Raw genomic sequence first — 72,089 nt, forward strand, 5'->3', positions numbered from 1 at the left:
ACTGATTAACACTGAACCCTGTGGGAGTCTCACTGATTAACACTGAACCCTATGTGAGTCTCACTGATTAACACTGAACCGTATGGGAGTCTCACTGATTAACACTGAAACCTGTCGGAGTTTCAGTGATTAACACTGAACCCTGTGGGAGTCTCACTGATTAATACTGAACCCTGTGGGAGTCTCACTGATTAACACTGAACCCTATGGGAGTCTCACTGATTAATACTGAACCCTGTGGGAGTCTCACTGATTAGCACTGAACCCTGTGGGAGTCTCACTGATTAACACTGAACCCTATGCGAGTCTCAATGATTAACACTGAACCCTATGGGAGTCTCACTGATTAACACTGAACCCTGTGGGAGTCTCACAGATTAACACTGAACGCTGTGGGAGTCTCACAGATTAACACTGAACGCTGTGGGAGTCTCACTGATTAACACTGAACCCTGTGAGAGGCTCACTGATTAACACTGATCCCTGTGGGAGTCTCACTGATTAACACTGAACCCTATGGGAGTCTCACTGATTAACACTGAACCCTGTGGGAGTCTCACTGATTAACACTGAACCCTGTGGGAGTCTCACTGATTAACACTGAACCCTGTGGGAGGCTCACTGATTAACACTGAACCCTGTGGGAGTCTCACTGATTAACACTGAACCCTGTGGGAGTCTCACTGATTAACAGTGAACCCTGTGGGAGTCTCACTGATTAACACTGAAACCTGTCGGAGTTTCAGTGATTAACACTGAACCCTGTGGGAGTCTCACTGATTAATACTGAACCCTGTGGGAGTCTCACTGATTAACACTGAACCCTGTGGGAGTCTCACTGATTAACACTGAACCCTGTGGGAGTCTCACTGATTAACACTGAAACCTGTCGGAGTTTCAGTGATTAACACTGAACCCTGTGGGAGTCTCACTGATTAATACTGAACCCTGTGGGAGTCTCACTGATTAACACTGAACCCTGTGGGAGTCTCACTTATTAACACTGAACCCTATGGGAGTCACACTGATTAACACTGAACCCTATGGGAGTCTCACTGATTAACACTGATACCTGTGGGAGTCTCACTGAATAACACTGAAACCTATGGGAGTCTCACTGATTAACACTGAACCCTATGGGAGTCTCAATAATTAACACTGAACCCTATGGGAGTCTCACTGATTAACACTGAACCCTACGGGAGTCTCACTGATTAACACTGAACCCTACGGGAGTCTCAGTGATTAACACTGAACACTATGGGAGTCTCACTGATTTACACTGAACCCTGTGGGAGTCTCAATGATTAACACTGGACCATGTGGGAGTCTCACTGATTAACACCGAACCCTATGGGAGTCTCACTGATTAACACTGAACCCTATGGGAGTCTCACTGATTAACACTGAACCCTATGGGAGTCTCACTGATTAACAGTGAATCCTATGGGAGTCTCACTGATTAACACTGAACCCTGAGGGAGTCTCACTGATTAACACTGAACCCTGTGGAAGACTCAATGATGAACAGTGAACCCTATGGGAGTCTCACTGATTAACACTGAACCCTGTGGGAGTCTCACTGATTATCCCTGAACTCTGTGGGAGTCTCACTGATTAACACTGAACCCTGTGGGAGTCTCACTGATTATCCCTGAACCCTGTGGGAGTCTCACTGATTAACACTGAACCCTGTGGGAGCCTCACTGATTAAGACTGTACCCTGTGGGAGTCTCACTGATTAACACTGAACCCTGTGGGAGTCTCACTGATTAACACTGAACCCTGTGGGAGCCTCAGTGATTAACACTGGACCCTGTGGGAGTCTCACTGATTAACACTGATCCCTGTGGGAGTCTCACTGATTAACACTGAACCCTATGGGAGTCTCACTGATTAACACTGAACCCTGTGGGAGTCTCACTGATTAACACTGAACCCTGTGGGAGTCTCACTGATTAACACTGAACCCTGTGGGAGTCTCACTGATTAACACTGAACCCTGTGGGAGTCTCACTGATTAACACTGAACCCTGTGGGAGTCTCACTGATTAACACTGAACCCTGTGGGAGTCTCACTGATTAACACTGAAACCTGTCTGAGTTTCAGTGATTAACACTGAACCCTGTGGGAGTCTCACTGATTAATACTGAACCCTGTGGGAGTCTCACTGATTAACACTGAACCCTGTGGGAGTCTCACTGATTAACACTGAACCCTGTGGGAGTCTCACTGATTAACACTGAAACCTGTCGGAGATTCAGTGATTAACACTGAACCCTGTGGGAGTCTCACTGATTAATACTGAACCCTGTGGGAGTCTCACTGATTAACACTGAACCCTGTGGGAGTCTCACTTATTAACACTGAACCCTATGGGAGTCACACTGATTAACACTGAACCCTATGGGAGTCTCACTGATTAACACTGAACCCTGTGGGAGTCTCATTGATTAACACTGATACCTGTGGGAGTCTCACTGAATAACACTGAAACCTATGGGATTCTCACTGATTAACACTGAACCCTATGTGAGTCTCAATAATTAACACTGAACCCTATGGGTGTCTCACTGATTAACACTGAACCCTACGGGAGTCTCATTGATTAACACTGAACCCTACGGGAGTCTCAGTGATTAACACTGAACACTATGGGAGTCTCACTGATTTACACTGAACCCTGTGGGAGTCTCAATGATTAACACTGGACCATGTGGGAGTCTCACTGATTAACACCAAACCCTATGGGAGTCTCACTGATTAACACTGAACCCTATGGGAGTCTCACTGATTAACACTGAACCCTATGGGAGTCTCACTGATTAACAGTGAATCCTATGGGAGTCTCACTGGTTAACACTGAACCCTGTGGGAGTCTCACTGATTATCCCTGAACCCTGTGGGAGTCTCACTGATTAACACTGAACCCTGTGGGAGTCTCACTGATTAACACTGAACCCTGTGGGAGTCTCACTGATTAACACTGAACCCTGTGGGAGCCTCAGTGATTAACACTGGACCCTGTGGGAGTCTCACTGATTAACACTGAACCCTGTGGGAGTCTCACTGTTTAACACTGAACCCTGTGGGAGTCTCACTGATTAACACTGAACCCTGTGGGAGTCTCACTGATTAACACACGGACCCTGGGGGAGTCTCACTGATTAACACACGAACCATAGGGGAGTGTCACTGATTAACACTGAACCCTATGGGATTCTTACTGATTAACACTGAACTCTGTGGGAGTCTCACTGATTAACACTGAACCCTGTGGGAGCCTCACTGATTAACACTGAACCCTACGGGAGTCTCATTGATTAACACTGAACCCTACGGGAGTCTCAGTGATTAACACTGAACACTATGGGAGTCTCACTGATTTACACTGAACCCTGTGGGAGTCTCACTGATTAACAGTGAATCCTATGGGAGTCTCACTGATTAACACTGAACCCTGAGGGAGTCTCACTGATTAACACTGAACCCTGTGGAAGACTCAATGATGAACAGTGAACCCTATGGGAGTCTCACTGATTAACACTGAACCCTGTGGGAGTCTCACTGATTATCCCTGAACTCTGTGGGAGTCTCACTGATGAACACTGAACCCTGTGGGAGTCTCACTGATTATCCCTGAACCCTGTGGGAGTCTCACTGATTAACACTGAACCCTGTGGGAGCCTCACTGATTAACACTGAACCCTGTGGGAGTCTCACTGATTAACACTGAACCCTGTGGGAGTCTCACTGATTAACACTGAACCCTGTGGGAGCCTCAGTGATTAACACTGGACCCTGTGGGAGTCTCACTGATTAACACTGATCCCTGTGGGAGTCTCACTGATTAACACTGAACCCTATGGGAGTCTCACTGATTAACACTGAACCCTGTGGGAGTCTCACTGATTAACACTGAACCCTGTGGGAGTCTCACTGATTAACACTGAACCCTGTGGGAGTCTCACTGATTAACACTGAACCCTGTGGGAGTCTCACTGATTAACACTGAACCCTGTGGGAGTCTCACTGATTAACACTGAACCCTGTGGGAGTCTCACTGATTAACACTGAAACCTGTCGGAGTTTCAGTGATTAACACTGAACCCTGTGGGAGTCTCACTGATTAATACTGAACCCTGTGGGAGTCTCACTGATTAACACTGAACCCTGTGGGAGTCTCACTGATTAACACTGAACCCTGTGGGAGTCTCACTGATTAACACTGAAACCTGTCGGAGATTCAGTGATTAACACTGAACCCTGTGGGAGTCTCACTGATTAATACTGAACCCTGTGGGAGTCTCACTGATTAACACTGAACCCTGTGGGAGTCTCACTTATTAACACTGAACCCTATGGGAGTCACACTGATTAACACTGAACCCTATGGGAGTCTCACTGATTAACACTGAACCCTGTGGGAGTCTCATTGATTAACACTGATACCTGTGGGAGTCTCACTGAATAACACTGAAACCTATGGGATTCTCACTGATTAACACTGAACCCTATGTGAGTCTCAATAATTAACACTGAACCCTATGGGTGTCTCACTGATTAACACTGAACCCTACGGGAGTCTCAGTGATTAACACTGAACCCTATGGGAGTCTCACTGATTAACACTGAACCCTGTGGGAGTCTCACTGATTAACACTGAACCCTGTGGGAGTCTCACTGATTAACACTGAACCCTGTGGGAGTCTCACTGATTAACACTGAACCCTGTGGGAGTCTCACTGATTAACACTGAACCCTGTGGGAGTCTCACTGATTAACACTGAACCCTGTGGGAGTCTCACTGATTAACACTGAAACCTGTCGGAGTTTCAGTGATTAACACTGAACCCTGTGGGAGTCTCACTGATTAATACTGAACCCTGTGGGAGTCTCACTGATTAACACTGAACCCTGTGGGAGTCTCACTGATTAACACTGAACCCTGTGGGAGTCTCACTGATTAACACTGAAACCTGTCGGAGATTCAGTGATTAACACTGAACCCTGTGGGAGTCTCACTGATTAATACTGAACCCTGTGGGAGTCTCACTGATTAACACTGAACCCTGTGGGAGTCTCACTTATTAACACTGAACCCTATGGGAGTCACACTGATTAACACTGAACCCTATGGGAGTCTCACTGATTAACACTGAACCCTGTGGGAGTCTCATTGATTAACACTGATACCTGTGGGAGTCTCACTGAATAACACTGAAACCTATGGGATTCTCACTGATTAACACTGAACCCTATGTGAGTCTCAATAATTAACACTGAACCCTATGGGTGTCTCACTGATTAACACTGAACCCTACGGGAGTCTCATTGATTAACACTGAACCCTACGGGAGTCTCAGTGATTAACACTGAACACTATGGGAGTCTCACTGATTTACACTGAACCCTGTGGGAGTCTCAATGATTAACACTGGACCATGTGGGAGTCTCACTGATTAACACCGAACCCTATGGGAGTCTCACTGATTAACACTGAACCCTATGGGAGTCTCACTGATTAACACTGAACCCTATGGGAGTCTCACTGATTAACACTGAACCCTGTGGGAGTCTCACTGATTATCCCTGAACTCTGTGGGAGTCTCACTGATTAACACTGAACCCTGTGGGAGTCTCACTGATTATCCCTGAACCCTGTGGGAGTCTCACTGATTAACACTGAACCCTGTGGGAGTCTCACTGATTAACACTGAACCCTGTGGGAGTCTCACTGATTAACACTGAACCCTGTGGGAGCCTCAGTGATTAACACTGGACCCTGTGGGAGTCTCACTGATTAACACTGAACCCTGTGGGAGTCTCACTGTTTAACACTGAACCCTGTGGGAGTCTCACTGATTAACACTGAACCCTGTGGGAGTCTCACTGATTAACACACGGACCCTGGGGGAGTCTCACTAATTAACACACGAACCATAGGGGAGTGTCACTGATTAACACTGAACCCTATGGGATTCTTACTGATTAACACTGAACTCTGTGGGAGTCTCACTGATTAACACTGAACCCTGTGGGAGCCTCACTGATTAACACTGAACCCTATGGGAGTCTCACTGATTAACACTCAACCCTATGGGAGTCTCAGTGATTGTCACTGAAACCTATGGTCGTCTCACTGATTAACACTGAACCCTGTGGGAGTCTCACTGATTAACACTGAACCCTGTGGGAGTCTCAATAATTAACACTGAACCCTATGGGAGTCTCACTGATTAACACTGAACCCTACGGGAGTCTCATTGATTAACACTGAACCCTACGGGAGTCTCAGTGATTAACACTGAACACTATGGGAGTCTCACTGATTTACACTGAACCCTGTGGGAGTCTCAATGATTAACACTGGACCATGTGGGAGTCTCACTGATTAACACCGAACCCTATGGGAGTCTCACTGATTAACACTGAACCCTATGGGAGTCTCACTGATTAACACTGAACCCTATGGGAGTCTCACTGATTAACAGTGAATCCTATGGGAGTCTCACTGATTAACACTGAACCCTGAGGGAGTCTCACTGATTAACACTGAACCCTGTGGAAGACTCAATGATGAACAGTGAACCCTATGGGAGTCTCACTGATTAACACTGAACCCTGTGGGAGTCTCACTGATTATCCCTGAACTCTGTGGGAGTCTCACTGATTAACACTGAACCCTGTGGGAGTCTCACTGATTATCCCTAAACCCTGTGGGAGTCTCACTGATTAACACTGAACCCTTTGGGAGCCTCACTGATTAACACTGAACCCTGTGGGAGTCTCACTGATTAACACTGAACCCTGTGGGAGTCTCACTGATTAACACTGAACCCTGTGGGAGCCTCAGTGATTAACACTGGACCCTGTGGGAGTCTCACTGATTAACACTGATCCTGTGGGAGTCTCACTGATTAACACTGAACCCTATGGGAGTCTCACTGATTAACACTGAACCCTGTGGGAGTCTCACTGATTAACACTGAACCCTGTGGGAGTCTCACTGATTAACACTGAACCCTGTGGGAGTCTCACTGATTAACACTGAACCCTGTGGGAGTCTCACTGATTAACACTGAACCCTGTGGGAGTCTCACTGATTAACACTGAACCCTGTGGGAGTCTCACTGATTAACACTGAAACCTGTCGGAGTTTCAGTGATTAACACTGAACCCTGTGGGAGTCTCACTGATTAATACTGAACCCTGTGGGAGTCTCACTGATTAACACTGAACCCTGTGGGAGTCTCACTGATTAACACTGAACCCTGTGGGAGTCTCACTGATTAACACTGAAACCTGTCGGAGATTCAGTGATTAACACTGAACCCTGTGGGAGTCTCACTGATTAATACTGAACCCTGTGGGAGTCTCACTGATTAACACTGAACCCTGTGGGAGTCTCACTTATTAACACTGAACCCTATGGGAGTCACACTGATTAACACTGAACCCTATGGGAGTCTCACTGATTAACACTGAACCCTGTGGGAGTCTCATTGATTAACACTGATACCTGTGGGAGTCTCACTGAATAACACTGAAACCTATGGGATTCTCACTGATTAACACTGAACCCTATGTGAGTCTCAATAATTAACACTGAACCCTATGGGTGTCTCACTGATCAACACTGAACCCTACGGGAGTCTCATTGATTAACACTGAACCCTACGGGAGTCTCAGTGATTAACACTGAACACTATGGGAGTCTCACTGATTTACACTGAACCCTGTGGGAGTCTCAATGATTAACACTGGACCATGTGGGAGTCTCACTGATTAACACCGAACCCTATGGGAGTCTCACTGATTAACACTGAACCCTATGGGAGTCTCACTGATTAACACTGAACCCTATGGGAGTCTCACTGATTAACAGTGAATCCTATGGGAGTCTCACTGATTAACACTGAACCCTGTGGGAGTCTCACTGATTAACACTGAACCCTGTGGAAGACTCAATGATGAACATTGAACCCTATGGGAGTCTCACTGATTAACACTGAACCCTATGGGAGTCTCACTGATTATCCCTGAACCCTGTGGGAGTCTCACTGATTAACACTGAACCCTGTGGGAGTCTCACTGATTATCCCTGAACCCTGTGGGAGTCTCACTGATTAACACTGAACCCTGTGGGAGCCTCACTGATTAACACTGAACCCTGTGGGAGTCTCACTGATTAACACTGAACCCTGTGGGAGTCTCACTGATTAACACTGAACCCTGTGGGAGCCTCAGTGATTAACACTGGACCCTGTGGGAGTCTCACTGATTAACACTGAACCCTGTGGGAGTCTCACTGTTTAACGCTGAACCCTGTGGGAGTCTCACTGATTAACACTGAACCCTGTGGGCGTCTCACTGATTAACACACGGACCCTGGGGGAGTCTCACTGATTAACACACGAACCATAGGGGAGTGTCACTGATTAACACTGAACCCTATGGGATTCTTACTGATTAACACTGAACTCTGTGGGAGTCTCACTGATTAACACTGAACCCTGTGGGAGCCTCACTGATTGTCACTGAAACCTATGGTCGTCTCACTGATTAACACTGAACCCTGTGGGAGTCTCACTGATTAACACTGAACCCTGTGGGAGTCTCACAGATTAACACTGAACGCTGTGGGAGTCTCACTGATTAACACTGAACCCTGTGGGAGTATCACTGATTAACACTGAACCCTGTGGGAGTCTCACAGATTAACACTGAACGCTGTGGGAGTCTCACTGATTAACACTGAACCCTGTGGGAGTCTCACTGATTAACACTGAACCCTGTGGGAGTCTCACTGATTAACACTGAACCCTGTGGGAGTCTCACTGATTAACACTGAAACCTGTCGGAGTTTCAGTGATTAACACTGAACCCTGTGAGAGTCTCACTGATTAATACTGAACCCTGTGGGAGTCTCACTGATTAACACTGAACCCTGTGGGAGTCTCACTGATTAACACTGAACCCTGTGGGAGTCTCACTGATTAACACTGAAACCTGTCGGAGATTCAGTGATTAACACTGAACCCTGTGGGAGTCTCACTGATTAATACTGAACCCTGTGGGAGTCTCACTGATTAACACTGAACCCTGTGGGAGTCTCACTTATTAACACTGAACCCTATGGGAGTCACACTGATTAACACTGAACCCTATGGGAGTCTCACTGATTAACACTGAACCCTGTGGGAGTCTCATTGATTAACACTGATACCTGTGGGAGTCTCACTGAATAACACTGAAACCTATGGGATTCTCACTGATTAACACTGAACCCTATGTGAGTCTCAATAATTAACACTGAACCCTATGGGTGTCTCACTGATTAACACTGAACCCTACGGGAGTCTCATTGATTAACACTGAACCCTACGGGAGTCTCAGTGATTAACACTGAACACTATGGGAGTCTCACTGACTTACACTGAACCCTGTGGGAGTCTCAATGATTAACACTGGACCATGTGGGAGTCTCACTGATTAACACTGAACCCTGTGGGAGTCTCACTGATTAATACTGAACCGTGTGGGAGTCTCACTGATTAACACTGAACCCTGTGGGAGTCTCACTGATTAACACTGAACCCTGTGGGAGTCTCACTGATTAACACTGAAACCTGTCGGAGATTCAGTGATTAACACTGAACCCTGTGGGAGTCTCACTGATTAATACTGAACCCTGTGGGAGTCTCACTGATTAACACTGAACCCTGTGGGAGTCTCACTTATTAACACTGAACCCTATGGGAGTCACACTGATTAACACTGAACCCTATGGGAGTCTCACTGATTAACACTGAACCCTGTGGGAGTCTCATTGATTAACACTGATACCTGTGGGAGTCTCACTGAATAACACTGAAACCTATGGGATTCTCACTGATTAACACTGAACCCTATGTGAGTCTCAATAATTAACACTGAACCCTATGGGTGTCTCACTGATTAACACTGAACCCTACGGGAGTCTCATTGATTAACACTGAACCCTACGGGAGTCTCAGTGATTAACACTGAACACTATGGGAGTCTCACTGACTTACACTGAACCCTGTGGGAGTCTCAATGATTAACACTGGACCATGTGGGAGTCTCACTGATTAACACCGAACCCTATGGGAGTCTCACTGATTAACACTGAACCCTGTGGGAGTCTCACTGATTAACACTGAACCCTGTGGAAGACTCAATGATGAACAGTGAACCCTGTGGGAGTCTCACTGATTAACACTGAACCCTGTGGGAGTCTCACTGATTATCCCTGAACCCTGTGGGAGTCTCACTGATTAACACTGAACCCTGTGGGAGCCTCACTGATTAACACTGAACCCTGTGGGAGTCTCACTGATTAACACTGAACCCTGTGGGAGTCTCACTGATTAACACTGAACCCTGTGGGAGCCTCAGTGATTAACACTGGACCCTGTGGGAGTCTCACTGATTAACACTGAACCCTGTGGGAGTCTCACTGTTTAATACTGAACCCTGTGGGAGTCTCACTGATTAACACTGAACCCTGTGGGAGTCTCACTGATTAACACACGGACCCTGGGGGAGTCTCACTGATTAACACACGAACCATAGGGGAGTGTCACTGATTAACACTGAACCCTATGGGATTCTTACTGATTAACACTGAACTCTGTGGGAGTCTCACTGATTAACACTGAACCCTGTGGGAGCCTCACTGATTAACACTGAACCCTATGGGAGTCTCACTGATTAACACTCAACCCTATGGGAGTCTCAGTGATTGTCACTGAAACCTATGGTCGTCTCACTGATTAACACTGAACCCTGTGGGAGTCTCACTGATTAACACTGAACCCTGTGGGAGTCTCACAGATTAACACTGAACGCTGTGGGAGTCTCACTGATTAACACTGAACCCTGTGGGAGTATCACTGATTAACACTGAACCCTGTGGGAGTCTCACTGATTAACACTGAACCCTATGGGAGTCTCACTGATTAACACTGAACCCTGTGGGAGCCTCACTGATTAACACTGAACCCTGTGGGAGTCTCACTGATTAACACTGAACCCTATGCGAGTCTCACTGATTAACACTGAACCGTATGGGAGTCTCACTGATTAACACTGAAACTTGTGGGAGCCTCACTGATTAACACTGAACCCTATGGGAGTCTCACTGATTATCACTCAACCCTATGGGAGTCTCAGTGATTGTCACTGAAACCTATGGTCGTCTCACTGATTAACACTGAACCCTGTGGGAGTCTCAATGATTAACACTGAACCCTGTGGGAGTCTCACTGATTAACACTGAACCCTGTGGGAGTCTCACAGATTAACACTGAACGCTGTGGGAGTCTCACAGATTAACACTGAATGCTGTGGGAGTCTCACTGATTAACACTGAACCCTGTGAGAGGCTCACTGATTAACACTGATCCCTGTGGGAGTCTCACTGATTAACACTGAACCCTATGGGAGTCTCACTGATTAACACTGAACCCTGTGGGAGTCTCACTGATTAACACTGAACCCTGTGGGAGTCTCACTGATTAACACTGAACCCTGTGGGAGTCTCACTGATTAACACTGAACCCTGTGGGAGTCTCACTGATTAACACTGAACCCTGTGGGAGTCTCACTGATTAACACTGAACCCTGTGGGAGTCTCACTGATTAACACTGAAACCTGTCAGAGTTTCAGTGATTAACACTGAACCCTGTGGGAGTCTCACTGATTAATACTGAACCCTGTGGGAGTCTCACTGATTAACACTGAACCCTGTGGGAGTCTCACTTATTAACACTGAACCCTATGGGAGTCACACTGATTAACACTGAACCCTATGGGAGTCTCACTGATTAACACTGAACCCTGTGGGAGTCTCATTGATTAACACTGATACCTGTGGGAGTCTCACTGAATAACACTGAAACCTATGGGAGTCTCACTGATTAACACTGAACCCTATGGGAGTCTCAATGATTAACACTGAACCCTATGGGAGTCTCACTGATTAACACTGAACCCTACGGGAGTCTCATTGATTAACACTGAACCCTACGGGAGTCTCAGTGAGTAACACTGAACACTATGGGAGTCTCACTGATTAATACTGAACCCTGTGGGAGTCTCACTGATTAACACTGAACCCTGTGGGAGTCTCACTGATTAACACTGAACCCTGTGGGAGTCTCACTGATTAACACTGAACCCTGTGGGAGTCTCACTGATTAACACTGAACCCTGTGGGAGTCTCACTGATTAACACTGAACCCTGTGGGAGTCTCACTGATTTACACTGAACCCTGTGGGAGTTTCAGTGATTAACACTGAACCCTGTGGGAGTCTCACTGATTAATACTGAACCCTATGGGAGTCTCAATGATTAACACTGAACCCTATGGGAGTCTCACTGATTAACACTGAACCCTATGGGAGTCTCACTGATTAACACTGAACCCTATGGGAGTCTCAATGATTAACACTGAACCCTATGGGAGTCTCACTGATTAACACTGAACCCTATGGGAGTCTCATTGATTAACACTGAACCCTACGGGAGTCTCAGTGATTAACACTGAACACTATGGGAGTCTCACTGATTTACACTGAACCCTGTGGGAGTCTCAATGATTAACACTGGACCATGTGGGAGTCTCACTGATTAACACTGAACCCTATGGGAGTCTCACTGATTAACACTGAACCCTATGGGAGTCTAACTGATTAACACTGAACCCTATGGGAGTCTCACTGATTAACAGTGAATCCTATAGGAGTCTCACTGATTAACACTGAACCCTGTGGGAGTCTCACTGATTAACACTGAACCCTGTGGAAGTCTCAATGATGAACAGTGAACCCTATGGGAGTCTCAATGATTAACACTGAACCCTGTGGGAGTCTCACTGATTATCCCTGAACCCTGTGGGAGTCTCACTGATTAACACTGAACCCTATGGGAGTCGAACTGATTATCCCTGAACCCTGTGGGAGTCTCACTGATTAACACTGAACCCTGTGGGAGCCTCACTGATTAACACTGAACCCTGTGGGAGTCTCACTGATTAACACTGAACCCTGTGGGAGTCTCACTGATTAACACTGAACCCTGTGGGAGCCTCAGTGATTAACACTGGACCCTGTGGGAGTCTCACTGATTAACACTGAACCCTGTGGGAGTCTCACTGATTAACACTGAACCCTGTGGGAGTCTCACTGATTAACACTGAACCCTGTCGGAGTCTCACTGATTAACACACGGACCCTGGGGGAGTCTCACTGATTAACACACGAACCATAGGGGAGTGTCATTGATTAACACTGAACCCTATGGGAGTCTCACTGATTAACACTGAACTCTGTGGGAGTCTCACTGATTAACACTGAACCCTGTGGGAGCCTCACTGATTAACACTGAACCCTATGGGAGTCTCACTGATTAACACTCAACCCTATGGGAGTCTCAGTGATTGTCACTGCAACCTATGGTCGTCTCACTGATTAACACTGAACCCTGTGGGAGTCTCAATGATTAACACTGAACCCTGTGGGAGTCTCACTGATTAACACTGAACCCTGTGGGAGTCTCACAGATTAACACTGAACGCTGTGGGAGTCTCACTGATTAACACTGAACCCTGTGGGAGTCTCACTGATTAACACTGATCCCTGTGGGAGTCTCATTGATTAACACTGAACCCTGTGGGAGTCTCACTGATTAACACTGAACCCTGTGGGAGTCTCACTGATTAACACTGAACCCTGTGGGAGTCTCACTGATTAACACTGAACCCTGTGGGAGCCTCAGTGATTAACACTGAACCCTGTGGGAGTCTCACTGATTAACACTGAACCCTGTGGGAGTCTCACTGATTAACACTGAACCCTGTGGGAGTCTCACTGATTAACACTGAACCCTGTGGGAGTCTCACTGATTAACACTGAACCCTGTGGGAGTCTCACTGATTAACACTGAACCCTGTGGGAGTCTCACTGATTAACACTGAACCCTGTGGGAGTCTCACTGATTAACACTGAACCCTGTGGGAGTCTCACTGATTAACACTGAACCCTGTGGGAGTCTCACTGATTAACACTGAACCCTGTGGGAGTCTCACTGATTTACTCTGAACCCTGTGGGAGTTTCAGTGATTAACACTGAACCCTGTGGGAGTCTCACTGATTAATACTGAACCCTGTGGCAGTCTCACTTATTAACACTGAACCCTGTGGGAGTCTCACTTATTAACACTGAACCCTATGGGAGTCACACTGATTAACACTGAACCCTAAGGGATTCTCACTGATTAACACTGAACCATATGGGAGTCTCACTGATTAACACTGAACCCTATGGGGGTCTCACTGATTAACACTGAATGCTGTGGGAGTCTCACTGATTAACACTGAACCCTGTGAGAGGCTCACTGATTAACACTGATCCCTGTGGGAGTCTCACTGATTAACACTGAACCATATGGGAGTCTCACTGATTAACACTGAACCCTGTGGGAGTCTCACTGATTAACACTGAACCCTGTGGGAGTCTCACTGATTAACACTGAACCCTGTGGGAGTCTCACTGATTAACACTGAACCCTGTGGGAGTCTCACTGATTAACACTGAACCCTGTGGGAGTCTCACTGATTAACACTGAACCCTGTGGGAGTCTCACTGATTAACACTGAAACCTGTCAGAGTTTCAGTGATTAACACTGAACCCTGTGGGAGTCTCACTGATTAATACTGAACCCTGTGGGAGTCTCACTGATTAACACTGAACCCTGTGGGAGTCTCACTTATTAACACTGAACCCTATGGGAGTCACACTGATTAACACTGAACCCTATGGGAGTCTCACTGATTAACACTGAACCCTGTGGGAGTCTCATTGATTAACACTGATACCTGTGGGAGTCTCACTGAATAACACTGAAACCTATGGGAGTCTCACTGATTAACACTGAACCCTATGGGAGTCTCAATGATTAACACTGAACCCTATGGGAGTCTCACTGATTAACACTGAACCCTACGGGAGTCTCATTGATTAACACTGAACCCTACGGGAGTCTCAGTGAGTAACACTGAACACTATGGGAGTCTCACTGATTAATACTGAACCCTGTGGGAGTCTCACTGATTAACACTGAACCCTGTGGGAGTCTCACTGATTAACACTGAACCCTGTGGGAGTCTCACTGATTAACACTGAACCCTGTGGGAGTCTCACTGATTAACACTGAACCCTGTGGGAGTCTCACTGATTAACACTGAACCCTGTGGGAGTCTCACTGATTTACACTGAACCCTGTGGGAGTTTCAGTGATTAACACTGAACCCTGTGGGAGTCTCACTGATTAATACTGAACCCTATGGGAGTCTCAATGATTAACACTGAACCCTATGGGAGTCTCACTGATTAACACTGAACCCTATGGGAGTCTCACTGATTAACACTGAACCCTATGGGAGTCTCAATGATTAACACTGAACCCTATGGGAGTCTCACTGATTAACACTGAACCCTATGGGAGTCTCATTGATTAACACTGAACCCTACGGGAGTCTCAGTGATTAACACTGAACACTATGGGAGTCTCACTGATTTACACTGAACCCTGTGGGAGTCTCAATGATTAACACTGGACCATGTGGGAGTCTCACTGATTAACACTGAACCCTATGGGAGTCTCACTGATTAACACTGAACCCTATGGGAGTCTAACTGATTAACACTGAACCCTATGGGAGTCTCACTGATTAACAGTGAATCCTATAGGAGTCTCACTGATTAACACTGAACCCTGTGGGAGTCTCACTGATTAACACTGAACCCTGTGGAAGTCTCAATGATGAACAGTGAACCCTATGGGAGTCTCAATGATTAACACTGAACCCTGTGGGAGTCTCACTGATTATCCCTGAACCCTGTGGGAGTCTCACTGATTAACACTGAACCCTATGGGAGTCGAACTGATTATCCCTGAACCCTGTGGGAGTCTCACTGATTAACACTGAACCCTGTGGGAGCCTCACTGATTAACACTGAACCCTGTGGGAGTCTCACTGATTAACACTGAACCCTGTGGGAGTCTCACTGATTAACACTGAACCCTGTGGGAGCCTCAGTGATTAACACTGGACCCTGTGGGAGTCTCACTGATTAACACTGAACCCTGTGGGAGTCTCACTGATTAACACTGAACCCTGTGGGAGTCTCACTGATTAACACTGAACCCTGTCGGAGTCTCACTGATTAACACACGGACCCTGGGGGAGTCTCACTGATTAACACACGAACCATAGGGGAGTGTCACTGATTAACACTGAACCCTATGGGAGTCTCACTGATTAACACTGAACTCTGTGGGAGTCTCACTGATTAACACTGAACCCTGTGGGAGCCTCACTGATTAACACTGAACCCTATGGGAGTCTCACTGATTAACACTCAACCCTATGGGAGTCTCAGTGATTGTCACTGCAACCTATGGTCGTCTCACTGATTAACACTGAACCCTGTGGGAGTCTCAATGATTAACACTGAACCCTGTGGGAGTCTCACTGATTAACACTGAACCCTGTGGGAGTCTCACAGATTAACACTGAACGCTGTGGGAGTCTCACTGATTAACACTGAACCCTGTGGGAGTCTCACTGATTAACACTGATCCCTGTGGGAGTCTCATTGATTAACACTGAACCCTGTGGGAGTCTCACTGATTAACACTGAACCCTGTGGGAGTCTCACTGATTAACACTGAACCCTGTGGGAGTCTCACTGATTAACACTGAACCCTGTGGGAGCCTCAGTGATTAACACTGAACCCTGTGGGAGTCTCACTGATTAACACTGAACCCTGTGGGAGTCTCACTGATTAACACTGAACCCTGTGGGAGTCTCACTGATTAACACTGAACCCTGTGGGAGTCTCACTGATTAACACTGAACCCTGTGGGAGTCTCACTGATTAACACTGAACCCTGTGGGAGTCTCACTGATTAACACTGAACCCTGTGGGAGTCTCACTGATTAACACTGAACCCTGTGGGAGTCTCACTGATTAACACTGAACCCTGTGGGAGTCTCACTGATTAACACTGAACCCTGTGGGAGTCTCACTGATTTACTCTGAACCCTGTGGGAGTTTCAGTGATTAACACTGAACCCTGTGGGAGTCTCACTGATTAATACTGAACCCTGTGGCAGTCTCACTTATTAACACTGAACCCTGTGGGAGTCTCACTTATTAACACTGAACCCTATGGGAGTCACACTGATTAACACTGAACCCTAAGGGATTCTCACTGATTAACACTGAACCATATGGGAGTCTCACTGATTAACACTGAACCCTATGGGGGTCTCACTGATTAACACTGAACCCTATGGGAGACTCACTGATTAACACTGGATCCTATGGGAGTCTCACTGATTAACACTGAATCCTGTGGGAGTCTCACTGATTAACACTGAACCCTGTGGAAGTCTCAATGATGAACAGTGAACCCTATGGGAGTCTCACTGATTAACACTGAACTCTGTGGGAGTCTCACTGATTAACACTGAACCCTGTGGTAGTCTCACTGATTAACACTGAACCCTGTGGGAGTCTTACTGATTGACACTGAACCCTATGGGAGTCTCACTGATTAACACTGAACCTTGTGGGAGTCTCACTGATTAACACTGGATCCTATGGGAGTCTCACTGATTAACACTGAATCCTGTGGGAGTCTCACTGATTAACACTGAACCCTATGGGAGTTTCACTGATTAACACTGAACCCTGTGGGAGTCTCACTGAATAGCACCGAACCCTATCAGAGTCTGACTGATTAACACTGAACCCTGTGGGAGTCTCACTGATTAACACTTATCCCTATGGGAGTCTCACTGATTAACACTGAACCCTGTGGGAGTCTCATTGATTAACACTGAACACTGTGGGAGTCTCACTGATTAACACTGAATCCTGTGGGAGTCTCACTGATTAACACTGAACCCTGTGGGAGTCTAACTGATTCACACTGAACCCGATGGGAGTCTCACTGATTAACACTGAACCCTATGGGAGTCTTACTGATTAACACCGAACCCTATGGGGGTCTCACTGATTAACACTGAACCCTATGGGAGTCTCACTAATTAACACTGAACCCTGTTGGAGTCTCACTCATTAACACTGAACCCTATGGGAGTCTCACTGATTAACACTGAACCCTGCGGGAGTCTCACTGATTAACATTGTACCCTGTGGCAGTCTTACTGATTAACACTGAACCCTGTGGGAGTCTCACTGATTAACACTGAACCCTGTGGGAGTCTCACTGATTAACACCGAACCCTGTGGGAGTCTCACTGATTAACACTGAACCCTATGGGAGTCTCAAAGATTAACACTGAACCCTGTGGGAGACTCACTGATTAACACTGAACCCTGTGGGAGTCTCACTGATTAACACTGAACCCTGTGGGAGTCTCACTGATTAATACTGAATCCTATGGGAGTTTCACTGATTAACACTGAACCCTGTGGGAGTCTCACTGATTAACACTGAACCCTATCAGAGTCTGACTGATTAACACTGAACCCTGTGAGAGTCTCACTGATTAACACTGAACCCTATGGGAGTCTCACTGATTAACACTGAACCCTGTGGGAGTCTCATTGATTAACACTGAACCCTGTGGGAGTCTCACTGATTAACACTGAACCCTGTGGGAGTCTCACTGATTAACACTGAACCCTGTGGGAGTCTCACTGATTAACACTGAACCCTGTGGGAGCCTCAGTGATTAACACTGAACCCTGTGGGAGTCTCACTGATTAACACTGAACCCTGTGGGAGTCTCACTGATTAACACTGAACCCTGTGGGAGTCTCACTGATTAACACTGAACCCTGTGGGAGTCTCACTGATTAACACTGAACCCTGTGGGAGTCTCACTGATTAACACTGAACCCTGTGGGAGTCTCACTGATTAACACTGAACCCTGTGGGAGTCTCACTGATTAACACTGAACCCTGTGGGAGTCTCACTGATTAACACTGAACCCTGTTGGAGTCTCACTGATTAACACTGAACCCTGTGGGATTCTCACTGATTTACACTGAACCCTGTGGGAGTTTCAGTGATTAACACTGAACCCTGTGGGAGTCTCACTGATTAATACTGAACCCTGTGGCAGTCTCACTGATTAACACTGATCCCTGTGGGAGTCTCACTTATTAACACTGAACCCTATGGGAGTCACACTGATTAACACTGAACCCTATGGGAGTCTCACTGATTAACACTGAACCCTGTGGGAGTCTCATTGATTAACACTGATACCTGTGGGAGTCTCACTGAATAACACTGAAACCTATGGGAGTCTCACTGATTAACACTGAACCCTATGGGAGTCTCAATGATTAACACTGAACCCTATGGGAGTCTCACTGATTAACACTGAACCCTACGGGAGTCTCATTGATTAACACTGAACCCTACGGGAGTCTCAGCGATTAACACTGAACACTATGGGAGTCTCACTGATTTACACTGAACCCTGTGGGAGTCTCAATGATTAACACTGGACCATGTGGGAGTCTCACTGATTAACACTGAACCCTGTGGGAGTCTCACTGATTAACACTGAACCCTGTGGGAGTCTCACTGATTAACACTGAACCCTGTGGGAGTCTCACTGATTAACACTGAACCCTGTGGGAGTCTCACTGATTAACACTGAACCCTGTGGGAGTCTCACTGATTAACACTGAACCCTGTGGGAGTCTCACTGATTAACACTGAACCCTGTGGGAGTCTCACTGATTAACACTGAACCCTGTGGGAGTCTCACTGATTAACACTGAACCCTGTGGGAGTCTCACTGATTTACACTGAACCCTGTGGGAGTTTCAGTGATTAACACTGAACCCTGTGGGAGTCTCACTGATTAATACTGAATCCTGTGGCAGTCTCACTGATTAACACTGAACCCTGTGGGAGTCTCACTTATTAACACTGAACCCTATGGGAGTCACACTGATTAACACTGAACCCTAAGGAATTCTCACTGATTAACACTGAACCATATGGGAGTCTCACTGATTAACACTGAACCCTATGGGAGTCTCACTGATTAACACTGAACCCTATGGGGCTCTCACTGATTAACACTGAACCCTATGGGAGTCTCACTAATTAACACTGAACCCTGTTGGAGTCTCACTGATTAACACTGAACCCTATGGGAGTCTCACTGATTAACACTGAACCCTGCGGGAGTCTCACTGATTAACATTGTACCCTGTGGCAGTCTTACTGATTAACACTGAACCCTGTGGGAGTCTCACTGATTAACACTGAACCCTGTGGGAGTCTCACTGATTAACACCGAACCCTGTGGGAGTCTCACTGATTAACACTGAACCCTATGGGAGTCTCAAAGATTAACACTGAACCCTGTGGGAGACTCACTGATTAACACTGAACCCTGTGGGAGTCTCACTGATTAACACTGAACCCTGTGGGAGTCTCACTGATTAATACTGAATCCTATGGGAGTTTCACTGATTAACACTGAACCCTGTGGGAGTCTCACTGATTAACACTGAACCCTATCAGAGTCTGACTGATTAACACTGAACCCTGTGGGAGTCTCACTGATTAACACTGAACCCTGTGGGAGTCTCACTGATTAACACTGAACCCTGTGGGAGTCTCATTGATTAACACTGAACCCTGTGGGAGTCTCACTGATTAACACTGAACCCTGTGGGAGTCTCACTGATTAACACTGAACCCTGTGGGAGTCTCACTGATTAACACTGAACCCTGTGGGAGCCTCAGTGATTAACACTGAACCCTGTGGGAGTCTCACTGATTAACACTGAACCCTGTGGGAGTCTCACTGATTAACACTGAACCCTGTGGGAGTCTCACTGATTAACACTGAACCCTGTGGGAGTCTCACTGATTAACACTGAACCCTGTGGGAGTCTCACTGATTAACACTGAACCCTGTGGGAGTCTCACTGATTAACACTGAACCCTGTGGGAGTCTCACTGATTAACACTGAACCCTGTGGGAGTCTCACTGATTAACACTGAACCCTGTGGGAGTCTCACTGATTTACACTGAACCCTGTGGGAGTTTCAGTGATTAACACTGAACCCTGTGGGAGTCTCACTGATTAATTCTGAACCCTGTGGCAGTCTCACTGATTAACACTGAACCCTGTGGGAGTCTCACTTATTAACACTGAACCCTATGGGAGTCACACTGATTAACACTGAACCCTATGGGAGTCTCACTGATTAACACTGAACCCTGTGGGAGTCTCATTGATTAACACTGATACCTGTGGGAGTCTCACTGAATAACACTGAAACCTATGGGAGTCTCACTGATTAACACTGAACCCTATGGGAGTCTCAATGATTAACACTGAACCCTATGGGAGTCTCACTGATTAACACTGAACCCTATGGGAGTCTCATTGATTAACACTGAACCCTACGGGAGTCTCAGCGATTAACACTGAACACTATGGGAGTCTCACTGATTTACACTGAACCCTGTGGGAGTCTCAATGATTAACACTGGACCATGTGGGAGTCTCACTGATTAACACTGAACCCTATGGGAGTCTCACTGATTAACACTGAACCCTATGGGAGTCTCACTGATTAACACTGAACCCTATGGGAGTCTCACTGATTAACAGTGAATCCTATGGGAGTCTCACTGATTAACACTGAACCCTGTGGGAGTCTCACTGATTAACACTGAACCCTGTGAAAGTCTCAATGATGAACAGTGAACCCTATGGGAGTCTCAATGATTAACACTGAACCCTGTGGGAGTCTCACTGATTATCCCTGAACCCTGTGGGAGTCTCACTGATTAACACTGAACCCTATGGGAGTCACACTGATTATCCCTGAACCCTGTGGGAGTCTCACTGATTAACACTGAACCCTGTGGGAGCCTCACTGATTAACACTGAACCCTGTGGGAGTCTCACTGATTAACACTGAACCCTGTGGGAGCCTCACTGATTAACACTGAACCCTGTGGGAGTCTCACTGATTAACACTGAACCCTGTCGGAGTCTCACTGATTAACACACGGACCCTGGGGGAGTCTCACTGATTAACACACGAACCATAGGGGAGTGTCACTGATTAACACTGAACCCTATGGGAGTCTCACTGATTAACACTGAACTCTGTGGTAGTCTCACTGATTAACACTGAACCCTGTGGGAGCCTCACTGATTAACACTGAACCCTATGGGAGTCTCACTGATTAACACTCAACCCTATGGGAGTCTCAGTGATTGTCACTGAAACCTATGGTCGTCTCACTGATTAACACTGAACCCTGTGGGAGTCTCAATGATTAACACTGAACCCTGTGGGAGTCTCACTGATTAACACTGAACCCTGTGGGAGTCTCACAGATTAACACTGAACCCTGTGGGAGTCTCACTTATTAACACTGAACCCTATGGGTGTCACACTGATTAACACTGACCCCTATGGGAGTCTCACTGATTAACACTGAACCCTGTGGGAGTCTCATTGATTAACACTGATACCTGTGGGAGTCTCACTGAATAACACTGAACCCTATGGGAGTCTCACTGATTAACACTGAACCCTACGGGAGTCTCAATGATTAACACTGAACCCTATGGGAGTCTCACTGATTAACACTGAACCCTACGGGAGTCTCATTGATTAACACTGAACCCTACGGGAGTCTCATTGATTAACACTGAACACTATGGGAGTCTCACTGATTTACACCGAACCCTGTGGGAGTCTCAATGATTAACACTGGACCATGTGGGAGTCTCACTGATTAACACTGAACCCTAAGGGATTCTCACTGATTAACACTGAACCATATGGGAGTCTCACTGATTAACACTGAACCCTATGGGAGTCTCACTGATTAACACTCAACCCTATGGGAGTCTCACTGATTAACACTGGATCCTATGGGAGTCTCACTGATTAACACTGAATCCTGTGGGAGTCTCACTGATTAACACTGAACCCTGTGGAAGTCTCAATGATGAACAGTGAACCCTATGGGAGTCTCACTGATTAACACTGAACTCTGTGGGAGTCTCACTGATTAACACTGAACCCTGTGGTAGTCTCACTGATTAACACTGAACCCTGTGGGAGTCTTACTGATTGACACTGAACCCTATGGGAGTCTCCCTGATTAACACTGAACCTTGTGGGAGTCTCACTGATTAACACTGAACCCTATGGGAGTCTCACTGATTAACACTGAACCCTGTGGGAGTCTCACTGATTAATACTGAATCCTATGGGAGTTTCACTGATTAACACTGAACCCTGTGGGAGTCTCACTGAATAACACCGAACCCTATCAGAGTCTGACTGATTAACACTGAACCCTGTGGGAGTCTCACTGATTAACACTTATCCCTATGGGAGTCTCACTGATTAACACTGAACCCTGTGGGAGTCTCATTGATTAACACTGAATCCTGTGGGAGTCTCACTGATTAACATTGTACCCTGTGGCAGTCTTACTGATTAACACTGAACCCTGTGGGAGTCTCACTGATTAACACTGAACCCTGTGGGAGTCTCACTGATTAACACCGAACCCTGTGGGAGTCTCACTGATTAACACTGAACCCTATGGGATTCTCAATGATTAACACTGAACCCTGTGGGAGACTCACTGATTAACACTGAACCCTGTGGTAGTCTCACTGATTAACACTGAACCCTATCAGAGTCTGACTGATTAACACTGAACCCTGTGGGAGTCTCACTGATTAACACTGAACCCTATGGGAGTCTCACTGATTAACACTGAATCCTGTGGGAGTCTCACTGATTAACACTGAACCCTGTGGGAGTCTAACTGATTCACACTGAACCCGATGGGAGTCTCACTGATTAACACTGAACCCTATGGGAGTCTTACTGATTAACACCGAACCCTATGGGGGTCTCACTGATTAACACTGAACCCTATGGGAGTCTCACTAATTAACACTGAACCCTGTTGGAGTCTCACTCATTAACACTGAACCCTATGGGAGTCTCACTGATTAACACTGAACCCTGCGGGAGTCTCACTGATTAACATTGTACCCTGTGGCAGTCTTACTGATTAACACTGAACCCTGTGGGAGTCTCACTGATTAACACTGAACCCTGTGGGAGTCTCACTGATTAACACCGAACCCTGTGGGAGTCTCACTGATTAACACTGAACCCTATGGGAGTCTCAAAGATTAACACTGAACCCTGTGGGAGACTCACTGATTAACACTGAACCCTGTGGGAGTCTCACTGATTAACACTGAACCCTGTGGGAGTCTCACTGATTAATACTGAATCCTATGGGAGTTTCACTGATTAACACTGAACCCTGTGGGAGTCTCACTGATTACCACTGAACCCTATCAGAGTCTGACTGATTAACACTGAACCCTGTGAGAGTCTCACTGATTAACACTGAACCCTATGGGAGTCTCACTGATTAACACTGAACCCTGTGGGAGTCTCATTGATTAACACTGAACCCTGTGGGAGTCTCACTGATTAACACTGAACCCTGTGGGAGTCTCACTGATTAACACTGAACCCTGTGGGAGTCTCACTGATTAACACTGAACCCTGTGGGAGCCTCAGTGATTAACACTGAACCCTGTGGGAGTCTCACTGATTAACACTGAACCCTGTGGGAGTCTCACTGATTAACACTGAACCCTGTGGGAGTCTCACTGATTAACACTGAACCCTGTGGGAGTCTCACTGATTAACACTGAACCCTGTGGGAGTCTCACTGATTAACACTGAACCCTGTGGGAGTCTCACTGATTAACACTGAACCCTGTGGGAGTCTCACTGATTAACACTGAACCCTGTGGGAGTCTCACTGATTAACACTGAACCCTGTGGGAGTCTCACTGATTAACACTGAACCCTGTGGGAGTCTCACTGATTTACACTGAACCCTGTGGGAGTTTCAGTGATTAACACTGAACCCTGTGGGAGTCTCACTGATTAATACTGAACCCTGTGGCAGTCTCACTGATTAACACTGAACCCTGTGGGAGTCTCACTTATTAACACTGAACCCTATGGGAGTCACACTGATTAACACTGAACCCTATGGGAGTCTCACTGATTAACACTGAACCCTGTGGGAGTCTCATTGATTAACACTGATACCTGTGGGAGTCTCACTGAATAACACTGAAACCTATGGGAGTCTCACTGATTAACACTGAACCCTATGGGAGTCTCAATGATTAACACTGAACCCTATGGGAGTCTCACTGATTAACACTGAACCCTACGGGAGTCTCATTGATTAACACTGAACCCTACGGGAGTCTCAGCGATTAACACTGAACACTATGGGAGTCTCACTGATTTACACTGAACCCTGTGGGAGTCTCAATGATTAACACTGGACCATGTGGGAGTCTCACTGATTAACACTGAACCCTGTGGGAGTCTCACTTATTAACACTGAACCCTGTGGGAGTCTCACTGATTAACACTGAACCCTGTGGGAGTCTCACTGATTAACACTGAACCCTGTGGGAGTCTCATTGATTAACACTGAACCCTGTGGGAGTCTCACTGATTAACACTGAACCCTGTGGGAGTCTCACTGATTAACACTGAACCCTGTGGGAGTCTCACTGATTAACACTGAACCCTGTGGGAGTCTCACTGATTAACACTGAACCCTGTGGGAGTCTCACTGATTAACACTGAACCCTGTGGGAGTCTCACTGATTTACACTGAACCCTGTGGGAGTTTCAGTGATTAACACTGAACCCTGTGGGAGTCTCACTGATTAATACTGAACCCTGTGGCAGTCTCACTGATTAACACTGAACCCTGTGGGAGTCTCACTTATTAACACTGAACCCTATGGGAGTCACACTGATTAACACTGAACCCTAAGGGATTCTCACTGATTAACACTGAACCATATGGGAGTCTCACTGATTAACACTGAACCCTATGGGAGTCTCACTGATTAACACTGAACCCTATGGGGCTCTCACTGATTAACACTGAACCCTATGGGAGTCTCACTAATTAACACTGAACCCTGTTGGAGTCTCACTGATTAACACTGAACCCTATGGGAGTCTCACTGATTAACACTGAACCCTGCGGGAGTCTCACTGATTAACATTGTACCCTGTGGCAGTCTTACTGATTAACACTGAACCCTGTGGGAGTCTCACTGATTAACACTGAACCCTGTGGGAGTCTCACTGATTAACACCGAACCCTGTGGGAGTCTCACTGATTAACACTGAACCCTATGGGAGTCTCAAAGATTAACACTGAACCCTGTGGGAGACTCACTGATTAACACTGAACCCTGTGGGAGTCTCACTGATTAACACTGAACCCTGTGGGAGTCTCACTGATTAATACTGAATCCTATGGGAGTTTCACTGATTAACACTGAACCCTGTGGGAGTCTCACTGATTAACACTGAACCCTATCAGAGTCTGACTGATTAACACTGAACCCTGTGAGAGTCTCACTGATTAACACTGAACCCTATGGGAGTCTCACTGATTAACACTGAACCCTGTGGGAGTCTCATTGATTAACACTGAACCCTGTGGGAGTCTCACTGATTAACACTGAACCCTGTGGGAGTCTCACTGATTAACACTGAACCCTGTGGGAGTCTCACTGATTAACACTGAACCCTGTGGGAGCCTCAGTGATTAACACTGAACCCTGTGGGAGTCTCACTGATTAACACTGAACCCTGTGGGAGTCTCACTGATTAACACTGAACCCTGTGGGAGTCTCACTGATTAACACTGAACCCTGTGGGAGTCTCACTGATTAACACTGAACCCTGTGGGAGTCTCACTGATTAACACTGAACCCTGTGGGAGTCTCACTGATTAACACTGAACCCTGTGGGAGTCTCACTGATTAACACTGAACCCTGTGGGAGTCTCACTGATTAACACTGAACCCTGTGGGAGTCTCACTGATTAACACTGAACCCTGTGGGAGTCTCACTGATTAACACTGAACCCTGTGGGAGTCTCACTGATTAACACTGAACCCTGTGGGAGTCTCACTGATTAACACTGAACCCTGTGGGAGTCTCACTGATTAACACTGAACCCTGTGGGAGTCTCACTGATTAACACTGAACCCTGTGGGAGTCTCACTGATTAACACTGAACCCTGTGGGAGTCTCACTGATCTACACTGAACAATGTGGCAGTTTCAGTGATTAACACTGAACCCTGTGGGAGTCTCACTGATTAATACTGAACCCTGTGGCAGTCTCACTGATTAACACTGAACCCTGTGGGAGTCTCACTTATTAACACTGAACCCTATGGGAGTCACACTGATTAACACTGAACCCTATGGGAGTCTCACTGATTAACACTGAACCCTGTGGGAGTCTCATTGATTAACACTGATACCTGTGGGAGTCTCACTGAATAACACTGAAACCTATTGGAGTCTCACTGATTAACACTGAACCCTATGGGAGTCTCAATGATTAACACTGAACCCTATGGGAGTCTCACTGATTAACACTGAACCCTACGGGAGTCTCATTGATTAACACTGAACCCTACGGGAGTCTCAGCGATTAACACTGAACACTATGGGAGTCTCACTGATTTACACTGAACCCTGTGGGAGTCTCAATGATTAACACTGGACCATGTGGGAGTCTCACTGATTAACACTGAACCCTGTGGGAGTCTCACTTATTAACACTGAACCCTGTGGGAGTCTCACTGATTAACACTGAACCCTGTGGGAGTCTCACTGATTAACACTGAACCCTGTGGGAGTCTCACTGATTAACACTGAACCCTGTGGGAGTCTCACTGATTAACACTGAACCCTGTGGGAGTCTCACTGATTAACACTGAACCCTGTGGGAGTCTCACTGATTAACACTGAACCCTGTGGGAGTCTCACTGATTAACACTGAACCCTGTGGGAGTCTCACTGATTAACACTGAACCCTGTGGGAGTCTCACTGATTTACACTGAACCCTGTGGGAGTTTCAGTGATTAACACTGAACCCTGTGGGAGTCTCACTGATTAATACTGAACCCTGTGGCAGTCTCACTGATTAACACTGAACCCTGTGGGAGTCTCACTTATTAACACTGAACCCTATGGGAGTCACACTGATTAACACTGAACCCTAAGGGATTCTCACTGATTAACACTGAACCATATGGGAGTCTCACTGATTAACACTGAACCCTATGGGAGTCTCACTGATTAACACTGAACCCTATGGGGCTCTCACTGATTAACACTGAACCCTATGGGAGTCTCACTAATTAACACTGAACCCTGTTGGAGTCTCACTGATTAACACTGAACCCTATGGGAGTCTCACTGATTAACACTGAACCCTGCGGGAGTCTCACTGATTAACATTGTACCCTGTGGCAGTCTTACTGATTAACACTGAACCCTGTGGGAGTCTCACTGATTAACACTGAACCCTGTGGGAGTCTCACTGATTAACACCGAACCCTGTGGGAGTCTCACTGATTAACACTGAACCCTATGGGAGTCTCAAAGATTAACACTGAACCCTGTGGGAGACTCACTGATTAACACTGAACCCTGTGGGAGTCTCACTGATTAACACTGAACCCTGTGGGAGTCTCACTGATTAATACTGAATCCTATGGGAGTTTCACTGATTAACACTGAACCCTGTGGGAGTCTCACTGATTAACACTGAACCCTATCAGAGTCTGACTGATTAACACTGAACCCTGTGGGAGTCTCACTGATTAACACTGAACCCTATGGGAGTCTCACTGATTAACACTGAACCCTGTGGGAGTCTCATTGATTAACACTGAACCCTGTGGGAGTCTCACTGATTAACACTGAACCCTGTGGGAGTCTCACTGATTAACACTGAACCCTGTGGGAGTCTCACTGATTAACACTGAACCCTGTGGGAGCCTCAGTGATTAACACTGAACCCTGTGGGAGTCTCACTGATTAACACTGAACCCTGTGGGAGTCTCACTGATTAACACTGAACCCTGTGGGAGTCTCACTGATTAACACTGAACCCTGTGGGAGTCTCACTGATTAACACTGAACCCTGTGGGAGTCTCACTGATTAACACTGAACCCTGTGGGAGTCTCACTGATTAACACTGAACCCTGTGGGAGTCTCACTGATTAACACTGAACCCTGTGGGAGTCTCACTGATTAACACTGAACCCTGTGGGAGTCTCACTGATTTACACTGAACCCTGTGGGAGTTTCAGTGATTAACACTGAACCCTGTGGGAGTCTCACTGATTAATACTGAACCCTGTGGCAGTCTCACTGATTAACACTGAACCCTGTGGGAGTCTCACTTATTAACACTGAACCCTATGGGAGTCACACTGATTAACACTGAACCCTATGGGAGTCTCACTGATTAACACTGAACCCTGTGGGAGTCTCATTGATTAACACTGATACCTGTGGGAGTCTCACTGAATAACACTGAAACCTATGGGAGTCTCACTGATTAACACTGAACCCTATGGGAGTCTCAATGATTAACACTGAACCCTATGGGAGTCTCACTGATTAACACTGAACCCTATGGGAGTCTCATTGATTAACACTGAACCCTACGGGAGTCTCAGCGATTAACACTGAACACTATGGGAGTCTCACTGATTTACACTGAACCCTGTGGGAGTCTCAATGATTAACACTGGACCATGTGGGAGTCTCACTGATTAACACTGAACCCTATGGGAGTCTCACTGATTAACACTGAACCCTATGGGAGTCTCACTGATTAACACTGAACCCTATGGGAGTCTCACTGATTAACAGTGAATCCTATGGGAGTCTCACTGATTAACACTGAACCCTGTGGGAGTCTCACTGATTAACACTGAACCCTGTGGAAGTCTCAATGATGAACAGTGAACCCTATGGGAGTCTCAATGATTAACACTGAACCCTGTGGGAGTCTCACTGATTATCCCTGAACCCTGTGGGAGTCTCACTGATTAACACTGAACCCTATGGGAGTCACACTGATTATCCCTGAACCCTGTGGGAGTCTCACTGATTAACACTGAACCCTGTGGGAGCCTCACTGATTAACACTGAACCCTGTGGGAGTCTCACTGATTAACACTGAACCCTGTGGGAGTCTCACTGATTAACACTGAACCCTGTGGGAGCCTCAGTGATTAACACTGGACCCTGTGGGAGTCTCACTGATTAACACTGAACCCTGTGGGAGCCTCACTGATTAACACTGAACCCTGTGGGAGTCTCACTGATTAACACTGAACCCTGTCGGAGTCTCACTGATTAACACACGGACCCTGGGGGAGTCTCACTGATTAACACACGAACCATAGGGGAGTGTCACTGATTAACACTGCACCCTATGGGAGTCTCACTGATTAACACTGAACTCTGTGGTAGTCTCACTGATTAACACTGAACCCTGTGGGAGCCTCACTGATTAACACTGAACCCTATGGGAGTCTCACTGATTAACACTCAACCCTATGGGAGTCTCAGTGATTGTCACTGAAACCTATGGTCGTCTCACTGATTAACACTGAACCCTGTGGGAGTCTCAATGATTAACACTGAACCCTGTGGGAGTCTCACTGATTAACACTGAACCCTGTGGGAGTCTCACAGATTAACACTGAACGCTGTGGGAGTCTCACTGATTAACACTGAACCCTGTGGGAGTCTCACTGATTAACACTGATCCCTGTGGGAGTCTCACTGATTAACACTGAACCCTAAGTGAGTCTCACTGATTAACACTGAACCCTATGGGAGTCTCACTGATTAACACGAAACCTGTCGGAGTTTCAGTGATTAACACTGAACCCTGTGGGAGTCTCACAGATTAATACTGAACCCTGTGGGAGTCTCACTGATTAACACTGAACCCTGTGGGAGTCTCACTTATTAACACTGAACCCTATGGGTGTCACACTGATTAACACTGAACCCTATGGGAGTCTCACTGATTAACACTGAACCCTGTGGGAGTCTCATTGATTAACACTGATACCTGTGGGAGTCTCACTGAATAACACTGAACCCTATGGGAGTCTCACTGATTAACACTGAACCCTATGGGAGTCTCAATGATTAACACTGAACCCTATGGGAGTCTCACTGATTAACACTGAACCCTACGGGAGTCTCATTGATTAACACTGAACCCTACGGGAGTCTCATTGATTAACACTGAACACTATGGGAGTCTCACTGATTTACACCGAACCCTGTGGGAGTCTCAATGATTAACACTGGACCATGTGGGAGTCTCACTGATTAACACTGAACCCTAAGGGATTCTCACTGATTAACACTGAACCATATGGGAGTCTCACTGATTAACACTGAACCCTATGGGAGTCTCACTGATTAACACTCAACCCTATGGGAGTCTCACTGATTAACACTGGATCCTATGGGAGTCTCACTGATTAACACTGAATCCTGTGGGAGTCTCACTGATTAACACTGAACCCTGTGGAAGTCTCAATGATGAACAGTGAACCCTATGGGAGTCTCACTGATTAACACTGAACTCTGTGGGAGTCTCACTGATTAACACTGAACCCTGTGGTAGTCTCACTGATTAACACTGAACCCTGTGGGAGTCTTACTGATTGACACTGAACCCTATGGGAGTCTCACTGATTAACACTGAACCTTGTGGGAGTCTCACTGATTAACACTGAACCCTATGGGAGTCTCACTGATTAACACTGAACCCTGTGGGAGTCTCACTGATTAATACTGAATCCTATGGGAGTTTCACTGATTAACACTGAACCCTGTGGGAGTCTCACTGAATAACACCGAACCCTATCAGAGTCTGACTGATTAACACTGAACCCTGTGGGAGTCTCACTGATTAACACTTATCCCTATGGGAGTCTCACTGATTAACACTGAACCCTGTGGGAGTCTCATTGATTAACACTGAACACTGTGGGAGTCTCACTGATTAACACTGAATCCTGTGGGAGTCTCACTGATTAACACTGAACCCTGTGGGAGTCTAACTGATTCACACTGAACCCGATGGGAGTCTCACTGATTAACACTGAACCCTATGGGAGTCTTACTGATTAACACCGAACCCTATGGGGCTCTCACTGATTAACACTAAACCCTATGGGAGTCTCACTAATTAACACTGAACCCTGTTGGAGTCTCACTGATTAACACTGAACCCTATGGGAGTCTCACTGATTAACACTGAACCCTGTGGGAGTCTCACTGATTAACATTGTACCCTGTGGCAGTCTTACTGATTAACACTGAACCCTGTGGGAGTCTCACTGATTAACACTGAACCCTGTGGGAGTCTCACTGATTAACACCGAACCCTGTGGGAGTCTCACTGATTAACACTGAACCCTATGGGATTCTCAATGATTAACACTGACCCCTGTGGGAGACTCACTGATTAACACTGAACCCTGTGGGAGTCTCACTGATTAACACTGAACCCTGTGGGAGTCTCACTGATTAATACTGAATCCTATGGGAGTTTCACTGATTAACACTGAACCCTGTGGGAGTCTCACTGATTAACACTGAACCCTATCAGAGTCTGACTGATTAACACTGAACCCTGTGGGAGTCTCACTGATTAACACTGAACCCTATGGGAGTCTCACTGATTAACACTGAACCCTGTGGGAGTCTCATTGATTAACACTGAACCCTGTGGGAGTCTCACTGATTAACACTGAACCCTGTGGGAGTCTCACTGATTAACACTGAACCCTGTGGGAGTCTAACTGATTCACACTGAACCCTATAGGAGTCTCACTGATTAACACTGAACCCTATGGGAGTCTCACTGATTAACACTGAACCCTATGGGAGTCTCACTGATTAACACTGAACCCTGTGGGAGTCTCACTGATTAACACTGAACCCTGCGGGAGTCTCACTGATTAACACTGAACCCTATGGGAGTCTCATTGATTAACACTGAACCCTATGGGAGTCTCACTGATTAACACTGAACCCTGTGGGAGTCTCATTGATTAACACTGAACCCTGTGGGAGTCTCACTGATTAACACTGAACCCTGTGGGAGTCTCACTGATTAACACTGAACCCTGTGGGAGTCTAACTGATTCACACTGAACCCTATAGGAGTCTCACTGATTAACACTGAACCCTATGGGAGTCTCACTGATTAACACTGAACCCTATGGGAGTCTCACTGATTAACACTGAACCCTGTGGGAGTCTCACTGATTAACACTGAACCCTGCGGGAGTCTCACTGATTAACACTGAACCCTATGGGAGTCTCACTGATTAACACTGAACCCTGTGGGAGTCTCACTGATTAACACTGAACCCTATGGGAGTCTCACTGATTAACACTGAACGCTGTGGGAGTCTCACTGATTAACACTGAACCCCGTGGGAGTCTCACTGATTAACACTGAACCCTGTGGCAGTTCATCATTTCGTTTTTTTGTTTTTTTATGCGTTGCTTAATGTTTAACATAAATCATAAGGCAATATATAGTATCGTAATTGTATAGTGAATATACAGCAGTGTGGTATATAGTAGGGTTGGTAGAATAATACAGTGTAATATTACAAATCTAATATTTTACAGTCTAAAGTATAGGGTAGTGTATAGTAACGCATTGTATAATTCAAGGGTGGGTTTGTCTATGCCCGTGTATATTACGGTGTATAGTCGTGTAATGTAGAAAAAAGTTTAGTTGGAGACATATCAATATAATGCATAATATTAGAGCTTACATTGGGCTGTGTATATTATATTATACAATGTAGTTTAGATTGGAAGGTATAACATTGCAATGTATAGTAGTCTAGTTTATAAAATAGTTGTAACGCAACACAGGACAGAGCAGCGCATCGTGGATGTTTCTCTCCCCTCCTGCGTTCCAAGCATAGATGGACTCGTCCGTCTGAACAAAGCTCGTCGCTTTCCGTGGTAGTAACGTTGAAAAGAAAAAAACCGCCACCCATTTTTTCGCCATATGGCATTGTAATGTATAACGACTTATTGTTAGTAGCTCAGCTGATTGGAGAGTATATAGAGTTTATTGATAACATTGATGGAGTTTATACTTAGTTTTTCACATAGGTTTATTGTATGATAGTTGGGTAGTTGCAGTCCTTTAGCGTCCATATACTAAATGCCTCTGTTGATATATAAACTTCGACTTTAACATAGCTATTTCCGTGACCAGTCACATGCTAATCCCTCACATTAACATCATGCTAATCTCCCAGTTACAAGCTAATTTCTGACTTTAACATCCTGCTGATCCAACACTTTAACACCGCTATTTCAATGCTAAATTATCCTGTTTCATGTGTAAACACCTTTGGCAAGGCGCTTTACTTCTCCCACCTAGCTTAAAAGACGTTGCGAATCTTAGCAGCGTTCATTGAAGCGCTGTCTTCCCGACAGTTCTGTTCCTTCATCTGAAGAAGGCTACTTGAGTTGTGGCCGAAACGTCGTGAGAATTTATTTTATCATGTTTTATTTGTATTATTTTATTTCCATTCTACGTAACTTTACCGAAAGAACCAAGAAGATGAATCCCTGCAGTCACGAAAGCTTTAAATAGAAAATTAAATGCTAAGTCATTACTTGTCAGTTAAACAAGACCGCGCATCTGAAATCACGCGATGCGGTGACCGTCTTTGTTTGATGAATGGATGAACGAAGTGTGGGTGATGGTTAATGCTCCTAGACGAGATTAGCAAGCTATTGTGATTCATTTGTGGCAAGCACTCTGTAATGAGGGCATGTTGCTGCTGCTGCTGCAGTAGAAGCGTGGGAGATTGAGGAATTCTCTCCCCCTGTTCTGCATGGGCATCTTTTTCTCCAGTTTCCTCCGATGTGTCATTGATATTGGCCAAAATTTTACACTTCTGAAAAAGATAACTGCAAATCACTTAATTTGGACCGCACTCAGCAGCAACATCACCCCTCTACTACGGTAACTTGGTAAGACCCTCATGAACACAGAGCCTTGCGACTCAGCCAGGCTTTGTTGCAGGCTAAACCAGCCTAACGATGAGAATAATCACTACCGTCTGCGCAGCTCTCTTCGCTGAGTCACGGTAAACTTTTTTCCCGAGCCTCTGTGGGAGTGCACCGCACATCGCTATCCTCCTTTGTCCCTTGCAGGGCGCCATGACCTCGTGTGGCAGCGCCACCAGAAGATGCAGGTCATGTTTGAGAACGTCCTGCCTCAGGGTTACGCCATCACGCAGAGGTGCAGCCTCGATCAGGTGCGTCCTTGTGTCTGTGTGTCTTTATGTCTGTGTGTTTTTATGTCTGTGTCGGTCTTTGTACGTGTGCTACATATACGTTGTGAGGAGTGGTGGCGCAGTGGTTAACACACTGCGCTTAGAAACGAGCGACCTGAATTCGATTCCCGCTCAGTCACCAACACCAGTGGCGATTATCTGAACCGGTCCTATGTCTCTCCTAGGTCGACTCAGCCTCAAATGAGTACCTGGTGTAGTGTTTAAATATCCCAAATTGAAGAGACAAAGGTGGCCGGACGTGGTGCTGGCCACCCACCTCCTCATGTGCCGTGCTGGCCTTCAGAGGTGGTCGCTAACAGCACGTGCCCCAGCAGTCTGTTAAGACTACACGGGGGATCTTTGATCTTTGTCCTAGTTCGTGTATAAGTGCCCAGAAGATAACAACCAACTTTAATGAAGAAAATATATCGGGAAACTGCCTGGCAGCTAATTGGGCCTTCCTACTGAAATAAATAAATCTATCAAAATAATATCGAGATGTTTACGTTTAAGATTTTACATTAATGTTGGGGATCTTGTACTAAGCAACTCAATTAATTTAGAAGTCATCATTCCCCTCCCCCGGCTGCCTGTCTCGCTTAATTGTTCAACGCATTGGCCAGATGTCCAAATATTGCCGTCAGTTGACTGAGTGTCGTTTTCTGTGACGATCAAACAAGTGGCGCGTTCCTCTGTGTGGCTTTGAGACTTTGAAAAAAAGGTACCTTAGCACTAGTTATCGTGTAGGGCTTCACTGCATTGTTCTGGGAGAGTTCCACTCGCAGTTTTTATCTCGTGCAAGGACAGTGCAATTTGGATAACAATTCTGGACAGTGGACAGGAAGTGATGTCATGATTCTTGGAGGTGGTGGTGGCTACGCTGGTGCTACACGTGGTTGGTGGATCACACACTGAGAAGATGGCGTGAATTTCAGTTCCAGTGGGCGTCAGAAAGGAGCCGCACCCTGGCTTGCCAGGAGCGGGTGGTACAGCAAATGTAGAATCCACCTGTTCCGTCTGTATAGGATATAATGTTGCCCCCTCACACGCGTGCATTTTCTCCGGTTGCTCTGGTTTTCTGCCACATGTGAACAATCATTAATTGGCCGAGAGCACATTTATATGTAGAGGACTGCAGAGCTTGGGCAATTGTTGGTAGCACCGTCTCATGGTATGCATTGCTGCTGCCTTCGCATCTATATGTGATTCCTCCTCGTGTCTCTGAATCCCTCGCTATGTCTCTCGTCGAAAGCCAGCAAATAACTGTGCAGTGATCGGGCATTACAAATTACCATTAATATTAATTTTGATTTAAAGCCTTCGTGACTGCAGGGATTCATATTCTTGGTTCTTTCGGTAAAGTCACGTAGAAGGGAAACAATAAAATAATAAAAATATAAAACAACAAAATTATCTGTGGTAGTAGTTACATTAGAGAAACCAAACGACATTCGTGAACACAAAGCAGACCTAAAACACGGTAGGACCAATACCTCGGCCGTGGCAGATCACTGTTATAATTCAGTAGGCTCACATGACATTGACTTCTCCAAGACAGAGGTTCTTTGCAAGCCATCTGGCTACCATGAGAGATTCGTTCATGAGGCTATCCACATATACAAACACAGAGACAATTTCAACCGAGAAGATGGATTCTGGCTTAGCAATCATTGGAAGGATTTGATAAACCATTTCGGGTCTTAATTGATTGTTCACGCTTACGGTGGCTTTCAGACCGCATCCATTATTTTCGTCTCCCCCCTCATCTTTTCTGAACATAGATGGACTCGTCCATCTGAACAAACTGTAAAATCGCTCTACGTGGTGCTAACGTTAATAAAACCGCCACTTTTTTCAAATTTTCTTGCTGTGGTTTTCACAGCTGATGATGATTGCTTGTGTTGCAGTCGAAATGTCGTAAGAATTTTATTGTTTAAATTTTTATTATTTTATTGTTTCCCTTCTACGTGACTTTACCGAAAGAACCAAGAATATTAATATTTTCATTACGAGACCTCCTTTGCCAGTAACAAGATCTAGTAATAGGTTTTACCCTTTTAACTGGCACAAAAACTGAAACCTTTATTCAAGGCATCATGTTTGCAATAACCACAACACAAGCAGTCAAAAGGCAAACAAAAAAGACAACTCAGATAATAATATGCACTGTCCTTGAATTTGATTGGTCCACACCCGAGACGGCTTTTCTTAGAGCCTAGTCTCCACTGGTGTTGGACCAGAAGACGCCAAAAGGCGTACAACTCAAAAACAGCGCACTATCAGAGTATTGAGGGCTCGGGGTGAGCATTTAACACTCAAACGGTCATCATCACCTGATGATGACCGTTTGAGTTATGGTCGAAACGTCGTGATAATTTTTTATTGTTTTATATATATTTTGTTATTTTGTTGTTTCTCTTCAACGTGACTTTACCGAAAAAACTAAGAATAGGGTAAAACCTGTTACTATTACAATATTAATATTATTCATCGGAGTAAGTTGTTGTTATTTGGACAATTGCACAAAGTGAACCTTCTGTCCCGTGGATGGGAATGTATAGGAGGAAGACGAGTTTTGGAAGAGCATGATCAGTGACTACCTCAAGCCTCTGGAGGAAGATAACGATCACAGGAAACGCGTGAAGCAGGAACTCTTCGAGATAAGAAACAAGGTACTGGCAACGCGTCATCGCGAGTACCGGAGATGCTTCGATAACAGAAAAATTGCGTTCCAGCGACAACGCGTTGTGCAAACAGCAGGCGTTAAGCGAGTACTTACCGTACTTGGCATGTGGTAGAAGAAGATTTAAACGGCATTGAATTACCTATGCCTTATTATTCCTACGAATTAATTGTTAATTGTTCCAATAATCCGCTAATCCTGTAAAATACATGAACAATAAAACAATAACAACAGAAGTGACCATTTGGCGTCGAGAGTGGACAGTGGGGGAGAAAAATAAATGCACAAAGAGGGGATCCATAAACAGCCCGGGGTCATCCCCCCGCCACTCGGCCAATGCAATGTAAATCAGGCCTGGTCTGTCTGTCCCAACGTGCAGGGCACTTTCGTCTACTTCATGATCAATGCACTGTGGCTGGTGGCGACCCTGGCACTGCAGTTCGTGGGAGCCGACCTCTACATCCAGATCCCGAGCACGAAGAACGAGGGGACGGTCATCGACGTGCTGCCCCTCGCCTTCATGTTCCTCATCACCTTCTCCAGCATGCTCATTGTCCAGTTCCTGGCCATGCTGTACCACAGGTGAGGAGGAGGGGAGGGGGTCGACCCATGCGTGGCCATAGGGGGTGTGTGTGCATGCCGACTCAGTGACCAACAACAGTAACGATTATCTGAAATGGTCCTGGACCTCCCCCCTTGTGCCGTACCGGCCTTCATAGGTGCCACTCGCTGACAGCACTTGCCCCAACAGTATCTTAAGGCTATCCAGGAGATCCTTGTCTTTGCCTTTATGTGAGTGTGGGCAGTGTGCTTATGACCAGCTCCGGTTTCGCAGCCGAGGTCTCACTCCGAAACAGTCGGGCAGCATTATCTTTTCATCGGCTGTGTAACACTGGGTGGAAACTACTTGGTTTGTCATTCCATGCGAAGCTCCGGATTTTCTTTGACCACATTGATATCTTCCCTTCTTTATTCTTTCGAGAAGGATGTTGAGGTGTCTAAAGTAACATCTGCACCGGTTAGAAACATTCAGGTCACCCTGCCTACAATGCATCCTGGGTTTAACCAGACTGGATTGTGTCAGGAGCTCACAGATTCTTAAAAGATCTAGACACATTCCCATTGGTGAGCTCCTCTCACAAGCGTGGCTGTGTTGGCTGGGTCATGTAGCCCCCATGCCCAGCCACTGCATGGCAAAGCAGCTATTATTTGGCAGGATAGATCAGACTAAAAGGGCACGGCATGGGCTAGGGAAAAAAAGGAATGATATGGTACAAGAGGATATATAGAGATGAGTGGACTTGCCAATAACTGGTACCAGCGGTCTCAAGATCGGCCACTCCTGAGGAGATGCTACTTGGCAGTTGGAGGCAGTCGCCCACCAGCAATAATGGAGGGCAGAGGAGCGATGCTCGCATCCATAAGCAGAGCACCGGGCAGCTAAACACAACAATTTGGCACAGTAGGGGTCACAGCTGGTGCATTGTCAGTCATCTCAGTCAGTCAACCATTGGCTCCTAGGTCTGTCCCGTTACCTCCTGACATTTTGCCACCGTGGCGCCCCGTGCCCCTCCCCCTTCCCCTCCGTGCCCCCCCCCCCCCTCTGCCCCCGTTCAGGTTGTTCACGCTGCTGCACGTGCTCTCCTACGTGGAGTCGTCGTCGTCGGGCCAGCAGTCAAAGAGGGGTGCTGTTGGTCGAGACAACAAAACATTCGTCAACGATGGAGACAACGATGACGCTCAGCAGCGCCGTCTCAGAGAGATTGTCTTACAGATCCCTGGACCCCCTCCTCACACGCCGCACGTGGGTCCCTTCCCCGCACACAGCACATGGACCCCTTCCACTCACGGCGCACCTGGACCCCCTCCTCACAAGCCGCAAGTGGCCCCCCTCCATGCACGCTGCTCGTGGACCCCCTCCTCGCACGCTGCTCGTGGACCCCCTCCTCGCACGCTGCTCGTGGACCCCCTACTCGCACGCTGCACGTGAATCTCTTCCTCGCATCCTCGCACGCTGCACGTGGACCCCCTACTCGCATGCCATACGTGGACCCATGCACGTCGTGGTTTATCAATGACGGTGCGGTCAGTAAAGGTGCAGCCCTGCAAGATGCTTCCCTTGTTGGAAGAGGTGGGAGTTACCCACGCTTTACCCCACCACCGCATGCGACCTGCTGATCGACCAACTGTGCTGTATCCATTTACGCAGCTGGGTGGACAGAGGCAGCGAGATTTAAGAAGCTTGCAGCGTCGCTCCAAATGCCAGGCCTAAGGATCGACCTCTAGATCGCAAGTGTGGTGACGTGTTAATTGCAGCAGGGCAGCCTCTCATTACAATGGAATGCAGTCAAAAGGGCTGCTGAACAACAACAGTGGACATCACTTGTGATATCATCGGCTAAAGTAAATGTAGGGGCTTTGAAGCTGCTCCTGGCCGCGGACAGAGAAGTCGCTTCTATGTAGCAGTGGTCAGATGAAGGAAACGTCCTGTTGTTGTTTGTATGTTCAATTTATTTTGCACTGCACTTAGCCAACCATGCTATCAGGGATGTAAACATCACCCACACATAGACTGTCCCGTTAACCATAGAAGTTGATCAAATCACATTTTTACGCCTGATTAATTTAGAGGTCGAGCGACCCACATGGGAAATCTTGTTTTTAGAAAGGTTTCTCTACCAAACACAGAAAACGATTCCCCATATCGCTTTAATAGCCTTATGGAGCTGTTAGTGAGCACCTAATAACGGCAGGCACAGCACACAAGGTGGGTGGCCAGCACCAAGTCAAACTGCATTACCGCACCATTTTATCATTTGAGGCTGAGTCGACCTAGGGGAGGCCCAGAACCGGTTTAGATAATCACCACTATTGTTGGTGGCCATGAGTGGGAGTCGAACTAGCGTCCTAAGGCTCAGATACTTGTGCAGGGCTATGAACACGAGTTTTATTTCATGTTCACTGATGGTCAGATATATATGCCAACATATTTATAGATATTTATAATACTCTTTGGTTCTTTCGGTAAAGTCACGTAGGTATAAAATAAAATAAATCATGACGTTTCTATTGCAACACAAGCAATCATCATCAGATGGGAAACCCAACAGCAAGAAGTTTTTTCTACTGAAGTTGGAGAGAGATGCCATGGTAAGAGGTTTCTAGGTAAGAAAGGGGGGCGGGGCAAGGGGGGGGGAAGAGGGGGTGTGTGGGCTAGGGGGAGGGGATCGTTGCGTGGACGCTAGATTGATATGTATAATGTGGTTTGTTTACAGAGATGTAGAGTTACATTGAGACTGTGTGGATAAATAAAACAAGACAGAGAAGAAGCAGTCATCCATCCAGAGCACCACGTTCAGATAGTTTCCCCAAAATATTGTATTGGAGATGTGAATCCATAATTTTAATGCTAAGGCAATGTTTCGCTGCTATTTGCCGCTGAGAAGATGTTATCTCCCTCGATCGGTACACAGGAGGTCATGGGTTCAATGCTGGACCCTGGCGGTGCCTCTGTTATACTTTTGGAGTCGGCGTGTGCTCTCGCTGTGGTGGTCGGAGCTTGGGTTTTTATCCGGGTTCCTTGGTTCAGATGATTAGACTGCTGTTATAAATTCTCACGTGTGGTGATATCAGCTACTGCGATCATCAGCTATCATTACGTGTGACAAGCTCGCCTATGAACAAGAGCTAAGAGCACAGTTGAGTTTAACTGGTAAATAAAACTGTGAATTCCCTTGCACCTTCTGAGGACGGTAGTGTCTTGGTCAACAGGTCACTTACCAAACGCTTAACGATCGATCCAAACCTTTTAGGTCCACGCTTCGCTGGGCGCGTATAGTGGTTACGCACACGTTCAGCTCTGTGTCTTTCTGGTGGATGCGTTGTCGGGCTGGTCCCATGGTGTCTGAAACGTGGAACAGCACGAAGGCGTTGGTGGTGAGCGGTTAAACGTGCACTCCTCCCCTATCCCCCCCAGATGAATGTAGGTTGCACTCCTCTGCTTGACAATAAATCCCAAAGGTTATTTTTAGTTTATAACGTCGCGATTTATAGCTTTTGTTAAACTTGACAAGATTACGTTTTAGTTCATGGCAATGAGAATAGAGTTCATTTGTAGGAGAACATATTTGCACGATGCTATTTAAGTGAATTAACATACAATGTGGTAACACGGCACGTACTGATTATATGCACTTTATTGCCTATTGTTTTTTACTTTGCACAAATATAGTTTACTGAACTTTTGCAAGCCGTTATCAGTCATGTATTCTCGACTGCTTGCATAGAGATAGTGGCGCAGCCCTGCAATGAATCACCCCTCCGGGCGATTGAGACAGCCTGCCACCTACAGATTGCGCAACAGCGCCACACACGACTTCCAGCCGTTTGAACTCGGTCGTTGGTGTAATTTGCATTCTTATCTGGAGTAAACCAACCTCCAAATCTACATATCGCTGGGTTCACAGTTTAGCGCGCTAATCAATACTGCACCACTCACTTTAGCATTGCCACATCCAAATAAATAAATGCGTATGCACCAACCGCTTGAAATAATGCCACATCGCATAGTCGTCGTGTCGACAATTAGAGAGGTAGCCAGGTTGCTCAAAGATCAGCGCTGGACTGGTACCATTGAGAAGCTGGGTTCAACCCCGGCTACTGAAACTAAACTTTTATTTTTATTTTACCAGGTAAAGTCCACTAAGATATACAGCTTTTTTTTAAATAAGCGACCTGGCCACAAATAATAGCTCAACGAAGTGGATCATTAATCACGTGTACATTTGTAGCAGCAGTCAAATACTCTAAACGCACTTTGATTCCAAATATGGAGAACAATCCCAGCGACCACGAAGAGAAAGAGGCATGCAATCTCCAAACAGGCAACGCATACAACAGGCATAGCAGGCGAGGTAGTTAACATCTCCTAGTCACCGTGGTACCCTGCCTGTGACTGGCAGGGCTCTCCCGGTATAGTTAGCTGATGGCCTCAGCCCGGTCACCAACGATTCAAAGACGGATTGTAAAAAAACTAATTAATTGGTATTGGTTGCCACGTGACCACTTGATTTGATTTGCTCTGACGGATGGTGGAGAGTATATCTGAATATTGCCTTTATACTCAAACCATCTAACCCAAAGTAAACAGACAGTCCTCGACTTGCGAGCGTCCGACTTACGAACGCCCGCTTCCATGAAATATATTTAAAAAAAGAAAAATATTGATTTAAAATGCGAACTCGTAATTGCAAACTGAACTGCCGACTTACGAACCGTTCGAATTTCGAACAGGTCTCAGGAACGAACTAGGTTCGTAACCCGAATACTGCCCAGAAATAACTTCTGCTCAATAAGTTTGTGGTCATATATAGTTACTAATTATTGTTAACATGGGGATAGTACATTTTTGTGATGTAGGTGCTGGATGTGGTCATAGCTGGGATCCTATCCTTTTCTATATTTATAGAGCACCTTTGGTCAAGGCACGCTTTCCAACATTTAAAAGCTGTAACAAAAACAAAGTGATTTATATGGCAAGGGCAGTGCAAGGGCCGAGGAATGAGTGTCCCGAACAGAGGACATGTGGCTTCATGCAAGAGATATAGGGAAGGAACGGAACAAAATGGAACGGTGGGGAGGGAAGAGGATGGGCTATTAAAAAGAGGTGAGGCCTTCAGAGAGGAATGGAAGGAGGTTATGGAGGTGGCCTGCTTCATGTTCAAGTATCTCTCTATTTACAAAGTTCGATTTTACGAAATTTCACGTTCATGCAATTGACAAATTACGTGTTCTAATGCTGTACTGTGCTGTGTGATTGTCACGAGGCCCCCATGGTGTCAGCCAGCGCTGGTCTCAAACCCTCGGTACCCACTATATCTGTTTACCTGCTATGAAGTAGGGGCATTGCTCGAAACGTCGACAATTATATACATGTCCTTTCAATGCATTGTTGTTAACGAGTGTGTTGTAGAGGAGGTTAATTGACCATACTTCACCACGCTGACCAAACCGGGTTGGTGGAGGTAGGTGAACATTATATAAACGTGGAAAGGAAGGAAATACGGTACATTATTTGAATTAATACGCACACAGTGGGGAGCACAGGCGTTGCCTCTGCCAGTGCTCTCAGTCAACCCACCGCTCCTGGGTCTGTCCCGTGAACTCCTCCTGCACCCAGCTGGCACAGCAGTCAACCCATAGCACCTGGGCCTGTCCTGGGACTCCTACCAGTAGCAAGCCTCCCACACTGCAAGTCGACTCAAAGTGCACTTAGCCTGTGACAAGCGCCGTGGTGACGTCACCACCACTTAATGGCGGATGGCGGCTGTTGTTAATGCACGGTGGAACAGAGTTCAGCTTCCAATGAGTAGGATGGTACGGTGTATGTGTGTATAAAGCAGCAGCACTGGAGAGACAAAGGTGGCCGGGTGTGGTGCTGGCCAACCACTCCCTCGCGTGCCGTACCGGGTTTCATCGGTACTTCTTGCTAACAGCACTTGTCCCAACAGCCTGATAGAGGCTATACATGAGTCTTTGTCTTTGCAGTGGTTTGTGCACTGCGCCACGGTCTCTGTGACCTTTATTGCACTGAGGTCCAGGTCGTTATAGGTCCAGCCTTGACGAACGCCTTTCAACGTATTGCATGCGTCTCCAAATTATAAGACGAATCCCAAAACATACATATTTGGCCTCACACAAGACAAAGATCGCCCGTATAGCCTGAACAGACTGTTGGGGAAAGTGCTGTAAGCGAGCACCAATGAAAGCTGACACAGCACACGAGGGTTGGGTGGCCAGAACCACGCCCGGACGCCTTCATCTCCCCAGTGGCCATGTTAACACATTACACCGTACCGGGTAATAATGTGAGGCTGAGTCGAAGTTAGGGGAGGCCGTGAGCAGGAATCGAACTCGGGTCACCAAGTTCGTAGCGCCGAGCGCTGCTCTTCACAATAACAAAAAGTCGCCATTCGCCACTAAGTGGTGGTGACGTTACCATGACACTTGTGCCAGGCGATGTGCACTTTGAGGCCACGTGAATTGTCGAAGACCCTCTAACAGTAGGTCACAGGACAGACCCAGGTGCCATGGGTTGACTGAGATGACTGGCAGATGCACCACCTGTGCCCCCTATTGTGCCAACTTCCTGTATTTTTTTCGACCCGGTTATCCGCTCATTGTTGTGAGCGTCGCTCCTCTGCCCTCCGCTGTTGTTGGAGGACGATTGCCTCAAACTTCCCAATAGCGTCTTCTAGGTGCACGTAGCCTGGCACTGCACAGTAGCATCCTTAACGAGCCTCCTCGCTCACACTACACGAAGCTGCGGGTCGTGCTCTTACATGTGGACGTCTCCTGGATTATAACTTTTGCTTTAAAATGCACAAGCCAAATGTGCGTCTCAGAATCGGTAGACCGCGGTAGAATGGAGAAGGATGTTGGAGTGGTGGTGCCGCGCCTGGCACATTAAAATAACAACCCGCCGAGCCGAGTTAGATAGCAAGACACGGCTAACATCTGCAGTGGCGAAGTGATGACACCTTGGATGAAGGTGAATCATTCCAAAAGCACGATTAATGATGATCCGTACCTCCAGATTCCTGGCTGGCTGCTGGCTGGGCGCCTCTCCACTCCAACCACAATTACTCCACTGTTAGTGGCTGATGTAGGCCGTTGCTACAGAAACTAGCTGGATAACATAACTGGCTATGCGGGATTATTTGTCGAACAAATGAAATTAAACGGCTTAAACGGAAGTCCAGCAGACGTCTAATAATAGTAATAATTATAATCATTATTAATTGGCATAGATAGCGACACCGAAAAGGTGGAAATAACGAATAGAGAAGACTGACCACGGCTCATTTAAAATCGCTCTAACTTTTAAATGTGCTCCTATCAACGTAATTGTTTTGCCAAGATGCTTGTTTCCTAGATGTGCGTGTATGTATATATATATAACCTCAGTCTTTGCGTTTTATTATCAGAATCAGAATCTTTAGTTATCCTGGAGAAATATGATAAGCTATGAAGATATTTTTCAGAGATGTCCAGTAGGGATGGGTCAGAAACTTAAACGATAGGAGTAAGCAAATCACTCAAGATAAATGTATCAATAAATGAAAAACTAAAAAAGCTATTTAATTTGCCAGGTAAGGCCCACTGACTTATTAACTATTTTCAGAATAGACTTGGCCACAAATGATAGCTCCACAAAGTGGCTTATTGTGTGGACATTGTATTGCAGGCAGACACTACACGCACATTGTTGATTCTGAATGAGGAGGGAAAAACCAGAGGACCCGAAAAAAAATGCACGCGACCACGGGGCGAGAGAGTGAGACATAAACTCAAAATATACTGAAGGTCACGGGACAGACCCAGGGGCCATGGGCTGACTGAATTAGATGACTGGCAGATGTACCACCTGTGCCCCCTACTGTCAACTTGCCGCATTACATCTGCCCGGCGCTCCGCTCGATGGAGTCGGGATCTAACCCACGAACCTCGTGCAGATTATTGTTCGTGCTCCGAGCGCAGGAGGACTAAGAGACGAGTCTGAACACGGACAGCTGTCGTTTGCTTGCGTGGCTGAGCTTCGTGACCTGCGAGACGAATCCACAGCCTGCCGCGTGTGCGGTGATTCACAGGCGATTCGTCATCCCACTTGCCAGGCCGTCAGCGCTCCGCAGGGCTGAGGGATTCGCGGGGAGAACGGGATGATGGGGAAATATGGAACCGATTAATTTGTTTTTGTTGCTTTCTTATTTATCCATACGAGTCGCACTGAACCGTGGGGCATTTTTAGCTGCGAAGCAACTGTGTACCGCATAGTAAAGGTTTTTTTGGATTATTTCGCGTAAATATAAATGTGTCGTTAACCCACCACCACCCGACACAGCTAATCAGCAAGGTTTGTCACCTAAACAAAACGTGCCAATTACTATGGGCAGCCGCCCCGCTAAGGCGGTCACAGTAGGACGATTGGGATCGGTAAGAGCAGTGTTCTTCATTTCAAGGCCCACGGGCCAATGGCGGCCCCAGGTGGCCTTCAGTGTGACCCCTGACAGCACATGGATATGAAAACACCCCTTGCAGGTGAGGCGGCTCTCAGACTGATGTCATATCGGCTGAAGTAGCCTCCCTCTGAAAATGAGTGAAGAACACTGTTTTTGGATCAGGAGGAAGTGGTGGCAGAACCTTCGAGAAACCTTTGAGAAGGGACATGGACCACGGGGGCCCTGGGTGACTGTGCAACTCGCCCTCCCACCTATACTCACCGTTGTCCTTCACCAACGTGGTTAGGAATGGTCAAAGTCCAACACGCTCCCCACATACCCCCGACCGCGATTGCGGAATTAAACAACGATGAGGCAATTAAGGATTGCCCCTTGCTGTGGCTGAACGCTATCGCGGGATGAATGTCAAGGCAGGTGCGCGGACTTCATCCCAATCGATACACTTTGTGAGCTTTGCAGTTGCAGGGATAATCAAATCACGTTCCTCTAATCACCTCGATAAGGCTTCTCACCGAGCCAGGTTGTTTATAAGTCAACATCCCCTTATCCATTCACGTTCACGTGAGACGAATTGAGTTCACATTCTACTGTGGGTATGTGCGTGCGCATGTCTGTATGCATTTGGAGCCGCGGAACAGTGAACACGAGTTCGATTTCCGCTCACCTCCAATATCGGGTGACGAATATCTGAACCCGTATTGGGCCTCCCCTATGTCGACTCGGACTAAAACGAGTATCGGGTGCGGTGTGTAAAACATCAGCACTGGTGAGACAAAGGCGGCCGGATGTGGTGTTGCTCGTGCCAGCCTTCACCCATACAACCTTCAACAGTCTGTTGAAGCTTGTATGGGAGAACGTTGTCTTGCGTGTGTCTCTCTCTCTGTCTCCCGCCATATTGTGTGTCTCTCGCGTTATGCTCTCACAATCTGCCTTTAACTTCTCATCAATTCACTGCCGTTCACCAATTTCTGCACGAGTGCCTGTCACATCAAAATCCGAATATTTATGTATATTGCAGGAGGAATCCGATGAGCTATGAAGCTCTTTTTCACAGATGTCCATTAGGGGTAGGTCAAAGCGTTACATCAACAACAATACAAAACACGATAGGAGTGCAAAGTATAGGAAAGGTAAACAAATCACTACAAAAAAATTTAAAGGAAAATAAACAATATTTAATTTACCAGGTAAAGCCCATTGAAGTATTAGCTTCTTTTTTCAGAAGCAACCTGGCCACAAATGATAGCTTCACGAAGTTGGCTTATCATGTGGAAATGAAAAGCAGCCAAATTTATAGCAGCCAAATTATCTTAATAATCTAAACGCATGTTTAAATATCCCTCCCCATGCGCTTCTGCCACCGTCTGAAACGTTTTTCCTTCCGAAATTATGAAGCCACTGAAGCTATGCACTTTTAAATCATAAATTAGCGAATTTCTTTAGAACTGCTTTTTTTCCTTTGCCAGTACCAAAATATGAGAATAGGTTTTCCCCTTTATCTAGCAACAAAACAAGTGTTAAGATTTTGATTTAAAGCTTTCGTGACTGCAGGCATTAATATTCTTGGTTCTTTCGGTAAAGTCACGTAGAAGGGAAACAAAAAAAGAATAAAAATATAAAACAATCATCATGATGATAATTGCTTGTGTTACAGTCGAAACGTCTTGAGAATTTTATTGTTTTATATTTTTATTATTTGATTGTTTCCCTTCTACGTGACTTTACCGAAAGAACCAAGAATATGAATCCCTGCAGTCACGAAAGCTTAAATCAAAAAGAATATAGGTGTTAAGATGTTAAAACACCAAAGTGAAACCTTTTACAAGGAATCTTGTCTGCATTAACACTGTTTGAGACTAGGCTCCAAAGAAAGCTGTCTCTGGTGTGGACCAACCAGTTTCAAAGATAATGCATATATTATATTCTTGGTTCTTTCGGTAGTTTGTTGTCCTTCCCCCGCACCTCCGATTAGCACGGTTGGCTACGTACGGTGCCAAAGAAGATCAACAAACACCTAATTATGTTGTATATTTCCCAATATTTTTAAGTCTTGCTGTTAAAACCTATCTTTTTAAAGGGCTGCCCTTGTTAGCATCGCCTATGATCGTTGTATTTCACCTGCTCTGAATAAAGATGCCATCTGTGAATGTTTCACCTGAGCCGAGTCACAATTCCCACTCTGTGTTTATTATGTTTCACAGAGATGGCCTTGAGGCAGGGAAACACCATTTCCTTTTACATTGCTAGATACTTCACCCCAAAGGAGTCCCGGCGGCGATGCTGCTATCGGGCGCACAGTCACAGAGTGGGAACTCCTCAGCAGGCGAAGAGTCACGGGGAGCATCTTGATGAGCACGACCCTTGCTCTGCAGAGGGACGGTCTTCTTGCTAAAATAGCCTCACGCAGTGGGTTCGTGATGTTGATGGATACCGGTCTGCCCTGCAATAAACATTACCACGATGACTGTGTCCATATGTAACATCGTACATATGAGAGAGAACCGGATGGTGGCGACTTCGCACGTCCCCGGTAATCCAGCACTATAGAGGCAGCAGGGAGGGTTGGTGGATCACCCACAGATGATGTCGTGAAACTCCCTTCCCGTGGGCTTCGAGGAAGTGCCTTACCCTGGCTAGTCAGGAGAGGGCGATACATGAAGTGGACTAATCGCCATCTGTTTCAATCTGAACCGGGATTGAACGTTGCCTCGTGCAACACGTGGGTTTTCACCAGGTTCTTGGGTTTGCTCCCACTTGCGTATAATAATAAACACTGCTGATCATTTATTGGCTATGAACAACTTAAAATAAAAACTCAATGTAGCATCAGCAAGCCCCTCCTTAAAATGAGTCTTTCCACTCAATGTGGCTTTCCTGGATATAAGTAAATATTGATTACGAGGTTATTTAAAGTGGATTAACTGCTAATTCCTGTGGATTACGAGCTCATTGTAGATGAGTATTATTAGTAGTGTAATGCTTTGTGCTGACTGTTATTAAAACCACTGTTGTCTGCACTCCTTCAATGGAGGAGGAATAACACTACACAAATTCTCTCCTGCAGTCCTCTCGTGGCTAGCAAACCTTGACATTGGCATCCAGTTCCTGAGCTCCCGAGCCGATTGCTGCCATATGCAAGAGTAGACGAGAATCAGATTGTCGGGACTAATCTAACTGACTCACTATTTTTTTATTTTACCTGGTAAGTCCCATTAAGCTGTACAGCTCTTTTTATAAATGAGCTGACCACAAATTATAGCACAACGAAGTAACTTATCACGTGCGAATTTATAGCAGCCATATACTCTAAACGCATATTGATTCTAAATGTGGAGGGAAAAATTGGAGGACCCGGAGAAAAATCCACTCGACCACAGGGAGAAAGACATGCAAACTCCAAATATACAGCAGGCGTCATAGTCGGGATCAAACCCACGGTCTTCTGTATACCAATCGAGGGAGTTAACATCTTGTCACCGTGGCCCCCCTCAGGTAAATCTCAGTTTCTCGCATTACGAGGAGGCACGGCGATTTCACGGCCTCGACGGTATTTTTTTCATATAAATACATTTTGTGGTGAAATTAGTTCAGAATCAGAATCTTTATTTATCCTGGAGAAATCCGATGAGCTCTCAAGCTCTTTTTCACAGGTGTCCCAAAGGGGCCAGTCAAAAAGTTACAACAATGCAAAAACACGAATAGGAGTGCAAAGTAGAGGAAAGGTAAGCAATGCACCAAGAATGAATATATAACATAGATAAAGTATACAAGTTCATATATCAAAAGTATATACATTTCCAAGCTCGGTTTAAACAACAGCAAGAAAAGTGCCAGACGTTGCACATTAAAATTTAACTTTACATTGTAAGAAGAAAAAGACCACGCGCCTTGACAAAGGAATTAGCATATAATTTAGCATTGAAATGGCTCGTTGAAATAGCTAAGTTAAAGTATACACATCCGCAGAGGTACCCCTTGACAAAGGAATTAGCACTGGAGTGGAAGAAGCCACGCTTAGATCACGACCTTTAAGCTGTGTGAGAAGAAAAAGGACAAGTGCCTTGACAAAGGAATTGGCATATAATTTAGCATTGAAATGGCTCATTGAAATAGCTAAGTTAAAGTAAACACATCCGCAGAGGTACCCTTTGACAAAGGAATTAGCATCGAATTTAGCATTGAAATAGCTGAGTGATTAGCTTGTAACTGCTCGCAGAAATAGCTATGATAAATTTAGAGCATATACGTTCACCGAGGCACCTAGTACTCATCAAACAGGAGAATTTAGCGAAACACAACCACGCTCAGACATCGGACCTGTGTGCGAGCAAACAAGGTGTTCTGATAAAGAAATTAGCATAAAAATTAGCATTTTATTGGCGGATTTTAGGAAAGAGGTGGTGTACGTGCCGGTGGACTTGCAGTTTGGCACGGGGGGGGGGGGGGAGGGGGGTGGGGGGAGTTTACCTATTGATGGTGTGAAAAGGGGGAATTTATAAGAGCTGCGAAAGTTTGGGGTACCACTACTTGAAAAATATACTGTACCATTGAAATTAGTTTAATGTTTAGTTCGATTTAGAACATCTTTCCAATGGTTGCTTAATTTGAAACCATCCTCTCGGTTGAAATTGTGTCTGTGTTTGTAGATCTGAATTGCTTCATGAACAAATCTCTGATAAAAGCCCGTGGGTTTGCAAAGAACCTTGGTATCGGAGAAAATTATATGGTGATCCCCCACAGCGTTGTAACAGTGATCAGCCACGGCAGAATAATTCTTTTGCCGTGTTTCAAATATGATTTGTGCTCGCGAATTCGGTCAGAGACATGTCGCTTTGTCTCACCGATGTAGCAATCACCGCAGGTACAACTCAATTTGTAAACCCCGGTGTACTGTAAATCAGGAATGACATCCTTCACGGATGGGATCAGATCACGAATGTTGTGTACTGTATTGAACCGGACCTGGATCTTGTGTTTGTTTAGAATTTTGGAAATATTTTTAGTAACGCCTGCTATATATGGAAGTGTGATGGTTTTCACCGGAGTATCAAGTGGTTGTTTCTGTATTGAGGGAGAAACAGCTTGGCGGATGGTACGGTCAGAGTAACCATTCCTTTTGAGGGCCAGGTGTATATGTTTTAATTCACTGGTCAGGTGGTGTTGGTCCGAAATGCAATGAGCCCTATGGTATAAAGTTTTGATGAGAGAATTCTTTTGGGCTGGGTGGTGGTGGGAATCAGGTTTCAAGTATGAATCTGTGTGGGTGGGTTTCCTGTAGACATAATGCCCCAATGAGCCATCAGGTCTCCTCTCAAACAGAACATCTAAGAATGGTAGCTTGCCATCTTTCTCCACTTCCATGGTGAATTTGATGGCAGGATGTCTGGAACTGATGTGGTGTAGGAAAAGATTCAGAGCTGGGAGGCCATGTGGCCAAATGACGAAAGTGTCATCCACATATCTCTTTCACAGGGAAGGTCTGAGGGTGGAAGTCTGGATAGCGTCTGATTCAAATTTCTCCATGAAAATATATTGAAATAATTGAAAATTTGGTCCAACATGGACTAGACCCCGACACACCTGCACTGGTTAGGCACTGCCTCAACAATACCTACTTTATTTGGAAGGGCTCCTTCTACAAACAAAATGAGGGTACCCCCATGGGATCCCCCTTATCACCAGTGATAGCCAATATTTTCATGGAGAAATTTGAATCAGACGCTATCCAGACTTCCACCCTCAGACCTTCCCTGTGGAAGAGATATGTGGATGACACTTTCGTCATTTGGCCACATGGCCTCCAAGCTCTGAACCTTTTCCTACACCACAACAATTCCAGATATCCCGCCATCAAATTCACCATGGAAGTGAAGAAAGATGGCAAGCTACCATTCTTAGATGTTCTGTTTGAGAGTAGACCTGATGGCTCATTGGGGCATTCTGTTTACAGGAAACCCACCCACACAGATTCCTACTTGAAACCTGATTCCCACCACCACCCAGCCCAAAAGAATTATCTCATCAAAACTTTATACCATAGGGCTCATTGCATTTCGGACCAACACCACCTGACCAGTGAATTAAAACATGTACACTTGGCCCTCAAAAGGAATGGTTACTCTGACCGTACCATCCGCCAAGCTGTCTCTCCCTCCATACAGAAACAACCACTTGATACTCCGGTCAAAACCATCACACTTCCATATATAGGAGGCGTTACTAAAAAGATTTCCAAAATTCTAAACAAACACAAGATCCAGGTCCGGTTCAATACAGTACACAAAATTCGTGATCTGATCCCATCCGTGAAGGATGTCATTCCTGATTTACAGTACCCCGGGGTTTACAAATTGAGTTGTACCTGCGGTGATTGCTACATCGGTGAGACAAAGCGACATGTCTCTGACCAAATTCGCGAGCACAAATCAGATTTGAAACACGGCAAAACGAATTCTCCTGCCGTGGCTGATCAATGTTACAACGCTGTGGGGGATCACGATATAATTTTCTCCGATACCAAGGTTCTTTGCAAACCCACGGGCTTTTATCAGAGATTTGTTCATGAAGCAATTCAGATCTACAAACACAGACACAATTTCAACCGAGAGGATGGTTTCAAATTAAGCAACCATTGGAAAGATGTTCTAAATCGAACTAAACATTAAACTAATTTCAATGGTACAGTATATTTTTCAAGTAGTGGTACCCCAAACTTTCGCAGCTCTTATAAATTCACCCTTTTCACACCATCAATAGGTAAACTCCCCCCTCCCCCCTTCCCCCCGCGCCAAACTGCGAGTCCACCAGCACATACACCACCTCTTTCCTAAAATCCGACAATCAAATGCTAATTTTTATGCTAATTTCTTTGTCAGAACACCTTGTTTGCTCGCACACAGGTCCGATGTCTGAGCGTGGTTGTGTTTCGCTAAATTCTCCTGTTTGATGAGTACTAGGTGCCTCGGTGAACGTATATGCTCTAACTTTAACGTAGCTATTTCTGTGACCAGTTACAAGCTAATCACTCAGCCATTTCAATGCTAAATTCGATGCTAATTCCTTTGTCAAGGGGTACCTCTGCGGATGTGTATACTTTAACTTAGCTATTTCAATGAGCCATTTCAATGCTAAATTATATGCCAATTCCTTTGTCAAGGCACTTGGCCTTTTTCTTCTCACACAGCTTAAAGGTCGTGATCTAAGCGTGGCTTCTTCCACTCCAACGCTAATTCCTTTGTCAAGGGGTACCTCTGCGGATGTGTATACTTTAACTTAGCTATTTCAATGAGCCATTTCAATGCTAAATTATATGCTAATTCCTTTGTCAAGGCGCGTGGTCTTTTTCTTCTCACACAGCTTAAAGGTCGTGATCTAAGCGTGGCTTCTTCCACTCCAGCGCTGTCCTCCAGACAGTCTCGTCCCTTCACCTGATGAAGGCCGCTTGTGTCGTGGCCGAAACGTCGTGATTTTTTGTTATTTTATTTTCACCTACGTGACTTTACCCAATAGAACCAAAGAGTATGGATCCTCGCAGTCACGAAAGCTTTAAATTTAGAATTTACATTGTAACTTTTAAGTCTATAGTTATAGATTTAACAAAGATAATGACTTTTTACTGGGATGGGGAATGCAGCAGCAGTTACACCCGAGGCAGCAATGAGAGGCGCACCGGCAATCTCGTCAATCCGCTGCTGGATCCAATGCTCGCTTAGTGACGGGCAAGAGAGCGCAACGCTAACGTCAGTGGTGAGTACTTGAACGGCCGGTCCCTGAGGCACCGACCCCTTTACCGAACCATGGCAAAGTAAAGAACACAGTAACACTCATGGAGAGAGGGCTTTATCCGGAATGGCATCTACAAAGAGGCTACGAATTCTCCGATCAATGTTCACAGGTGTGCGTTGTACCGCGTGTGGGGAGCGGTGGCACATCGGTTATCGAGCCGATGCTCTGAATGGATGGCATTGCTGATAGAATGTCACTTTGCTGACTTCTCTGTATCTTGTTTTATTCATCCATATAGTCTCAATTTAACTCTGCATCTCTGTAAATGAACAACATTATTAATATTTATCAATATATAGGCATACATATGGCCATAAATTAACATGGACAAAAACGCATATTCATTTGAAAATAGTGTATTTTGCGCTAAGATCCTGGCGACCCGAGTTCGATTATGTGAACCGGTCCTGGGTCTCTTCTAGGTCGACTCAGCCTCAAATGAGTACCTGGTGCGATGTGTAAACATCGCCACTCGGGAGAGACAAAGGCGGCCGGGGGTGGTGCTGGCCACCCAACCCCACGTGCCGTGCTGGCCTTCATAGGCGGTGCTCCGTAACAGCACTTGCCCCAACGGTCTGTTAAGCCTACGCGGGGGATCTTTTATTTGTTGTACCGCATGAATGTTGCGCCCCACGTGCCTGGAGCGAGCGAGCTTCCTGAGGAACTGGGCAGGCGAAACGTCGCGCATTGGCACGATGCGCCACGCGTTTTCCAACCCGAGCGCTCATCAGATAGTCGTGCAGCTACCAAACACACCGATTGCATGCCAGGCTAGGTGTTCCCTCGACTTAAACATCTTACAATCAAGTCTCACATCGCCTTGATGCAAGAAGACATCTAAAGTGGGCCCTGGTCATTCATAAAACCCGTATTGGCAAATCTGCGTTGCACTTAGGTAATTCATTAACCCAAGAAACATAAGACGTCCATCAAATTTCCATTTAACTCTTCCTCAAACAAAAATATGAATAGTGACCAAGCCTTTGACGTTGCAGACTATAACTGTTGTACATTTAACTAATTTTGCATAGTACGGAGCCAAACGTTATAATCGGAGTTGCTGGACACAAAATAAATTGCAGATGTGATTTGTATCCTTGATCCTTGCCCCTCATGCATCGATAGTTCAATGTTCATGTGCAGTGTGTTGTTGTTGTTTTGGTGAAGTCTGGGACTATTCTTCTTTGGTTCTTTCGGTAAAGTCACGTAGAATGAGAATTAAATAATACATTGATAAAATAAAATAACACAATAATATTCTCACGACGTTTCGGCCACAACACAATCGGCCTTCTGATGAGAATATTATTGCGTCATTTTATTTTATCAATTTATTATTTTATTCTCATTCTACGTGACTTTACCGAAAGAACCAAAGAAGATGAATCATTGCAGTCACGAAAGCTTTAAATCGAAATCTGGGACTATTGTTTTTTGTTTTGCTGCCTTGCCCCAAGAATGCATTCAGTGTTGCAAATTTGGACTTCATAATTTGTTTGGTTATGTATTTATGTTTTGTGACTTTCTTACCTTTTCTATATTTTGCACGATTTTCCTTAAGACCAAAACAGGTGAATTTATACACAATGCTTGCTGCCGCCAGATGATGCTAGTTCTGAGCGTTGCTCCTCCAACCTCTGCTGTTGTTGGAGGGTGACGGCCTCCAACTGCCCAATAGACTCACAGTGCACCTACCCTGGCACTGCCCAGTAGCGTCCTTCAAGAGCCTGCTCCTCTGCCTCCTCTACAGAGGCCGACCTATGCTGTGTAGCAAACAAAGACAAAGATCCCCGCTGAAGCCTTAACAGCACCATTCCCAGCCGCCTTTGTCTCCTCAGTGGCGAAGCTTACTACAAACCGCACTAGGTACTCATTTAAGGCTAAGTCGACCAAGGGGAGGCCCGGGACCGGTTCAGATAACCATCGCAGGTGTTGACCGTGAACGGGAATCGAACCTGGATTGCCGGGTTTGTATCACAGCACGTTAACCATAGCACTACCGCTACCTGAAATGTGTAGCACCGTAGGCTGTAATGTATGAATTGTTTATCCTGACGCAAACATGAGGATATAATCTGTTAGCGGAGATTAGAGTATGTAGTCTTCCATATTCAACGCGCCCCTGTGTTACAACGTGCCCAATAATCTAACGGAGATAGACCCCACATCGAAGTTCTGTGTGGAAGCCACTGTCCCCGCAATACCCCCATGCACCCGCGCAATGCAATAATCCACGAGCTTACATTCCAACGTTCAAAGTCCGCTCTATTTGTCCTCCACGGGGATTTCTAGATTTTCTCAACTCATCCCCCATTTCAAGACGAGAGTCCGTGTAATATCGGCAGTTCACCAACACTGATTCAAGGGAGCCCGATGCTGCTGACGAGGCACCATACGTCGTAAGCGGTCTAGACGTTTTGGTGTCTTCATTTATTAAGGAGCATAAACCATGGCTTAAAGCTTTCGTGACTGCAGGAATCCATACTTTTTGGTTATTTCGGTAAAAGTCACGTAGGTATGGCCCGCTGGTTCTTCAGTTCCATTGCTGGATTTTTTTTTCTGTCTGAGAATGACCGATTGTGTTGCAATCGAAACGTCGTGATATATAATTTTTTTATTTTCTATTTTTATACCTACGTTACTTTACCGAAAGAACCAAAGAGTATCTTTTGGTAAAGTCACGCAGAACAAAATTATAAAAAAAAAACTATGACGTTTCGATCGCAACATAAGCAATCGTCATCAGGAGGAAAAAGGAGGGGGAAAGCTGCTGAGGCAGACTTTTTATAGGTTTGAAATGGGTGTAGCCCAAGGGTCACAAACAAAGTGGGCGGGGCTAGTTATGTTAAAGTGAGAAATTTGCATGTTAATGTAAGATGGGAGGGCGACTTCCACGCCGAGGGCACAGAGGTGGCTATTGTAATGTGAGAGATTAGCATGTTAATGTAAGATTGCAAAGCCGCCGCGATGTCGAGGACGTGAGCGATGGTGGCTGTGTTAGTGTGAGACATTTAACCTATTAATGTAAAATCAGAAAGTTGAAAATAACAACTAACATCGGAAGGTAGGATGGAAACATCACAGCCAGTTATGACTTGAACTGGTTAATAACGTCCTTCCAATGATTGCTCAGTTTGTACCCATTTTCTCAGTTGAAATTGTGTCGGTGTCTATATATCTGGATGGCTTCATGAACGAATCTTTGGTGATAGCCGGTGGGTTTGCAAAGTACTTTCGTTTTGGATAAATCAATTTCGTGTGAGCTCGATCGCATTTAAACAGTGATCAGCCACAGCCGAGGTATTGGTCCTACCATGTTTCAGATCTGCCTTATGTTCCTGAACACGGTCCGAGACATGTCGCTTAGTTTCCCCAATGTAACTACTGCCACAGACACAGCTTAGTTTGTAGACGCCGGGGTATTGCATGTCAGAGATCACATCCTTCGCAGATTATGAATGATTTTGGAAATATTTTTGGTGACCCCTGCTATGTATGGCAAGGTGACGGTATTGATTGGGTCCTCAAATGGTTCTTTCTCAGCGGTTAGGGTGATAGCTTTAAGGATTGTGTAGTCTGAATATCCATTCATTTTGAGAGCTTGGTGTACGTGTTCCAGTTCACTGGCTAGGAGATGATGGTCGGAAATAGATCGAGCTCTATGGTGTAGAGTTTTGATGAGGGAATTCTTCTGGGATGGATGGTGGTGGGAGTCAGGTTTTAGGTAGGCATCCATATGGGTGGCTTTCCTGTAGACAGTGTCCCATTGAGCCATCTGGTCTCTTTTCGATTAAAACATCCAAGAATGGTAACTTGCCATCCTTTTCCACCTCCATGGTGAATTTGATGGCTGGGTGTATGGAATTGGTTGAGGAACTGGTTCAGAGCTGGTCGGTCACATGGCCAGATGACGAACGTGTCATCTGCGTACCTCTTTCACAAGGACGGACATAAAGTGCATGCCTGGATGGCATCTGTCACAAATTTTTCCGTGAAAACATCAGCTACAACAAAGTTAGAGGTTGACACGATTGTTATCAATCAGAGTAACAGTCCAATTTCCGACAGCCTAAAATCTGTTCTAGCCAAAGGGTTGAATTTTGCAGTCACCCCTAAACACATCCCAGTTGATGATATCATTGCCCAGGTCTAAGGAGACCTTAAGGGTTTGGGACATATTACTGCAGACGTGGCAAGATCGTAAATCGCTGCAATCCTTAAAAACGCTAAGTCACCTACTAGAAACATCGGTAAGGATGAGCACTTTGAGCTTTCTCAATTCAAAAAGATAGAGCACATCGTCATTCTCTCAGCTGACAAGGGCAATCCCACAGACATCATGGACAAAACCACATACAAGAACAAAATTCAGGACCTACTTAATGATGGTAGCTATACAAAAATCAATAGAGATCCCACCAACCGCCTCGTTAAAAAAAAAAAATATCATCACTGATTCGACATCTTTAATCGAACCAACCAAGCGGTTTTCCTTAAAACCCTCTGCTGCTAGATCACCCAGATTGTGAACGATTCGTTCATGAAGCCATCCAGGTAAAGTGGTACCTCGGTATACGTCGTTAATTCGTTCCAGAAGGTAGGACTTATACCGAAAATGACGTATACCAAACAAATTTTTCCCATAATAAATGAAGGGAAAGGAAATCATCTGTTCCAGAGTATAACAAATTATATTTTATTTAGCATATCATACATTAATGAGGTGGTATAAAATAATTTAGACACTAATTACTAAAATGCATACAGAAGCAACGTGACCGCCTTGCTGCCAGCTGCGCTGGTCACGTGGCATGCCTCAACCACGCACGCGCACGCGCGCCTCGACCCGGGGCTTCACCCTCCATGGGGGCAGCCCCCCACGCCCCCCGCCCCTCTCCCCAACGCCCCCCCCGCCCCTCTCCCACCGCTCCTCTCCCCCACGCCCCCCGCTCCTATCTGCCACGCCCCCTGCCCATCTCCCCCATGCCCCCCGCTCCTCTCCCCCACGTCCCCCGCCTCTCTCCCCTCTCCCCCACGCCATCCCGCCCCTCTCGCTTTGTTTCAGTCGTGAACGGGGCATACGCGGGTACTGTACGCGGTGACTCATCCCGACACATACAAGTTCTAGCAAGCGCGTCGTATCCCAAGCAAGACGTCGTATCCCAAGACATTTTTTCTCGTAAAAACACGATGTATACCAATTTCGACGTATTCCAAAGCGGTCGTATACCGAGGTACCACTGTATATAGACACAGACACAATTTCAACCGAGAAGATGGGTACAGACTGACTAATCATTGGAAGGACGTTATTAACCAGTTTATGTCATAACTGGCCGTGATGTTTCCATCCTACCTTCCGATGTTAGTTGTTATTTTCGACTCTCTGATTTTACTTTAACAGGTTAAATGTCTCACACTAACACAGACACCGTCGCTCGCGTCCTCGTCGTGGCGGCGGCTCTGCGATCTTACATTGACATGCTAATCTCTCACATTACAATAGCCACCTCTGCACCCTTGGCGTGGAAGTCGCCCTCCGATCTTACAATAACATGCAAATTTCTCACTTTAACATCACTAGCCCCGCCCACTTCGTTTATGACCCTTGGGCTACACCCATTTCAAACCTTTAAAACAGCCTGCCTCAGCAGCTTTCCCCCTCCATTTTTCCTCCTAATGACAATTGCTTGTGTTGCAATCGAAACGTCGTAGTTTTTTGTAAAAAAAAAAATTGTTCTATGTGACTTTACCGAAGGACCCAAAAAATATGACCATAAACCATTATACGAACTCCGGTCATCTTCCCAGCGGCTTTTGGCTAGCCATCGAACAAAAACTGTCACCGCATCATGCGCTTTCAAATACGCTTCTGCGGCCGTCTGGAATGCTCTTCCTTCCGATATGAGGAAACCACTGGAGCTTTGCACTTTTACATCAGCTTAATTACAACTCATTTCTTTCGAAGAGTTTTTCGTGTTTAATTTGTTGTCCTTAAATCTTGATTTGAAGTTTTCGTGACTGCAGGAATCCATACTCTTTGGTTCTTTTGGTAAAGTCACGTAGGTATAAAATAAAATGAATCACGACCTTTACATCGCAACACAAGCAGTCGTCCTCAGGAGGAAAAAATATAATCCAGCAGTGGAACTGCTGAACCAGCGAGAGAGCAGTTACAACAAGGTTATATATGTGGCGATGGGCAAGCAAGCGGGTGTCTGCTTGCCCATCGCCACATATATAACCTTGTTGTAACTGCTCTCTCGCTGGTTCAGCAGTTTCACTGCTGGATTATATTTTTTCTGCCTTAGGACGACTGCTTGTGTTGTTGTCCTTTCCCCGCAACTCCGATTAACAAGGTTGGCTATGTAGGGTGCGAAAGAAGTTCAACACACATGCATGCAATAGGAATGGGAGAGAAGAGAGGCTATACAAGTGTAGTGGCATAGCGCTGGATGCTGGCAAAAAAGGGTAACTGCGGTGTATGGCAGTACTCAAGTCAGCAAGCCATGATATACACGAGAGGGAGACATCTCGGGGAAAGGTCACAGAATGGGCCCATCGGGAAGCCCCGGGAACTCGCTAGTTGGTTCCAGATAGGGGGCATACCCGGGTCGGAGCAAGACCACGCTGAGAGTATAAGAGGGGCCCCTGTGGTGGACCTCGGGGCTGTTGCTGGAAGTGGGATCCCCATCGTGCTTCTCAAGTACATCTCGTCGTCATCACCATCTCCTCGTCGTCGTCTCCATCTTCACCATCATGGGGCGCTGCTAGTCAGACAGCCTACCAAAAGTTCTAACTGAGTAGTGGTTGCTGACAATAGACAGACTTAATAATAATAGTGTTCACCCACGTCAGGTGTGTGTTATCCTGAAGGTCCTTTTGAAATAAAATAAGTGCCTCAAAGTCTTACTGTCTCCGAGTTGAGTCACTACATTTGGTGCTAGAAACGGAAAGAAAAAAAATATTGATATTGAAAGCAGCGACGTGGAAGAACCCACCTGTAGTGTCCTCAGAGGACGATGATAACAGAAACGTTATCCCCTTAACAGCCCCGGAATCTGGGAACCCGGCCATGTGTCCTGAGGCAGCGGCCGACGAGGGATCACGCGAACTCACCGGGTGCCTCTGACAACTGTTCTCCTCTGCTGCACAGCTGGTCATCCAAATTGGGCTGGCTGCACCAGCCAGAGGATCCGCAGCGCAGGGGCTGCAGGCGGATGGGTCGCCTTCCACCGCCGCGCCCACGCGGGAACCAGTGGTTGTTTCGCCCGCGCACGCGGGTGGCCACCAGCAGCCAGAGCTATACCCCTACATCACCCCTCCCCCATGAAAAAAAACAGCTGTCTCGGCTAACACAATTACTTTAACAGGGGTTAGCGGACATCAGCAACAAGACCCCGTAATTATTTCACCAGAACCGTGAGAGAAGTGCAACAATCCATGACGTCCGCAGGCACGCCGCAGTCACGAGCATTGGGGTGGATCCCAGATCAAGCGGAAGCTGCAGTCTGGCTTGCGGTGGTGGCCACCAGCCGGACGACGTCGGAACACAATTGTCATGATGGGAAGGGAGCTGTTCAGTGCAAACGAAGCACTCTTGGAGCGAGTCCTCGACGCCAGTCCCCCACCACGAGCAGGAACTTGCGCGCTGGGAACCACCGGAACATCACAAATGGCCTAAAGGGTGCGGCTCCTCCCTGGGAGAAGAAGATGGCAACTGGGCTTCCATGCACGGTCCTTCACACGGAAGCGCTGCCGGGGGATCTCTGGACTTCAGCTTCTGGGCTCAGTCGCCCCGATTCGTCGGACACATCAGACGCCCGCCGCTCTGGAGATGGAGATTAACTATCTAATAGGGTGGAACATAGGGTTTTAACCGTGACGGGTGCACAAAATAGCGACGGCGACCGACCTGTATATATACAAACTGCGGCCTCTTGACCTTGATCACCTCAACAGGGACTTGCAACGGCCAGTATAATTTAGGGGACATACCCAGGGACACCTGGGGACAATGCATCGACGCCTTGTCCCCAGTTGGTCATGGGGCCCCGGACTCCCGTTGCCCCACGAGCTTCTCATTTGCATGCTGCCGTTTGGCCGAATTTTCCTGAGACACCTCCTGCGCCTCCTTCAAACGCCTAAGCATGACCTGCATGGGCATGGGCATGACGGCCCTCTTTTTACCCAAGTCCATGCCCAACTGTGCTTCCATGGGGGGATCACTCTCCCTCCTGTACATGATATTAAACGGGGAGAATCCTGTTAAAGCATGAGGGGCCAATCTATATGCAGCCAGGACACCGGGGATATGCAAATTCCAGTCCAACTGCACCTCATTAACTCTTTGGCACAACATGGACATAAGAGTCCTGTGCAAGCGTTCCACCATCCCATCCGTCTGAGGATGGTAGAGCGAAGTTCTAATTTTTCTTGTACCCAGCGAGTCACACACCTCCCATAACAATTTAGAAGAAAAATTCCACCCCTGATATTTAATAAGTTGTTCAGGAGCTCCCTTATCCATTACGTAGACGTGCAGAAATTTGTCCGCAATGGATGTGGCCGACTGGTCTGGCAGAGGTCATGCCATCGGCCACCGGGAAAGATATTCCACCCCGACCAGGAGAAATTTTTTCCCCTCTGAGTAGTGGGAATGGCCCGAGAATATCTAATTTGACTAGCTCGTTAATTTGAGACACCGTGATAGTTGTAATAGTGGCTTGTGGCGTGTGCAGTCAGTACAACATTTCACCATGTAGTATACATGATCCATCATACCGGGCCAATAGAAGTCACGCTTCAGCATTAGCAAAGTTTTACGGACTCTGAGAGAAACACGAACCGCAGATGCTTATAAATGCTCCTGAAACTTTGACTTAAAACGTTCGTGACTGCAGGAATTCATATTCTTGGTTCTTTCGGTAAAATCACGTATATAGAAACAAAAAGAAATCAAATTAAAAAAATAATAATAAAAGCAAAAAAAACAATAAAAATAAAAAGTTAAAATTGTAAAATAAAATGTTAATTACAAATTAAAATATGGCTTACTAAAAATCCATGAAGAAGGTATACCCCTTCGTCTCATCGTCTCCACCATTGACTCATGCACCTACAAACTGGCCCGATATCTGTCGGAGACCTTGCAGCCATTCACTGGCAAGACCACCTCTTCTATTCTTAACTCAGCTCACCTGGATTCACTGTCCCCAGGTGATTTGCTCGTTAGTTTCAATGTAGTTTCTTTGTTCACCAAAGTTCCTGTGCCCAATACCATTGCAATAATTGAAGATTTGGTCCAACAAGGACTGAATGCTGATGTAACAGCCCTGGTGAGACACTGCCTCACCAATACAGTTTTCACTTGGAATGTACCATTCTACAAACAAACTGAAGGCACCCCAATGGGTTCTCCCTCATCTCCGGTTGTGGCCAACATTTTAATGGAAAAATTTTAGACGGACGCCATCCAGGCATCCACTCTACGCCCGTCTTTGTGGAAGACGTACGTGGATGACACGTTTGTTATCTGGCCACATGGCCGACCAGCTCTGAAATAATTCCTCAATCACATCAATTCCATACACCCAGCAAACAAATTCACTATGGAGATAGAAAAGGATGGCATGAGACCAGATGGCTCAATGAGCCACTCTGTCTACACGAAAGTAAACCTGATTCCCACCACCATCCATCCCAGAAAAATGCCCTCATCAAAACGCTACACCATAGAGCTCAATGTATCTCCGACCATGAACACCTGACCAGTAAACTAAAGCACGTACATCAAGCTCTCAAGGCGAATGGATATTCTGACTACACTATCCACAAAGCCATCACCCCAACCGTGAAGGAGCCATCTGAGGATCCAATCAAAACCATCACCTTGCCATACATAGCAGGGGTAACCAAAAATATTTCCAAAATAATGAACAAACACAAGATCCAGGTTCGATTTAACACAGTGCATAACATTTGTGACCTGATCCCATCTGTGAAGGACAAAATTCCTGACATGCAATATCCCGGCGTCTACAAACTAAGCTGTATTTGTGGCAGCAGTTACATTGGTGAAACTAAGCAACATGTCTCTGACCGTGTTCTTGAACATAAGGCAGATCTCAAACACGACAGGACCAATACTTCTGTCGTGGCTGATCATTACTTTAATGCAGCTGGCTCACATGAAATTGATTTCTCTAAGACAATGGTACTTTCCAAGCCGACTGACTATCAACAAAGATTCGTTCACGAAGCCATCCATATATACAGACAGTCACAATTTCAACCGAGACGACGGTTTTAAACCCAGCAATCATTGGAAAGATGTCATCAACCACTTTGGGTCATGACTTGTGTTTTCTTGTCAACCTTTACCGTCAGTAGTGTGGATGTGTGGAGCGAGTTGAAATGCCCCCCCCATCTCTACCCCCCTCTCCCCCCCTATTTCTGACCCCCCCCCCCTCCACCCTCCTCTCCCCCTATCTCTGCCCCCTTCCTCGCCCCCATTGTCTGCTCCTACATTACCGCTGGCTGACTGGCTGCCCCGCCCATGCTGTTTGCGCTGCACAAGCTCCTGCATTAGCGTGTTGCTTGCGCAGCTCTCGTCCCCCGCCCACTCACTTTGGAACCCTTATACATTTGGAGGCTTGCCGCCTCTTTTCTCTCCGCCTGATGAAGACCACTTGTATTGCGATCGAAACGTCTTAGGTTTTTTGTATTTGTTATTTTTAATTTATTTATAATTTTATTTTACTATTTTTATTTTTTATTTTTATTGTGTTTTTTTGCTTTCATAATATTTAATTCATCATTATTTTTATTATTTTTTTAAAATTTTTATTAAAATTTTCTTATTTATATTTTTCTATCTACGTGATTTTACCAAAAGAACCAAGAATATGCTCCTGAATTGTGCCCCCGAATACAATGCCATCGTCCAGGGAAATGAGGCACAAGTCCCATTGAAGACCTGCCAAGACCATTTCCATAAGCTGCTGGAATGTGGCAGAAGCCGAATGCAGCCCCATAGGGAGGCAATTAACTTGGAACAATCCTTGGGGTGTTTGGAACATGGTTTTAGGCCTGGATTCTTCATCCAAGGGCAAGTGCCAAAATCCGGACAACAAATCGAGGGTTAAAAAGAACCGTGTACACAACAAGGCATCCAAGGATTCATCCATCCAAAGGAGTGGATACGCGTCCGCCACAGAAAATGTGTTCTGCTTGCGGAAATCAATGCAAAATCGCAGACTCCCATAAAATGGAAGCCCCCCATGGGCTGATAGAAGGGGAAATAATATCCGCACCCCAGGATGGTGAAGACGGAGACGACAACGAGGACATGGTAATGACGACGAGATGGCGATGACAATGGTCTTGAACAACCATGACGGGGATTCCACTTCCAGCAACAGCCCTGAGCTCCCGCTCAGGGCCCACTCTTATGCTCCACTCCGCCCCGACCAAGCCCCACTTCTGGAACCTACTAGTGGGTTCCCAGGACTTCCCGATAGGCCCAATCTATGACCTTTCCCCATAGATGTTCTCCTCTCATATATACTGTGGCCTGCTGACGCGAGTACTGCCGTGCACCGCAGTTACCGTTTGCTGCCAGCAGCCAGCACTATACCCCTACCACCACAGTCAGCATCACAATGCTGTAGTCATAGCAGAGCATGCAATGCTGTAGTCATAGCCGGATACCACCACAGTCAGTATGCAATGCTGTAGTCATAGCAGAATACCACCACAGTCAGTATGCAATGCTGTAGTCATAGCAGTATACCACCATAGTCAGCATGCACTGCTAAAGTCATAGCAGGATACAACCACAGTCAGCATGCAATGCTGTAGTCATAGCAGGATACAACCACAGTCAGCATGCAATGCTGTAGTCATAGCAGGATACCACCGCAGTCAGTATGCAATGCTGAAGTCATAGCAGGATACCACTGCAGTCAGTATGCAATGCTGTAGTCATAGCAGGATACCACTGCAGTCAGTATGCAATGCTGTAGTCATAGCAGGATACCACCACAGTCAGCATGCAATGCTGTAGTCATATCAGGATACCACCACAGTCAGCATGCAATGCTGTAGTCATAGCAGGATACCACCACAGTCAGCATGCAATGCTGTAGTCATAGCAGGATACCACCAGTCAGCAAGGAATGCTGTAGTCATAGCACGATACCACCACAGTCAGCATGCAATGCTGTAGTCATAGCAGGATACAACCAGTCAGCATGCAATGCTGTAGTCATAGCCGGATACCACCACAGTCAGTATGCAATGCTGTCATCATAGCAGGTCCCACCACAGTCAGTATGCACTGCTGTAATCATAGCAGGTACCACGACAATATGCACTGCTGCAATCATAGCAGGTACCACAACAGCAGTTTCCACTGCTGTAATCATAGCAGGTACCACCAGTCAGTATGCACTGCTGTGATCATAGCAGGTACCACAGTCAGTATGCACTGCTGTAATCATAGCAAGATACCACCATCGTCAGCATGCAATACTGTAGTCATAGCAGGAAACCACCAGTCAGCATGCAATGCTGAAGTCATAGCAGGAGACCACCGCAGTCAGTATGCAATGCTGTAGTCATAGCAGGACACCATCAGTCAGCATGCAATGCTGTAGTCATAGCAGGATACCACCACAGTGAGGATGCAATGCTGTAATCATAGCAGGATACCACCACAGTCAGTATGCAATGCTGTAGTCATAGCAGGATATCACCATAGTCAGCATGCACTGCTATAGTCATAGCAGGATACAACCACAGTCAGCATGCAATGCTGAAGTCATAGCAGGATACAACTGCAGTCAGCATGCAATGCTGTAGTCATAGCAGGATACCACCGCAGTCAGTATGCAATGCTGAAGTCATAGCACGAGACCACCGCAGTCAGTATGCAATGCTGAAGTCATAGCACGAGACCACCGCAGTCAGTATGCAATGCTGTAGTCATAGCAGGATACCACCACAGTCAGCATGCAATGCTGTAGTCATAGCAGGATACCACCACAGTCAGCATGTAATGCTGTAGTCATAGCAGGATACCACCACAGTCAGCATACAATGCTGTAGTCATAGGAGGATACCACCCCAGTCAGCATGCAATGCTTGAGTCATAGCAGGAAACGACCACAGTCAGCATGCAATGCTGTAGTCATAGCAGGATACCACCACAGTCAGCAAGCAATGCTGTAGTCATAGCATGATACCACCACAGTCAGCATGCAATGCTGTAGTCATAGCAGGATACCACCACAGTCAGCATCACAATGCTGTAGTCATAGCAGGATACCGTCAGTAAGCATGCAATGCTGTTGTCATAGCCGGACACCACCACAGTCAGTATGCAATGCTGTAGTCATAGCAGAATACCACCACAGTCAGTATGCAATGCTGTAGTCATAGCAGGATACCACCATAGTCAGCATGCACTGCTATAGTCATAGCAGGATACCACCATAGTCAGCATGCAATGCTGTAGTCATAGCAGGATACAACCACAGTCAGCATGCAATGCTGTAGTCATAGCAGGATACCACCGCAGTCAGTATGCAATGCTGTAGTCATAGCAGGATACCACCACAGTCAGCATGCAATGCTGTAGTCATAGCAGGATAACACCACAGTGAGCATGCACTGCTATAGTCATAGCAGGATACAACCACAGTCAGCATGCAATGCTGTAGTCATAGCAGGATAAAACCACAGTCAGCATGCAATGCTGTAGTCATAGCAGGATACCACTGCAGTCAGTATGCAATGCTGAAGTCATAGCAGGATACCACTGCAGTCAGTATGCAATGCTGTAGTCATAGCAGGATACCACCACAGTCAGCATACAATGCAGTAGTCATAGCAGGATACCACCACAGTCAGCATGCAATGCTGTAGTCATAGCAGGATACAACCACAGTCAGCATGCAATGCTGTAGTCATAGCAGGATACAACCACAGTCAGCATGCAATGCTGTAGTCATAGCAGGATACCACCGCAGTCAGTATGCAATGCTGAAGTCATAGCAGGATACCACTGCAGTCAGTATGCAATGCTGTAGTCATAGCAGGATACCACTGCAGTCAGTATGCAATGCTGTAGTCATAGCAGGATACCACCACAGTCAGCATGCAATGCTGTAGTCATATCAGGATACCACCACAGTCAGCATGCAATGCTGAAGTCATAGCAGGATACCACTGCAGTCAGTATGAAATGCTGTAGTCATAGCAGGATACTACCACAGTCAGCATGCAATGCTGTAGTCATAGCAGGATACCACCACAGTCAGCATGCAATGCTGTAGTCATAGCAGGATACCACCACAGTGAGCATGCACTGCTATAGTCATAGCAGGATACAACCACAGTCAGCATGCAATGCTGTAGTCATAGCAGGATACCACCACAGTCAGCATGCAATGCTGTAGTCATAGCAGGATACCACCAGTCAGCAAGCAATGCTGTAGTCATAGCACGATACCACCACAGTCAGCATGCAATGCTGTAGTCATAGCAGGATACAACCACAGTCAGCATGCAATGCTGTAGTCATAGCCGGATACCACCACAGTCAGTATGCAATGCTGTCATCATAGCAGGTCCCACCACAGTCAGTATGCACTGCTGTAATCAAAGCAGGTATCACGACAATATGCACTGCTGTAATCATAGCAGGTACCACAACAGCAGTTTCCACTGCTGTAATCATAGCAGGTACCACCAGTCAGTATGCACTGCTGTAATCATAGCAGGTACCACAGTCAGTATGCACTGCTGTAATCATAGCAGGATACCACCATCGTCAGCATGCAATACTGTAGTCATAGCAGGAAACCACCAGTCAGCATGCAATGCTGAAGTCATAGCAGGAGACCACCGCAGTCAGTATGCAATGCTGTAGTCATAGCAGGACACCATCAGTCAGCATGCAATGCTGTAGTCATAGCAGGATACCACCACAGTGAGGATGCAATGCTGTAATCATAGCAGGATACCACCACAGTCAGTATGCAATGCTGTAGTCATAGCAGGATATCACCATAGTCAGCATGCACTGCTATAGTCATAGCAGGATACAACCACAGTCAGCATGCAATGCTGAAGTCATAGCAGGATACAACTGCAGTCAGCATGCAATGCTGTAGTCATAGCAGGATACCACCGCAGTCACTATGCAATGCTGAAGTCATAGCACGAGACCACCGCAGTCAGTATGCAATGCTGAAGTCATAGCACGAGACCACCGCAGTCAGTATGCAATGCTGTAGTCATAGCAGGATACCACCACAGTCAGCATGTTATGCTGTAGTCATAGCAGGATACCACCACAGTCAGCATACAATGCTGTAGTCATAGGAGGATACCACCCCAGTCAGCATGCAATGCTGTAGTCATAGCAGGAAACGACCACAGTCAGCATGCAATGCTGTAGTCATAGCAGGATACCACCACAGTCAGCAAGCAATGCTGTAGTCATAGCAGGATACCACCACAGTCAGCATGCAATGCTGTAGTCATAGCAGGATACCACCACAGTCAGCATCACAATGCTGTAGTCATAGCAGGATACCGCCAGTCAGCATGCAATGCTGTAGTCATAGCCGGAAACCACCACAGTCAGTATGCAATGCTGTAGTCATAGCAGAATACCACCACAGTCAGTATGCAATGCTGTAGTCATAGCAGGATACCACCATAGTCAGCATGCACTGCTATAGTCATAGCAGGATACCACCACAGTCAGCATGCAATGCTGTAGTTATAGCAGGATACAACCACAGTCAGCATGCAATGCTGTAGTCATAGCAGGATACCACCGCAGTCAGTATGCAATGCTGTAGTCATAGCAGGATACCATCACAGTCAGCATGCAATGCTGTAGTCATAGCAGGATAACACCACAGTGAGCATGCACTGCTATAGTCATAGCAGGATACAACCACAGTCAGCATGCAATGCTGTAGTCATAGCAGGATAAAACCACAGTCAGCATGCAATGCTGTAGTCATAGCAGGATACCACTGCAGTCAGTATGCAATGCTGAAGTCATAGCAGGATACCACTGCAGTCAGTATGCAATGCTGTAGTCATAGCAGGATACCACCACAGTCAGCATACAATGCTGTAGTCATAGCAGGATACCACCACAGTCAGCATGCCATGCTGTAGTCATAGCAGGATACCACCACAGTCAGCATGCAATGCTGTAGTCATAGCAGGATACAACCACAGTCAGCATGCAATGCTGTAGTCATAGCAGGATACCACCGCAGTCAGTATGCAATGCTGAAGTCATAGCAGGATACCACTGCAGTCAGTATGCAATGCTGTAGTCATAGCAGGATACCACCACAGTCAGCATGCAATGCTGTAGTCATAGAATGATACCACCACAGTCAGCATGCAATGCTGTAGTCATAGCAGGATACCACCACAGTCAGCATGTAATGCTGTAGTCATAGCAGGATACAAACACAGTCAGCATGCAATGCTGTAGTCATAGCAGGATACCACCGCAGTCAGTATGCAATGCTGAAGTCAAAGCAGGATACCACTGCAGTCAGTATGAAATGCTGTAGTCATAGCAGGATACCACCACAGTCAGCATGCAATGCTGTAGTCATAGCAGGATACCACCACAGTCAGCATGCAATGCTGTAGTCATAGCAGGATACCACCACAGTGAGCATGCACTGCTATAGTCATAGCAGGATACAACCACCGTCAGCATGCAATGCTGTAGTCATAGCAGGATACAACCGCAGCATGCAATGCTGTAGTCATAGCAGGATACCACCGCAGTCAGTATGCAATGCTGAAGTCATAGCAGGATACCACCGCAGTCAGTATGCAATGCTGTAGTCATAGCAGGATACCACCACAGTCAGCATACAATGCAGTAGTCATAGCAGGATACCACCACTCAACATGCAATGCTGTAGTCATAGCAGGATACCACCACAGTCAGCATGCAATGCTGTAGTCATAGCAGGATACCACCACAGTTAGTATGCAATGCTGTAGTCATAGCAGGATACCACCAGTCAGCATGCAATGCTGTAGTGATAGCATGTATTACCACAGTCAGTATGCACTGCTCTAGGGAAAGCAGGTCCCACCAAAAGTAGGTATGCACCATATTATTGGTTCTTTCAGTAAAGTCACGTAGAAGGGAAAT

This window comes from Petromyzon marinus, unplaced genomic scaffold, assembly GCF_048934315.1.
Source record: "Petromyzon marinus isolate PM22_M1 ecotype Great Lakes invasive population unplaced genomic scaffold, UKy_Petmar_22M1.pri1.0 PM_Scaffold_46, whole genome shotgun sequence".
Lineage (NCBI taxonomy): Eukaryota > Metazoa > Chordata > Hyperoartia > Petromyzontiformes > Petromyzontidae > Petromyzon > Petromyzon marinus.